Source organism: Mya arenaria, chromosome 9, assembly GCF_026914265.1.
Source record: "Mya arenaria isolate MELC-2E11 chromosome 9, ASM2691426v1".
In the NCBI taxonomy this organism is placed as follows: domain Eukaryota; kingdom Metazoa; phylum Mollusca; class Bivalvia; order Myida; family Myidae; genus Mya; species Mya arenaria.
Window position 1 is genome coordinate 60,459,565 of NC_069130.1, and position 69,231 is coordinate 60,528,795.

The following is a 69,231-nucleotide window of genomic DNA, read 5'->3' on the forward strand; positions in this document are numbered from 1 at the left end:
AAATGATGAACAAATGTCGAACACTAAGGTTCTTGTAAAGGATACCGAGTTTAATTTGAAAGAAAGATGCAGAAAACATGGTACTTCTACCTTATGAATATTTATGCGAAAAACTACAGAAACTGGCTCAGTAGCAAAATGTTTAAACATAAACCCGGTTTAATGGCACTGGGTAAACGCCAAAGACATAGAACATAAAAACAAAACATCACAAATAAGAAACATGGAAAAACAGTACCAAACTAGACAAACAGCACATTGCATACATACTATACATAAAAAACTTGAGACTCATTAATCATTATATATTTTTTTGCGTTTTCAGCTGTTAAATACACGGTTACAATCTTGTCATTAGTAATTAATATTTCCAAAAAAATGCATTATTTAGTAAGTAGCTAAATGTGTATCACTCAAATTTAATGGTTGTTATACATGTGTATGAATTGATTTGAAATAAGAGTGTCACTTTAAATTATTTGTTATAAAATGTGAAACCTCATTTGTCTTCTGAACTATAGTTACCTCAAATTTGGAAGCAATTACATGTTCTTTTCATGTACTCTAGTTAGCGAAACTTTCTATAGCAACGCCTTAAGTTGAGATATTATAATTTTTCGTTTTACTGAAGTGCTCCCAAGGTGGTACTGCAAACATTGTTGGCTAACTCTACTTTCTACGTCTGCCCCATTTTCCAAAAAAATCTGATCCATGTAGTCCCTGCAATTACAGACTAATAACACTTCTTAGTTGTATTGACAAAATCATGGAGCGCTGCATCCACAAATATCTCTATAAATACTTCATCTCGAATAAAATACTTGCATCCTTTCAATCTGGTTTCATCAAATGCGATTCTAGCGTCAACCAGTTAGCTTTTTTTTACAACAAAGTCAGCAACGCCTTAGATGAAGGGAAAAAAGTACGGGCTGTCTTTTGTGACGTATCAAAGGCGTTCGATCGAGTTTGGCATCATGACCTTAGTCATAAGCTGTCATTCATCGGTATAAGTGGTTTACTTCTGGGTAATCTTATCCAACTCTGCTTCATGAATCCTTACTATCAACGCTGGTGTCTATCCTTGGACCTTTGCTTTTCGGCTTATTCGCAGATGACACCAGTGTTTACATTATTGTCCAAGATCCCGTATCTTTTGCAGCCGACCTTAACCATGACCTGTCTCAAAAATCATCTTGGTCGACGAAATGGATAGTAACTTTTAATCCATCGAAGACAGAATCTGTTCTCTTTTCTCGTAAACGTCAACAACAAAATCGACCCCCCCCCACACTTTATCTCGAAAATGTTCCCATATCTCAAATCAGCACTCATAAACATCTTGGGGTAGCCTTCTCTTCGGATGGCAAATGGTAATCTCACATATCTTCAGACATCAACAAGGCGTGTCAGAGAATTGGTAACAATGAATTAAAAGTTATATTGAAGCTGTCCAACAGGATGCGGCTAGAATTGTAACTGGTGCTACCAAACTTTGTAGTATTGAGCGGCTTATGGCTGACGTTAACTGGGATACACTGGCAGAAAGGAGACGCAAACATCGCCTCATTCTGTCCTTTAAAATGAAAAATTGTCTTTCTCCAGAGTATCTTACAAATCTTATTTCTCAGCCGAGAGCTCAACCATATGTCCTACGAAATCGCTCAGATGGTCCAGTCATCCCTTGTAACACTCAAAGCTATGCTACTTCAATTCTGCCCCTGACTATTCGGCAGTGGAATTTACTTCCTGAAGATAACAGACAAACACCTACTCTCAACTTAACTCGAAACCAAAGAAACCACAACTCCTGTATAATGTAGGAAACAGACAACACCAAGTTAATCACGCTCGTCTACGATTAAGATGTAGCTCATTAAATTATGACCTTCACTTAAGAAATATTATTCCTTCTCCCCTTTGTGCTTGTGGTGCCGTTGAAACTGTGTCACATGATCTCACTCAGTGTCAGATATCAATTAATGCCTGACTGTTTTATCCACGACATACCTTGTGCTGCTACTGTAGAAAATCTTCTTTTCGGTAATGATCGCCTTACCCTTGATGCCTAACACACGATATATGGTGTATCGATCGCTTTTCATCGGGACAGTGTGTGTGACAGAATATTTTTGCCTTGCTCTGTTTATTTGTCTTCATTTTACTTTTATCATTCCAAAACGTTCAAGTAAAATGTACAAAATAGTTTGAACAATTATTATAATAATATTGTTCGTCATACTGTATACATCATACACTGACTTTCTATACAATTATTGCGCTCAGGAAAAACAAAGACCAATGTAAAATATAAATTTAATTTGGCCGAAATAATGGGCTGCTAGATTGTAAATGAAATTAACATAGATATAAAGTTTTGTCAAAAGCAGCCAAAAAACCTCAATGCAAGGATACACTACATCAGAAAGCATAATAAAGTGAAAAAAAACATAATATAATATTCAATATCCTTAAATAAAAGAGGGAAGAAAAGGGGTAACTATGTAAGCAAAGATAAAATTGAGAACTTGTTCGACAAAAAGAAAGAAAAGAATCGGGCGGGAGGGAGGGAGAAACACACGTCCGAACCGGATTAAAACTAGAGAACAAGTGAGAAAGGCGCCAAAATAAAGAAGGGCGGACAATTAAACATTCGGCGCTAAGAAAGAGTTCCCTCCCTTGATAATTATTAAATTTTCTCAAAATTAGTTAAATTATTGCGCTCAGGAAAAACAAAGACAAATGTAAAATATAAATTTAATTTGGCCGAAATAATGGGCTGCTAGATTGTAAATGAAATTAACATAGATATAAAGTTTTGTCAAAAGCAGCCAAAAATCCTCCCAAAAAACGGCCAAAACCTGAACTTAAATACCAGAATCTAAGTTAGGAAGCCAAAGCGACAAGCCGTGCCGCGTCAGTCATGCTAGAAAATGAAAATCTAAGGTAGCGTAGGTAACAGTCGGATTTCCAGTTACCAAACAATTGAATAAGTTCCCCCGGCACACCGCATTTAAAATAGAAGGAAGCTCCTCCGCGTCTGAATGAGTGCATGGTGTATTCGTGAGCGTGAGCAATCGGAAGTTGCGTCATAATACGTCGAAACATACGATCAACGCAGCTCGCGTCAAGCGGGATCACCTCCCCAACGGAAACTGTACCAAACAACGGTTCTGAGGGTGCCAAGGGAACTAACCTACACATGTTTTGAAACGCTTTTACTGGACATAAAGAAGAAGAGTCATTTTTACACAACGGAATAACTACGTTGTTGTCCCCGAATTGATTAGTTTTAGTATACTTAAGTAAAACAACAATGCCAAAATCTGTCACTGACACATCGTTTCTACACAGGTATTTAGACTTATCAAACTTAACACTAGAATCAGGAACTATGCTTGATTTCCTGCACATCATGTAAAATGCAAACAAAAATAAGCACCATATCGTAGCATGAAATGGAATAGCAAAATCTAGAACATCATAAATTTGCTTCAAAATATCTGGCGTTATGGGCGGAGCCTGCTTTGGGGAATGAAATAGTAACTTTCCTAGCCCTCTGTAAGTGAGTTGCAAAGAAATGTTGGAAATATCAGGGAAAACTTCTCCTCGCAAGACATGATAAATACGAGCCCCGTTAATATAGTTTTTAATACTTTGGAGAGATTTCATGCTACGGCTTAAAAATTGGGCATATAAACAAAGTGTTTCAATATTTACAGGACAGTCTTGCAATGAATAAAATACACAAAATAACAGAAATGAGCGAATTTGAGTCTTTAAGTTCTTGTAGGTCCCGTGCGAATAAGCAGACCGTTGGGTATGAACTAACTGTTGGCGAAGAAGATTAAGCCCCATACTATTGTTCGATCCTTCATCTGTTAAAAGAAGAAACGCATCTTAAAAGCACGGCTTATTTATACAAATTTTAACAAACTAAGAGGTACCAAGGACAATTAAACCATTATAAGTCCGTGGAGGTATTAAGAAATAAAAATAAAGATAAATGTCGAAATGATCAAAATTCATGAAATAAACACTATTGAGAACACTTAGGCACATAAAATGTAGAATTACCAATACATGCATTCAAATGGTCAAATGGGTTACACACAGGTTTAATAGATAAGTATTATATGTTTGAAATAGATTTTAAAGGCTTATATTCGTAGTTTAGTTATTACCATGTAAGTGCAAATATTTTTTCACAAAACAAGCATTTAATGCATTTAAACACAACCATTTTACCTAGCATATCAACTCGACCATCTCAGGTTAACTTCGAGATAGACCAGTCACCTTTTGTATATATAATCGTAACAACTCGGCCATGGCCAAAAGGCTCCGATTGTTGTAAATCTATGCACCGCAGCCTTGCATGTGCTCTTTATGTATAACAGTTTATATCATTATGTTTTGACAGTATGAAATGAAGAAAACACTCATCAAACTCATAATAATTTGTCAGCTTTTATTTTTTGTGTGCATAACTCATATTTTAGATATATATAATTATCTGACCCGGAATCCCAATCGGAATAGTGACCCACTTTTGGTACAAAAAAAATTGTATGTGAAGGATATGCCATTTCAAAATTTGTAAAAAGATCATTCAAGTTACTATTATTTGGACTAGTGCTTCAAGTGTTTGATTTATTGTCTCTATAATGTATATTGCACCTGTCAATTGTAGAGCCAAGCTGGGAGCTGCCTAAAAATCAGTTACCTGGTTAGCTCAGTTTGACAGATCTCCATGCAAGTGTTCACATGGTCGTGGGTTCAAGCACCATACCAGTAGCATCTTTTCTCAAAGGTTTACTTTAGAACCCATCATCCAGGAGTAAACAATTATGATTTTTTTTATTAAATATTACAGGCCATGTTCTTTTGTAAACTTTCAGATTGAAAAGTGCCTGTATACAAGGCTTGTATTGTTAACATCATCTGATACAATCAACTGGAACAAAGCTGAAATGGCTGTCTGACCTGACTTAAAAATCGGATGGCAGTACATCAGACTAGAAGATTACAAGTATTGAGATGGACAAAATGAAACCTGAGCCTACCAAAGCTGACAGATTGCACAAGAAACACATAAATGCAGGTATTTGCTGAAATATTGTAATTATTTTTTGAAACTTCTCATTCATTTAGGAAGTTCAGTTGAAACAGAGTTGAAAAAAAAATGAACAAAGGTACATGTATACATATTTTGAATTCTTATTCAAATGAGAACTTTACTGGCCAGCACAGAATGGTAAAATGCTAGTCGACCAATATAAATGTGCCTGGTTCGAATCAGTAAAGCTGATGAATGTACTGGTTGTGTAGCCAGGATGTGAGTAGGTCTGCACTTGGCTGATAATGCATATCACTTTAAATGTTTAAGCTGCACTCTCACAGATTGTCTGTTTTACCAACTCTTTTTTTATTTCTTGGTCTTGTAATGAATTATTTTATGCAAATTTCTGAACACTGGTCATAACAGACAACTGGAAAAAGTTGATCGCTGCTTTCTTATATTAATTCAGTCAAAAAAGACAACTGAAAATATTGGAACGCTGTTTTCTTATTTTAATACGGTCAAAAGATGATGTTCTGTGCCAAAAATCTCATTATTGGTAAAGCGTTAGTAATGCTTTTAACCATAAAACCAATAGTTACAAATGTAAGTATAAAAAACATGATCTTATCTTTTGTCAGCAGTCTTATATCATCAGTCTTCATACTGCTTTTCATTAGCTTATTCCAAGCCAAAAAGTAAAAGAAGTTGTCAAAACCTTCAATCTGTGACTGAGAGTGCAGCACTCGTACAAATTGAACGTTTTGACTTCTTTATTTATTTTTGTCTTGGAACGGGCCAATTTATGTGAAAATGCATGTTAACCATTCATATAAGATTGCTGACAATAAATTAGTCAGAAAATGTTTATATTCAAGTTCAAAATGTTTTATGCATTTTTCTTAAACCGCTAGTAACGCTTTAAGCCATAAAACCTTAGTTTTCGACCTGAAATATGGAAGTCTGCTATCTAATATTTTGTCAGTAGTCTTATATCACTAGTTTGCAGATATTTAAGCAAAAAAATAGGTCATTCCAAGACAAAAAATACAAAAGTTGTAAAAACAGTAAATCTGTGAGAGTGCAGCTTTAAATGACTAAATGTTTTGATTTGGCTCAATTCTCACCTAAAATCTTATAGTTTTGTGGCACCTAAATGGTTTTTTTTAACAACATTACATGTGCATATGTATATATTTGTTCTTAAATTTGTAATTTAGATTTGAAGATTCATTCTGTGGAAAGTAGAAAAGGGCATGTTACATACTGTTATCACTGCCATGACAGAAACCATATTGAGGAGCTGGTCCACCTATAGGAAGAATTGCGCTATTGGTTGGAGCAGCACTATTCCCCAGCCATACACCAGCACTTAGTTTGTCATAGGGAGCATTTCTGAGCAGTTATGGAGACCACTAACTATGCAGGTATGTCATAATCAAAATCTTGGTTTATATATTTTTTTATAATTTAGCATCTGTTGAGAAGAAATTTATTTCTAGATTGAAGGCACACACTATTATAGATTGATGCCCCAAAATATATTTCTTATTTTAATGCATTATCATGTCTACCTCATTTGACTTAAATGATCAAAGCAAAAAAATGCAAATGATTAATCTGCATATATACAAATGTAAGCTTTTTATCTGGGGAAATTGTTGCCACTTGTCTATTAATTAAAGAACACATTTATAATTAATAATGTTTAATCTGTACACAAATCATATGCCTTCTTTGTTTTAACCATCAATGTCAAAGAGTCCAGCATGATAATGCATTAAACTGAAAAAATGCATTAATTTATATGAACCCTTTTAAACAAAGACATTTCCAAAATCCAATAAAAAATAATTGAATATTGATACTAATATAACTTTTTTTGCAGTTGTTGCAGTGAAACTTGCACCAGTGTGTTTTCTGTGGAGATAAAGAGATAGTGTCCAGCAATGAAGACCCAACTCAAGATCTGACCTTGTAAGGCCAATATGAAATAACTGTGTGGGAAAATGGGAAAAACCTGCAGTCAGGAATGCACGGAAATCATCAAAAGAACAGTGTTAAATTAATCTTGAATAATTTGACATTTATTTTGTTTGACATATTTATTTATGGTGCAGTGAAAACATGCTTTTTTTTCTCATGGTTATTTAAATTTAGAATTGATAGGAGAGAACATCACTATGTCGTTTCATGTTCATAGTCAGATCAAAACCCATGTACATGCCCAAATGAGCATTCGAAAATATCAAAATGGTACTTGTTGTATGTAGTGTAAGTTAATTAACATAATAAACAAAAATATTCAATCAATTTCAATTTATTATGCCCCCTTCAAAGAAGAGGCGTATATTGCTTTGCACATGTTGGCCGTTAACGTCTGTCTGTCTGACAGTAGACCAAAGCTTTTCGGGTGATAACTCTACAATTCCTAGACCTATTGTCAAACTTGACACGAAAGTTTGGTTTAACCAGTAGATGACACCTTTTGATTTAAGGGGTAATATGGTCAAAGGTCACAGTGACCTTGAACAGGAAGGTGTCAAAGCATACATCTGACTGATAAGTTGACAATGCCTGCACCTATGGCCCTCAAACTCAACAGGGAGGCTAAGCCTGACTATTAGAAGATCCTATTGATTTAATGGGTCATTGGGTCAAAAGTCAAGGTCACAGTGACCTTGAATGCTTAAAGGTTGTACTAATAATGGCTTGACAAAGCCTTCACCCATGGCCCTTCAACAACTTGACTGGGGTTGGGCCTGACCAGTAGGTAAGCCCTATTGATTTGTCACAGAGACATTGAACGCAAAAAGCTTGCCTGTGTGACAACTCAACAAAGTCTGCACCCATGGCCTTCAAACTTGAAATTTAGGTTTAGGGTGACCAGCAGATGACCCCTTTGGATTTGGAGGTCAAGGTCACATCTCCAATATTGGTCATTAAAACTATGTCATTTACTTATTCCCTGCTGCTAAGAGGATACATGTTAATCAGCAAATATCAGCCATCATCTGAATATGAGTGAAAACTGTAACAACTACCCTCATACTTTGAATAGCATAATCTTAAAACTGCCTCAAAGGCATCTTTTGTCAATGAAAAATCAGCTGTCATCTGGACTCTGTTGATAGAAGTTCTGGGAGGCATTTTTAGGCTTGAAAGAGCATCATTTTAAAGTTATATTTTTATTATGTCCCTTGAATGTTGGGTATAGTTTGTATTGTATTTGCATTTTAAAGACATTGGCTTCAACAGACCCTAATGCAATGAAGGAATGTAATTGCTTACTGAAACTGTTATAAGCGACGTCATAAATTGAAGCAATTTTAACATAATGAATATGCATTTAACTAATTTAAAGCGGTTCAGACTTGGGAAACTTGAATTAAGAATCTTGTAGGCCATTGGATACATGATTAAGTAGCGCCAATATATTTGTGCTTATTATAATCACATTTATCCTTCTTCATCTACCTTAAAGAGTGTTCATCATTTGTATGAAATCATTTGATCACGTTTCATTTGAAAGAACTTTGCGGTAGTGTTTGCTTGCTTCAGTTACATCACCGACAGTCTTGCAGCGCTTTCATCTTTTGTCTCGAACGTACACAGCGCTGACATGAGCTATGACTTGATCGCAGGTACTGAGAGTTAGGTCTCGGCTCTAGACGGTAATTATTGCATTAACTAAGTAAAATAGCCGCACTTTAAAGCTATTTATCGGTTTGTCACATATTTATATAAAGCAGTGATTTGGACGGACTGTTTCCAATTCGTTATCATGGTGATAGGGTTTGTAGCTATCATCGTAAAAGGAACCATCGACGCCGGTGGCCCGGGTGTAGCGGTCTCAACGGACCGCTTCAGTTTCAACGAATTCAGCGCAGATCCAAGGATACGATACACGTTTTGGAACCTCTTATTCGGCAGTGTATGCAGAGAGTGCTTTCAACACCAAACGTCCGGGCTGCAAGAAATCTCTACCTCATATGTTGCCCACTTTATAACCTTATCCTGATTATGGCGGTCATGGAAGGCGGGATTATATATTCTTACTACCATACTAAAGGATGCGATATTAACGGTGGTGGAATCGTTGACAATGTTAACGTTATTGTTCCTTTCACCATCATGGAATTGTTTAATAACCACCCTGGCCTTCCGGGCCTCTTTATAGCAGCACTTTCCAGCGCAGCATTCAGTACTTTATCTTCGTGTCTCAGCAGTCTTGCCGCCATTGCATACGAGGATGTCATCAAAGTCAGGTACCCGAACATTACACCAGCATTCGGCACGAAAATCTCTAAAATAATGTCACTTGTGTTTGGAGCAGTGGCCATGGGCCTTGCTTTCATCATTTCTGTTTTGCCTGGTTCCATTCAAGCGATTTCCCAGAGTATCTTTGCCTGCATGGACGGTCCTATGTGCATGATCTTTATACTGTCTCCGATGTTCAAGAGATCTACAACAAAAGGCTTACTAACTGGCGCTATAGTGGGAATGGTAGTAGTTATGTGGTTGAACATGGGAAAACTCTTCTTTAGTGTTGAGGATGACCAAAGTCTTCCCTATGGACCTACACACAACTGTGACATTTACAGGAAGGGAAATGTCACAACGACAATGGCTTACAAATATTTGAACATTTCAAACTCAGAAACAACATATTTGATTATAAATACGACGCACACAGTTGAATTAATTGATCCACAAACTAAAACATTCATCCAACACATTTACAGCATCTCGTATGTATGGTTCTCCATGATTGGGTTCATTTTGTCTATGGTTGTTGGAATATTGGTGTCCTTACTCACCGCACCACCTACAGATGTGGACCCTATGACTCTATTCAGCTGGGACAAGCATATCAAAGGGGAACTTTGTGGACAAGGTTGCGATGGTGACGACAAAGCACCACCAACTAGTGTTGATATATATAATGCAAATTACTGAATTGACTGTTACATGGAGATGGGAAAATGATCAACTAGGTAAGTGGTTAATTTTCTGCTGAAAAAATCGATTTACTCGTGTGGTGATATATACATACTGTTATAATACACTGCACAATAAATACAAGACTGTTACAGATCAAGTATATCTGTTGCAACAAGTGTGCAGTGTTTCTACTTGTTTCAGTATATACAAAGAGTGTGTTAATATCGGTCTAACATCAGTATATAGATTTAAATACTTGATATATGTAATTGTTGTTTTTCTGTTCATGTTTAATGAACACAATATATTTCGATGCATATCACTGATCATGTGCATGCTTCGACACAACAACCAATAATTTTGTTCATTCGATTCAGACATCCAACTTTAAGAACTTTAATCCAGATACAGTTTCAAGACAGTTCTACACATTATATTGGTGCGCTCTTATACAACATAACGATGTAGGTTTTATATATCCGTTTGGTATATGTGTATATTGGGTTAAATATTTGTAAGCTGTGGAAAAAAATACCTTATTTTTTTATTTAAAGATGAAGGAATATTGCACATATATTTTCTTAAGAGTTTGTATTATCTGAATTTTATTGCGCAGCTTGGGCAGTGCATGTTCATGTACCTGTTTTAGTGTTTATCATATCATACATAATAAATTTCGCCTTTTCACTATGTTGTGGCCACAATTTAGTAAGATGTGGCCTCGATTTACTAAGTTGTGGCCATAAAAATAACGAGTTGCGGATTTCACCTTAGTGCTACCGTATTTTTTTCATATACATTTGTTCATATGATTGCATTTAAAGGATGTATCGTTCGTCTGAGTTTGATATCTTTATACATGAATTCAGTATCATTTTTTTTCCTTGGATCTAATATTAATGATGACAGTAATTTACATATTGCGGGTGCAATCAAACAAATGTATTCAGTTGCAATGCATTTAACTTTTTCTCGTCGTACAATGTGGTTATAATGCATCTTAAAATAAGCATATTAACAATAATGATTGAAGATGCTTTAGAAAAGCTTTCTCACGTATAACTTGTTTTAAATAGTTACTGCATTTTATATAAAGGTTGTATAAGTGTGTATTATTTAGGACAGATTTATGGAAAAGTGCGGCACCCTGTTTTTCCAAATTACTTTGTAATATTATTCCCCTATAGTTGTTTTCATCATTAATGCTTTCTTTCTTCTGTAATGGTATAAAGCCTTCCGACCATGAATCAGGGAAATGTCGAGTATCAAATACCTTATTAAAAAGGGTATGTACATGCGATTAGAGTATATCTAAACCTTGAATGAACATTCATTGAAATGCATATCCGGACGGCCACTTTTGTTTGTATTTACCCCATAAAGCATACTTGTTTTTTTTTGAAAACTTTCTATAGTGATCGGTAAATTCAATTCTTCGAGCATAACGCTAAACTCATTTCTTTAATAATATTCGTCTTCTAACTCATTATTGTTACAAACAGTAAATGACGTTCAGCTCTATCTATCTTATTTCGGCCATAACACAATTAAGGTGAACTAGGTGCACATCAAACCTACCGACGACGCATAAACTCCATTTTTGTTAAAAAATACCAGACAAGCTTATGAAGAACATGCAACGTGTTGTTGGAATCATGAAGTTTCCTGATAGATAGATTGAGTGGCATACTAAGCAGTATGATGGTGACATTTAGTTGTCATATATATATATATATATATATATATATATGTCTTTTAATTGCTGTAAAACATAGCCGATGCTCATACCTACTGTCTATGTAAACAAATATTGCAAAACGGGTTTTAATTGGGCTCATGGCAAGAAAGAGGGAGGTCGGCAATTGTTCCTCCAAAAACTGCTTTTCGTTATAACCAAATAGTTTCTGCTTTTCGTCATAACAAAATAAAAACATTTTAATATGTATATGTAGTGTGTGCCTCATTTGTAGGTATGAATATATCCTGGGGATAAGAATATGCATTCCGAGACATTCGTTTTAAGGCAAACATGGTGAATATATATATAAACTACTTTTTGGACCAGAAATGTAATTTGCTTTTCGTTAAAACAAACAATATTTTGAACATTATCAGCATTTGCCCACAATTTTTGAAAAAAACTTAAAATTGCTCAATATATCGCTCAGTAACCTAGTATAGTGTACATTTTCCCGCTAAGCCTCCGCTAGGTTTTAGAAAAATTGATATAAAATAACATACATACTGTGATAATCATTTCCGAATCGAGCGGTATTTTGCTTCACGTTATAACAAAATGTGACGTCACAAACCACGTGGTATGTCAACACTGGATTCAGATACTAACGTACAAACATTGTAATACAGAAAACTGGTCGATTAAAAGTGTTACATAGAGACTAATTGCTTGTTTTATTGTAAAATCGTAATAAATTTCACCTAGTGAGCACCATTATATGACTTAACCGATATTTAAAAGCATTTAGTTATATTTTATTCAAAAAACGTCAATTCGGAAATGATGTCGCTGATTCTGTGTCCCAGCCTTGTGCACGCTGTTTGATTTTGATAAAAGAACGGGCTAAACTTTCAAAACAGTGAAAATTATTAAATTGAAACTAAAGGCATATAATAAAATGTATATTCCATGTGAAAATCTTTAATTAATGTACTACATGTATTCGTATTAGCATCTTAATATGTATGTGTATGTAAAACTATAAGGACATTATATTCAGAGCATATGTATAAAAAATATCATAATAAACTGTATAAACGTTATTTTCCTTTTACTATGAATTTAGATCTAAAAAGTACGTAGCTAAAGCGGTAACACTTCGTCAGAAGTCTCCTGCAAGACTATTCGGCGGAAACTGGCGTCGGTTGATTAAATAGTGTTTTGGGGATAAGTTTCCAGATAAATGAATTGAGTGGCATACTAAGTAGTATGATGGTGATATTAATCAGTCATATGCGTGTATATACACCTTTTTGAACCAGAAACGTAGTTTGGTTTATGCTATTACAAACAATTTTTGATGCATTGTATAAATTGCTCAACATATCACCCAGAACCCCAATATAGTGTACATTTTCCCCCTTAGCCTGCGCTATGTTTTGTAAAAACTGACATGAAAATAACAAGCTTAATACAGCGATTGTCCCATCTAAATCAAGATGTATTTTGCTTCCTTCGATAACCAAATGTGACGTCCACATTTTAAATGTTGTATTCATTATTTTCACATAGGTTCCGGGTTTCATGGCGGGGAATCAACGTGACAAAATCGTTTGTTCCATGTATAATTGACGACGCAAGAATGCTCGATTCTAGACCAAAAAAACAACAACAAGGAAATACATATATAGGATCTTTTTATCACATGCTTAAAACGGCGATTTTCTAGGATATTACCAATTTAGTTCCACTTTCTGAACCCGTTGTTTGACAGCCAAGGACTCCAAGAGGAATGTCATCGATGCATCATAGAAATAGCTCCAAATAAAAATGACAAAAATAGCAAGCAGTTATCAAGTTTGAATTCTGATAAGGCTTTTAACAATTCACAAAGATACACATATTGCCTGTGTTTGTCAAGATATATGAAATGTTATTGTGTTGTTGGTCACTAATGTGACTGACTGGATATGTCTGTGACCAGTGATCTGTATCATCTGGTTTAGCGGAACATTGTTCTAAAAAACTTGCTGAACAAGATTATTTCTGGCACTATGATTGGTTTGTCTTACGGAAGTCCTGTAACTTTGGTCGTTCTCTTCATTATTGATGTAAGTTTGTTTTGTCGAATTGGGTTGCGTTTAAACCATAGGTCTCATAGGTGGTTTTTTTTATTTCATTATTAATCAACTATTACGTATTTACGCGATACGGGGACAATCGCGGTTTTAATACCAGACAATTGACGACAATATATGCCAAAACTCGCCCAATATGAGTTTTCTACTTTATGATTGGCTACAAAACTCGCCCGATATAGGATTTGAGAAATGGACCATTTCCATTGGCTGTCGAAACTCGTTTAAAATGAGAAATATGCTGGAAAATACTGTATATGTAGCCATTTTGTTTTCTGTTTTACATACTGTTTTGAAAAGAGTTTTTGTATAAACCTTTTTGAAATTACTAGCCAATTAAATACTTCAACCACTTTATACGGTTTGAAGTACCAGTTGTATTTAACCCGTTGGTGAATTTTACCATAATTAAGTCACTGTACACCGACAAAATGGACGACAAAGTTGAAACAAATTGACGTTTTGCCAAACGATTTACGAAATTAAGACGTAAAGACATGCTGCACAGTGCCTTACTCATAGGAATGTGCAATTTCACTTTAGGGATGCATGTCAAAACAGCAAAGTCATCTCTAGAAAGCATGCATGCATAAGGGATAAATACGGCTTCAATGTGAACTTAAATTTATTTATTTGAATGTTTTTAACCAAAATGTCGTACGATACGTAATAGTTAATTTAAATACTGATCAATTAGGTGATTTCATAAATCCCTTTTGGGCTCATGCAAATACAGCTAACTACGGACAAATAACTAGGCCAATATAAAATCAACTTATTAATGACATTATGATATTTACACCCGTACTTGATTTTCTGAACGATAAAATTTGAGTTCAAATTGCTTGACCTTTGTAGGCGGAGTTTGGAGAAAGCATATGCACATAAACAACTGATAAAATGTCATTAAAGTGTCTAGTTTTTAAAATTTTGACTCGTAAAATTGCATAGCGTATTATAAAACAGCATTTAAATACATGAAAGGATTGGAGACTGTCAAAGTAGGAACAAGAAAATTGTCAATTCGAGAAAACTAGCACATCATTAATCTTCAATTTGTTGGAAAAAGGTTAAAATAAAAAAATGGCGCTATATTTAGCTTGAACTGTGTGTAATTCATAAAATCACCGTGACATGTTTATGCCCACTCACATGAGTCATGCATATGTAAAACAGGATTAAACATTTCTCCATAATGTTCGTGATTAAATAAAAAATATTACAACCAAAATCATTGTTACCAGCACATATACTACAGTAACTAGCAAATGATTAAAACAATCGATTATCAATATGTTCTACAAATTATATCTGGACTATTTACCATGCCACTGATAAAAATAACTCATAACTCAACACTGAGGTAGAAAAGTGAACTTACCATTCATATTTGCTCCACACATTTTTTTCCTTTATTGTTATCAAAGACTTGTCCTCTAACATTTGTAGGTAGAAGAAAAGATAACGAAAAAAGGAGAAATGTAAATACACGTATATTGATTGATTCTCATTTTTCATGCGTTCATGCAGTATGAAAAGCTCGGCCGCGCTTCATGGATTTGCAAACTCACGAAAAATATTAATCAATTCCTAATTGAACTGTTTGTGTCGCAAAATAAAATGAGTCAGCTGTTCTCTTACTGGCGTATTTCATGTAAATAGCGACAGGACATTTTTCTGGCTCTGTGCTTCATGCACACATCTTGGGCTTAACTGACCGTTCATGCCTCGGACTCGACCCTTGTCTGTTTTTAGTTTGTTTTTCTTCAAACTCTAAATATTCCTGCCTAGCATGATGAACACACAGCTTATGGCCCCCAAACACATTGATTATCACTTCCCCGTTACCCAAAGTGTACAGTGTTATAAATTCAAAGTAAGTTGTTAATGCTTAAAGGTGATGCTTTTCCCAGTCGCTTTGTTTCTTAAAGCTGATTGATTAACTCATTAGTAATGGGGTTAGCCATCTCACGTTTATCTCCCAGGCCTTCACCTTTGTGTTGTTTCTGTTTGGCCTGAAACACTTCTTTGAGGTTAGAAAATTCAGCCCTATAAATCAAAGAATACCCGTGGTTTTGATGACGTTAATATCGTTCAAGGCTACCAAGGAATCCGCGGAGAGTTATGGGCTCATTGTTGGAGCCATCAGCTGTTTTATACTCCGACAAAGAATTTGCACAAGAGATTGCAAATCACATTTGGTGGATCTTGCTGATTTCACCCGTTTCATTTACTGCGTGAAGGAGGAAAGTAATTTCAAGTCATAGGAAGTTTTAGTAACAGTACTTTTCTTTTTCTGTTTGACAACAAAGTCCAGCAGATCGTCATCAGTGACGCTCTGAAACCGGACAGTGTTCCCAGCGTTCGTTCAATTAACCACATTTAGTCTGGATACGGGAATATCATCCTTAAACTCGCAGCCTTCTAGTAACACAGTATATATTTCTTCATTTCAAGTGGTTTTCTGCATGGTTATTATGGCTTAACCGAGACCATCGATGTTGACAGATGCGCCTACCGGTGATCTGGTAGACGCCATTTTGTTTACGAACAATGCGGAGTGAGGTAGCGTGTAAATAGAATAGACAATATAATTGTCTGATAGGAAATCTTTCAGATGTGTAAGATAAAAAAATATTCGCAATGGGTACATAACATATAAAATGGTAAACAATGGTTAACATTGATAAATAGTTATAATAGTGTCTTGAATTTTGAACGCACCCCTTCATATGTCAACCTGCCTTGTGTAAACAAGCGTATCCATATTTTATTTGAATCTTTTACCGTTTTCGAGAACACTTCTGCAATGTTTCCAAAATGTAAGAACTCCGACTGGTAGGTTATAGGCTCAGTTATAATTTTGGCTCCGGTGTAGCATAAAATGAGGGATTTGTGAAAACGCATCACACATATGTGAACGAATATTTTATAGATTTTAGAAGATATGAAAACGAAAAGAAAATGGCAGGTTGCAGCTCCCATTGTAAAAGGGATTGGTTAGAGTTCCATAGATAGTTTGCCGTCTTGACTGCTAAATCCTGTGGCTTATTTCTAGTGTTCAAGCAAAATATTCTCAGTCAAAACGATACCTATAAACTTTTATACTTTATATCTTCTCTTTATGACACTGCTGAAATATTGTTTTTAAATTTAATGTTTAACAGCCATTTAAATAATTTTTCATAACATAAGTAGAAAACTATCAATACTGGCAGATTATTTGCTGCTGGAACAACGATCATGCGAAAACTCAACTCAGTATCTGGTATGTCCACCATGTGCGTCTCTAACTGCAATACAGCGACGTCGCCTTGAGCGAATCAGGGCCTTAATCGTATCCTTTGGCCCACTCTTCGTGCACAAAACGTGTAAGCTCATTAGTGTTTGGAGGATTACGCCGTTGAACACGGCGTTTCAAGATGTCCCAGAAATTCTCGATTGGAGACAGGTCAGGTGGGAATGCAGGCCATGTGAGAACTTGTATATTTCTCTCCTGAAGGTAGGTGGTTGAAAACTGGTGTGGCACCTAGCGTTGTCCTGCTGGATGAATGGTGCAACAAATGGCTAAACTCTCTCATTTCGATATCGCTGTCCTGTTAGCCTACTTTGCACTTCCATTAAATGGGTTCGAGAATAAAAGGATATCGCCCCCCCCCCCACAAACACACACCATAAAATGTTACGTCCCCCAAATCGACATGCGTCCTAAAACGTTCGTTGCGTCGTTTATAGCAACGTATGCATCCATAAGCGTGATCAAAGCAAAACCGTGATTCGGCGCTAAATAAGACGGTGTTCCACTATTGATGAGTCCAACGGTGCTGTTGGTGTACCCAATCCCGACGTTTACGTCGACGTTCGGCTGTAAGGCACGGGCCATTATGTGAGCGTTTAGCCCTAAGTCCATGTTCGGCAAGCATATTTCTCATCGTTTGAGCACATATCCTGGCATTGGTGCGTTCATGTGTTATAGCTGCGGTGGTCCTTGGTGGCAAAAATCTGTTACGTACAGGTGACGTCCTCATATAGCGGTCTTGCGCAGGGGTCGTTACTCGCGGATCTGCCAGATCTATGGCGATCATTAACTCTGCCAAGTGTTCGATAACGACCTGCCAGACGAGAAATTGCCACACGCGACATACCAAAACGTGCAGCGACGTCACCATGACGTCGACTGCATGTAGCATACCAATAGCCCGATTACGTTCATCGGTAGACATACGTGGCATAATTGTAATGAAACAAACCGGATAATTAATGTGTTTTTCTTCAACTGTACTTCAAACCTTCAACACAAATCAATATTCACGTAAACTCAATATGTACCCCGGGGTGCACGCGAAAATTTTAAGCTAGGTCGTTTACTAAAATGCTTCAATAAATTTAGCTTATCCCTATGATTTACATGTACGAACTATAAACACTTAATTTTAATTAACTTTTAAGAATATTTACTTATAAAAAATGGTATCGTTTCTTATTTGGGTGGGTATATATACGTTTACATTAAATTCAACCCGTTGATAGTGTGAAGCGACAATGAATTATCTTGAAAATATATCTTCACTTTCCCTAGTTTTTAGTCATAAATTAAGGAGCACTTATTGAAACAACTGTCTTTTAAAGCTGCATTTTCATACAAAGTGGATCATTGGTGGTCTTGTCATTTTTTGTCTATCAATGAAAATTATGTTTGTTTTAAATTCTAATGGTAACCACTAAACCCATTTTGGACGGCAAAGAATCATCTTAACTATATAAGCCAATGTCCGTGTTATTCGTTGCAATTCTAATATCTCAGTTAAGTTTGTCTCACAACAAGATGTATTTAATATTTTCGGGTAAAGACTGACCTTCTACACACCAGCTTTCTTGTATTTGCTACCCAGTTCCTCATTACAAGCGGCCTGGTCACATTAAAAATGATCAGTTTTGATAGCACGTTCTTATTTAGAGCCTTATTTCTTGTCAATTGCTTCCTTGTTGTTGTTTTTTCCACTTGCTTCCAGGGCTCCTTCTGCAACTGAAACACAGTCAACGGCTTTACGTAGGCCGTGCGAACTAGATTGTGGAAATGGCCGTCGAATGACTGACATGGAATGTGAATACCACTTTCCTGACACTGATTATGCACAGCTTCAGCAAGATTGCGCATTATGTTGCAAGGTGAGCTATATCCATTGGGAAACCATCCGACTGGTGTACAACGTAATTTCTCATTTTCCAAGCTCCTGTCCACATCCTCAACTAGGAATACTACAGCCAGCCAAAGAGGCACGTTCCCTTTTCAATTGATAATGTAACTCTAAGGACTTTTCAATACTTTCCAAAACAGCAATAATTTCGTTGACAGATGTGGGCGTCAGGTAAAATGTACCGTGTCCTGGAGGCATTCGAGGCAAAATATCAAATGTTCTTGTATCAATGTATGCAAATTTGACCGCGCGCGTTAGAGTAGAAAAGAGAAATTTATCAGAAGCCTTTATTTGCAACATAGGTACCAGACAAGAAGATTTGAGTTCACCGATAATTTTTAGTCTATATATAAACGACCTCTGTTCTTCTTTAAGGGAAAATTTTAATAGAGGAATTTTCATGACAAATGATATTCCCGACATTAAAATTCTGCTATTCGCAGACGACGTTGCAAATTGTGCAGAAGCCGCGAATAGCTTACATTTGCAATTTAACCGTATATCGGAATATTGTGATAACTCGGAAATGCCTGTTAACTTAAAGAAAAACAGAAATCATTGTTTTTCGAAACGGCGGCCCGTTGAGAAATGATAAAACTTGGTTATACAAAGGTCAAAATGTGAAGGCAACCTCTATTTATAAATATATGGGTCTACTTTTACCCCCCCCCCCCCCAACTTTCTTGGTCAGATGCAAAACACCAGTTAACTAACATTGCAGGCCAGAAAAGCAGTTTCGCTATCAAATCTTATGAAAGACCGTTTGGTCGCTTTAATAACAAAGAACTTTTTAAACTGTTTGACTCTATGTTGGTCCCCATTCTGACATATGGAGCGGAGATCTGGGGTGAATGTGGTCGTGTTACACTTTGTGTGATATATTATTCAAAATGTATTTAATACTGGTGTAAAATTTTGCATTTGCAAAACCATCGCTACCCTAAACATTGTTTCTTTATGTTAAAAACGTCAAGACGATATTGGAAAAATAGATTGGGTAGACAAAGTAAAAGAAATATAATTTCAGTATGTTTTTTTTTCTGATTATAGCAAGACGTAGGCGACATTAATACTTTCAACGCGCAATTTAAACCTCGCTCAATTGACTGTATGACTGTATGAGGGTGTCACCGTTAATACGATCTCTATAAACATGTAGTATCCTTACTCAATCCGGAAAAATATCTTTCCATAAACTTGTTACATAAATTTGTTCGTGCGCTCGCGCGATTTAGGTGTTCAAGTCACCGGTTAAATATCGAAGTTGGCCGGCATCTTTACATAGAAAGAAATGACAGAATATGTGCGTCCTGCTTAATCAACGAGAACAGGCTTTTGTTAGAAGATGAATTTCATGCGTTTTTCATATGCCCGAGGTTCTCTACTGTAAGAAATCAGTTTTATATAGCTTGTACAGGGGCTGATCAGTCCTACATACCTTTTACAGACTCCTACATTCAGATAATAGTTTTGTGATTAGACAAGTGACAATATTTATTTTTTACCTGTTAAAAATGGCGGATTAATATTGAAATTTGTATACAATTTGTATTAAGCAATGACACCACTGTATTGTAATTAATTATGTGTATATAATAGTATGTATTTTTGGCAGGAAGTCTTTATGTACCGAATAAAATTGAGTTGAGTTGAGTTGTTGCTTCACAGGATTGAAATTCCAACTCATTCTGTATTTCTACTTTCAGACATATTGACATGCTTTCAGCTGAAATTAATCACTAGTATAGTTTGATGGGTTTGTTATAAGATTCTGGTTCGTAATTGTATGTTTTTGTGTTCTGTGTCATTGGCGTTGACCCTTGGCCATTAAACGGGGTTTATGTGTAAACTTTCGACTACTGTCTTAGTTTTGTGTAGTTTTGCATATACATATTGGAAGGTAAAGGGCACTTGTAAATACTCGTCGCAATTTTACATAAGCGTTGAATTTGAACACATATGTATTGTCTTTGGTCCACCTAACATGTAACAGATATTCGGCATCTTGGGCTACAATTTCGGCTAAGCATTGTTGCGAATAGTCACGATATGATTGAAATTGGTCATTGGCGGTTATGATATGTGCACCACAGTAAATGAATTTGCATATGTTATTGATTATATATATTTAATGACCCTGAAGGAGATGCAACTAACTAAATGCACTATAAATTAACGTTATATATGCTGTTTAAACATGTAAAAAGATAATGGTATTGAAAAAAGATCAGATGAGTTCTGATGAAAACGTATAATTATATTTGTCTTGAATAAAAGAGAAAGGATTTAGCAGTCGAGACCGGGCTAGCTTTTTATGGAACTTCAAATTATCTCTTATAAAACCGCAGCTGCAACCTATTATTTTATTTTCGTTCTCATATCTTTTAAAATCATTAAAATATCCGTTCAAAAATGAATATACCTGTTATATTTAAACAAAGCTTTAATGTGTGATGCGTTTTCCCAAACTATTCCCTCATTTTAATGATAACTTAACCTGTAACCTACCAGTCGGATTACGTATCGAAACGAGCCTTCTGGCGACGCCATTTTGAACTGGACCCAACCATTTTGTCACATAAATTCCCCGCCGTGTGTTTACATACAGGCCTGTATTAATCAATGCAGAAAGCTATTTAGTGTTTCCTGCTGATTCTTTATATAAAGGGAAACAACAACAAGTTTATTAAAGATAGTAAAAGTATATTCATTTTTCGGTACACGTTTATTCTAATTGTTTGTAAATATGCATGAAGTTTTTAAGAAGTACTAGCACATGCATCATGTTAAAAAGGGGTTTCATGATATTCATGTATATATTAATGCACATATCGGAAAGGTAACTAGTAGGCGGAGCTTAACCGCGCCATCGAATGCTTAATTAAACTTGGATATTTTATTATTTAAATTAAAAGATGTTCGAAGTGGCATGAGTAAGTGCCTTTTGTGAGCTTCGAACCCACGGCCTCTCTGGTGAGTGTCGTACCCTTAAAGCATGGCCTCACGAAACGTCACGGGAACATTAGTATACCGGACCATCACCTCAATCATTTTTCCTTCTATGTGATATTAATATTATCATAAGATTTCCCCCCTCTTTATGATATCAATATTACCTTAACCATTTCTCCTTTTATGAGATATCAATTATTACAAGTTGTTGCCAACAAATAATCATAGATTATTGATGAAATAAGCACGACCGTCAAGCAATATTTTATTCATATTTATTTAAAATCATAAATAATAATACACATATACATTAAGAATGTATACACTCTTTTAAAGCCAATGACTCTGTTCTGAATAGTTCTCAGCATCATTAATACAATAAATAAATATAACTACAATATCAATTAAATATAGCACACTTGTTGAATGAATAAAATGTTTTTTTCCGCAGAGTACGAATTCTAATGTTCTAGAAACTAAATCGGTTAATTTCAAAATATGAACACTCCACTTCCCCCACGCCTTGGTAATGGTCTGGTTACCAGCTACCAACTCACATCTTGTCAAACAAAATCCGGGTCACTTCGATCGCATAAACATACTACTCATATAATCAGATGAAAAAGAAAAACTCCGGAAAAATGTTTTCTTTCTTTCAAGGTGCGCATTATCATATAATGTTTGCATTCGCTATGTTCTTAATCAGCCATTTCAAACTTCAAAATCGCCGAAAGGAAAATGGGAGTATCGCAAAATGTACATGATCATGGCTTAAGTCTCGGCCGCTTCACCGGCAAGTGTGGGAGATATTTTGCCGGATCTGGATACAGTGCCGTCCTGCTTGCAAATGCCACACATGTAGGGGCACTCTTCCGGTACATTGTAGTACATCTGGCAGTACCGGGCCGGCCAGAACCTGCAATACCCGGGGTCCCCGTTAACCGGACACTGAGCTGGAAAAAGAGAAAACGATCAAATTGAGAATTTCCAATGTTGTGACGCTATTTTAAGACCTAGTTGCAGTGTTTATATTGTTTTCCCCTACGTCATTGACAATCCGTTTCCATTCGTCAGAACAAATAGTACACACAGGTAAGACATTTAGAACATCAGGCTTAAAAATATAGAACCTTTTCAATAAAGGCAGCAAAGAACAACATCAACGAAAACGTTACAAGCATTACTTACCAAACTCACAGGTGTCCCCAGTGAACGGTTTTCGGCAGCTGCATGCACAGGAAGTGGTGTCAAGGGTTCCACCGTTACTGCATCGCTTTCCAGCGCACGGAGCTAATAGAAATATAAGACTGTATCTTGTAAATTCTACAAAAACAACAGAACGTTTCTTTTTCGTCTATTCTTATAACTTTTTTTTAATATAAGCTTCTCGCAGAAAAAAGGTATCCAAGGTTTCCCCGGAACTGCACCGCTTATCGGCATCGCACACCGCTTATCGGCATCGCACACCGCTTAACGGCACCGGTTTAAGAACAATCAAATTGTGCCTTTAGATCAGTCGTGTTAAACTTGTCCACCTTAAGAAAGACTACTCCAGAAATTATGGCCTATCTAATTTAGAGACAGTTGTCTTTCTTGTGACGATAACTTTTCTGTGTAAGGGATGTAACTTACGATCACACAACCCGCACATGACAGGACAGTAGTCTTTCTTGATGTTGTAGTAACGCTCACAGTCCCCGCACCCGACGGTTCCGCCCTGGCTCGAGCACATTGATTTGTCATTTCCGCCGTCACCGTATCCATGACACGTCGCTGCAAAATTACCATACGATACAAGTGCATACTTCTAATGCTATCGCTACTGATACCGGTACTGCTACCGGTACTGCTACCGCTACTGCTACCGCTACTACTACCGCTACTGCTACCGCTACTGCTAACGGTACTGCTACCACTACTACTACCGCTACTGCTACCGGTACTGCTAAAGGTACTGCTACCGCTACTGCTACCGCTACTACTACCGCTACTGCTACCGCTACTGCTACCGCTACTTCTACCGCTACTGCTACCGGTACTACTACCGCTACTGCTACCGGTACTACTACGGCTACTGCTACCGCTACTACTACCGCTACTGCTACCGCTACTGCTACCGCTACTACTACCACTACTACTACCGCTACTGCTAACGGTACTGCTACCACTACTACTACCGCTACTGCTACCGGTACTGCTAAAGGTACTGCTACCGCTACTGCTACCGCTACTACTACCGCTACTGCTACCGCTACTGCTACCGCTACTTCTACCGCTACTGCTACCGGTACTACTACCGCTACTGCTACCGGTACTACTACGGCTACTGCTACCGCTACTACTACCGCTACTGCTACCGGTACTACAACCGCTACTGCTACCGCTACTACTACCGGTACTGCTACCGCTACTACTACCGGTACTGCTACCGCTACTCCTACCGCTACTACTACCGCTACTACTACCGCTACTGCTACCGGTACTGCTACCGCTACTACTACCGCTACTGCTAACGGTACTACTACCGCTACTGCTACCGATACTGCTAACGGTACTGCTAACGGTACTGCTACCGGTACTGCTACCGCTACTACTACCGCTACTGCTACCGCTACTGCTACCGCAGCTGCTGCTGCTACTGCTACTTCTGCTGCTGCTACTGATACCGCTACTACTACCGCTACTCTACCGGTACTGCTACCACAGCTGCTGCTGCTGCTACTGCTACTTCTACTGCTGCTGCTACTGATACCGCTACTACTACCGCTACTGCTAACGCAGCTGCTGCTGCTGCTGCTACTGCTACAACTACTGCTACTGCTACTGCTACAACTTCTGCTACATAATAATAATAATAATAATAATAATAATAATAATAATAATAATAATAATAATAATATCCAACTCGTCGTTCTCAATCGATCTAAGTAAAACTGATACAAAACAAACCTGTACCTGAATTATCTCTGACTCCTGTGTAGCGACACCCAAAGGCGGAAGTGAATGTGGTTACGTTCAACGTAGGGGCTGGCGGTCGACTCGCACCAGGCTGTCCGCTCCCTTGGAAGACAAATGGTATATTTAGATAAAATAGGTGTTACCATGTTTCTGATAATAGATTACAGGATGAACTGCCGTGTAAGTGAACCGTCCGTCATCTCCGTTCGCGATGGAACCAAAACAAACCCATCTTTTTTGCGATGGATTCAAGTCCATCTTCTTTTCCGAGGGAACCAAACCGACCCTATCTCTATTTGCGGGTGATCCGAACCGATTTAATCTTTTATTGCGGGGGAAACAAAACAACACAATTTCAATTTGCAAGTGACTCCAACCGACCCCATCTCAATTTGCGGGAGATGAAAAACGACACCATCTCTATTGGCGGGAGATAAAAACCGACACCATCTTTGTTTGTGGGAGAGGTGGTCTGACAAACCGACGCGATCTCCGTTTGTGGGAGGAGGTGGTCTGACAAACCGACACGATATCTCTGTTTGTGGGAGGAGGGTGGTCTGACAAACCGACACACTCTCTGTTTGCAGAAGAAGGCTGGGGTGACATAGAGACATCATCCATGTTCGTGGGAGGAAGGTTGGCTGACAAACTGACACTATCTCTATTTGCAGTAGAACAAAAGTTTAAAATAATATAATAATAAAAATATTTTTTCTGTTGGAAAGCTTGAAATGTAGATGTACCTTTATTTTTTCAATCAATAATGGACACGTTTACGTGATTCTTGTATGCGGTATGTTGACGTAATTGCAAATATCTAAAAGAAGTCCAATATGGCGGTAAATTGCATTAGCCATTGAGCAAATGCGCGCCGAGGCAGGAACGCGCTGACCTACCTCCACAAATTCCACACATGTAGGGACACTCTGCCGGGACGTTGTTGTAGCGTGTGCAATAGGTGGGCGGCCAGTCGCGTCCACACACAAAACTGTCACTGGCAGGACAATTCACTGAAATGATAAGCGAGAGATTAGGATTTCCGGATGCAGGTGCGCCTGTGCATTTGTCCTCGTAACGTTCTGTGCATTTAACAAGCAAAGAGTTTTGACAAATTGTAACAGAAATTATAATATAGCTTTTATTCCTACATGACTGTGTGGAATAAGAGATTCATGTGTGTCGATAGGTAAAAGGATTAATTGGCTGTATTTATTTGTACTACTATGCTACCTACATAGTTTACACTTGAACAACAACAATAGTTAAGAGTGAATACCAGTCTTCGGCTTAATTCCATATAATACACATGAGAAACGTTGTTTTGAGATAGTGGTACTTGTTGTTTGATGGTTGATAATATGATTTCATTATCTATGTGGAGGAAGAATGATTAAAAGTGTAAATCAGAGTTTCACATAGCCCCAAGTTCTATTTTGAGCGTAAAAAAAAATGAAGTGGTTTACCATAAACAGGAAATGTCCACTCAGTGTGGCTGCCTGGAAAACCCCGACGTATACTTACATTGTTCGCATTTCTCTCCCGAGTAAGGGTTTGGACATTCACATTTGCAGGCGCTTGGGTTGAGCTTGCCCTTGTTCAAACACACAAGACCGTTGCACTCTGTAAAAACAAACAATGGAGCATCCTAATTTGACAAAGTCTAGAATAACTTTTCACGTCTTATTTTACCTTTATGAATAACGTTTTAACCTTGATCGTACTATTTCTGTTAATTACCGTCCATTTGATTTTTGAAAACTCTGCTACCTATGTTTAGTACCGTATATTTTTTGTAAAAAAAGCTCGGTGACTTTCAATAACTGATTTAGTTAAACTTAACGCTTAGATAGACAAAACGGTAAGATTCAAACAGTGCTTGGGAATTTGTTCTCACCACACAATCCTTTGTTACAATTATTCGGACACGCCTCGCATCTCGCCCCAGCAGTGTAGGGATAGGCGAGGTCGGATTGCCTGAAAGAGAACAAAATAAAACATCCACATCAACTCAAGCATTTTAACATCATAATTATCTGAAATCTTCGACGTTCAACAAATGGTGTAGATCACCCAGATGGCGCTAAACTAAAAAGATATTTAAAATGATATTAATAAAACAGATTTCTGACGAACATTTTCATGATCGACGATGCTAGGGGCAGACCTTATACATGACATGAATCCATGAATGAATTTTGAAAGATATATTGCTAAAGAGATTGATCTTTGCCACTTGTGGCGTAGAAAAAAGAATACTGAAGGTTATTCGGTCATTCAAGCCGTCAATTATAATAAATTTTATGAATAAAACTGACACTTATTACAATGGTAAATTAATGAGCCAATAAATCAATGAATATATAAATAAATAAACTTATTGCTAAGTCGAACAATGCGTTGAATGAACAAAACGACGCCATAAGTGATTTAGGTAAATGTCGTATGACAAAAATAGACGGACGAACAAATGAACAAGCGAATCTCCATATTATCAAAATTTTCCATTCAGTCTTCAAAAATATCTCAGGATTCAATCAAGTATAACAAAGCATTTATGTTCTTTTGTGTGAGGACATATCAATTTACCCGTGGGCTTTTGTACACTGTGAACTATGTCTATTGAAAAATGAAATTCAACGTTTTGAATCGGGACCTATATAATATGAAGTTTAAGACTTCCGTGTTGTCACCGACCAATCGTTTTTAAATGTTTTGTGTAAACACAGATCATGAAACTGAAATATGATTGCAAGTTGCCAATGCTATAGAACATTATTTCAAAATAATTGGAACTTCATTTTAGCTGTACGATAAAGTTCAGGAAGTTAAGACATTTGCAGAGAGATATTCGGAAATCTCAGCACTATGAGTGTAAGCTGTGTTATAGATTCGAACGAACTATGAACATGTTTTTAAGGGACGTACGCATCAGTTTGCGATGGGAGTAAGCGTACCGCCTACGTAAGAGATTATCGCTAGCTATGGGGGTTAACGTCAGTACAGGACGTTCGGTAACAACTAAGTGTGATCTGCTTATTGTTAAGGAAGAAAAGCCCGAAATACTAAGTGTCGTACAGGACATACGGGATTTCGCCCGAGACGTTTACGTCAATTACGTCGTGCGAACGGTACGAGTGACAGACTTTGATCCAAGAGACAAGTATATTTGTAGAAAGGTTCTGTTCTTTGTACAAAGTGAAAGTGTCGCATTACAGCGTCACGTACCAGTATGGATGACGTCACTTCCGAATATTGATTACAAAAATCGCGGGAGTTACCTTATCTTGAGCATAGACAGAGGAGCGTACGACGAAGATGCCGGGATAGTTAGAAATATTCACCAAAATGGAATCAATTTCCGAGTGGTGACTGTCCCAGATGTTCGCTTTGCGTTTCAATGGTGGCCTATTGTATTACGGTTTATTCATCGGAAACCACATGAAACACCACAGCGCATGAATATTCTCTACACAGAAACGTACATTACAAATCGCGGCGTGGAGAGTTCTCATAATGCTGAGAGTCGTACAAGAAACAGTGTCCACGAGTTTCTGCATTGTCAGAGCGGACATGTGAGAGTTTTTTGGAGCGATGCTTGTCGAATAGAGGACCCGGATGTTAGACTCGTTTTGGTCAACACATCAGATGAATTTCGGATACGTTCGCTCCGAAAGTACATCAACAAGCTTCACCCGGAATCCTTCGTTCTTGTTGATTGGGGTATTGAAGAAGAACTTTTGGAAGAAGCGAAAGTGAAAGTATTCCCGTGTTGTGAATACATGAAAGCGATCTTTCCTATAATGATGCGACTTCAGTTGATTATACCGAGAAGAGGGCTGAAGGTCCCTCTACGACCCGACGGTCCTGTTTTAATAAAAAAGGAGGGAAGTGGGTTCGATGGGCGTTGTGTACGAATCGCACTTAGTGTGAAATGGAAGCCATACACTTATGACGATTTAAAGGAACGATTAAACGGTGTCTCCGTGCGAGTAGAACGACTTTCTCCCAACTCTGACTTATGGGAAACAGTGGCAAGGGACATAACTCCCTCGACAAATAAATTTGAAGACAAGGTCCATAGTAACGGGCCTTACCAATACCGGGTGTTCTCAATTAACGCATGGGATGTGGCTTCGGACTTCATATCTTCAAGTATTATACATGTATGAACGAGGCGGTAGTTCTAATTGTAACACTCAATCCGAAATACTCGTGCCGTAAAGTTATATCATTTAAAGAAAAAGCAAACACTACCTGTACATGGAAAACATATGAAGTTTCTGTTGTTTTTAAATGTCGTTAGCGTCAACTTTCTATAAAGGTGTACTTGTTAGCACTCACGCCCATATTAATCACTATTCTAGTTAGTATATTCATGTTCATGCCAAATCCGTTGCGTGTATATGCATCTGAAAAAGGAGGCTTAAGGTTTGTTGGTAAAAACGTGTTCATTTACCACATTACTTCATGAAGTAACACTTAAAAATCTGTTCTACCAGACTCGTATACGTACACGAATCGTTTTGCAATCTCTCAAAGAGCGGCGTCTCATTTCGCTTTAACAGCGCCATGAATTATAAAAAAACACCCGTGGTAGTTAAAGTTCTAAACATGAATAAAACATTGACATGAATACATCATTTTTGAGTGAATTTGACTGATGTTTGTATTGTCAAATTATGATTGTGTTGAAACTGCTTAGAGCATTAAATGCACTGATCTCCCTGTAAGTATAGGGGAAATTGTTTTATTTTACACGTCTGTACTAGCGAATCAATATAAATGAAATTCTATCCTTTCTTTTCATTCAAACTTCCTGAATTTAATTTGCCTACGGTGCAAAATAAATAGTTAAATGCAAACTGGTTATGTATTTACTTTTATTGTAGGAATAATTACAGACTCGTTTTGTAAATTCAAAAGTCCTCATGGTCAAAAAAGCGATTATTGTGACATGTCAAAATCTAATATGAACGGAGCAAAAATCAAAAACTTCACAATGTATTTAAACACAAAGCTACTTAATAATTGTCTTTAAACTTTAACTTTTGTCAATAATCAAGGCACTTACATTGATGTGTCAGATACATGTTACACGAGACGAGAACTGATGTGTCAGATACAAGTTCACGAGACGTACATTGATGTGTCAGATACATGTAACACGAGGCGTATGTTGATGTGTCAGATATATATTACACGAGACGTACGTTGATGTGCCAGATACATATTACACGAGACGTACGTTGATGTGTCAGATACATATTACACGAGACGTACGTTGATGTGTCAGATACATATTACACGAGACGCACGTTGATGTGTCAGATACATATAACACGAGACGCACGTTGATGTGTCAGATACATATTACACGAGACGCACGTTGATGTGTCAGATACATATTGCACGAGACGCACGTTGATGTGTCAGATACATATTACACGAGACGCACGTTGATGTGTCAGATACATATTGCACGAGACGCACGTTCATGTGTCAGATACATATTGCACGAGACGCACGTTCATGTGTCAGATACATATTGGACGAGACGCACGTTCATGTGTCAGATACATATTGCACGAGACGCACGTTGATGTGTCAGATACATATTGCACGAGACGCACGTTGATGTGTCAGATACATATTGCACGAGACGCACGTTGATGTGTCAGATACATATTGCACGAGACGCACGTTGATGTGTCAGATACATATTGCACGAGACGCACGTTGATGTGTCAGATACATATTGCACGAGACGCACGTTGATGTGTCAGATACATATTGCACGAGACGCACGTTGATGTGTCAGATACATATTACACGAGACGCACGTTGATGTGTCAGATACATATTACACGAGACGCACGTTGATGTGTCAGATACATATTACACGAGACGCACGTTGATGTGTCAGATACATCTTACACGAGACGCACATTGATGTCTCAGATACATGTTACACGACACGTACATTGATGTGTCAGATACATGTTACACGACACGTACATTAAAGTACCAGATACATGTTACACGAGACGTTCATTGATGTGTTAGACACAAGTTACACGACACGTACATTGATGTGTCAGATACATGTTACACGACACGTACATTGATGTGTCAGATACATGGTACACGAGACGTACATTAATGTGTCAGATATAAGTTATACAGCACGTACATTGATGTGTCAGATACATGGTACACGAGACGTACATTGATGTGTCAGATATAAGTTATACAGCACGTACATTGATGTGTCAGATACATGTTACACAGCACATACATTAATGTGTCAGATTCATGTTACGAAGTACGTCCATTGACGTGTCAGATTCATGTTACACAGTACATACATTGATGTGTCATGTAACACAGTACATAAATTGATGTGTCAGATCCATGTCTCACAACACGAGCAATGGTGTGTCAGATACATGTTACACGAGACGAACATATCTTTTACAATGAAACTGATAATGATAACAATAATTATACTGTTGGTGAAGGAAACTCACCCGGAAGCGTAGTTGCACACATAATATCGGACGTATCGGGTAGAGGGGCACTCTGCATATCCACACCCGATCAGGTAAGTCCCGTTCTGAACAATCTGAATGAAACATTTAATTTATACAGAAAATTTCCGCATCACTGCATGTGTTGTATTGGTTATGCATTACTGTACAGCCATACACAAACAAACGTGTACTAACATCAAATAACCTTATTTAACGTGTATGTGTACATGGTAATATATTTTTACATAAAACATGTGTTGATGGTAAACGACATTTTCATAAAGGTCAGACATCATCAATCCTGAGTGATTAACGTATAAATGAACATGATAACCACTCACCTGTGTGAAATGTGCCACCTGCCTCCAACCCTCAGGTCCTAGATAGGAGTCGGGCTCATAACCGTACCGGTAGAGGGAGATCTCGTCGTACCACATTTGAATTGCCTCTTGCCAGCTTTCGAAACCAACAGCCACATTCTGACCCACTGACAAACCAAGGACTGGAACACGGCAGGGCTTTTTGTTTAAGTACTTGGTCGAAATAAATAAATCGTTCTGAATTGTAAATGTAAAAATAAATAACAGGCACGTTAGCATTTCTTAATCTGGTTACGTGAAAAAATGATATTTGACTAAACTAGCAATTGGGTTTATCTAACGCCTTTTGGTTGCGTCCAATGTTGTCGAACCAAATTTAAAACCATTTACAAAACCACGAACTTGACCTCAAAATCACCATCTTCTGGTCATAATCAATAAGCTAACTACATTTGAAACTATTATCGTCATGTATCTTGGATATATAAAGCGGAAACTGTTTTCATAAAACAGGTCAACCTGAACTTGACCTTGACCTACTAAACCTACCAGTAAAAATAAATCGTCATCTTTGATCTTAAATGATATGCATACAAAGTTTGAAGACTTCACAAGTTATTTTTCCGAAAATAGGGTTTCATACAAGTGTAACTAGGACCTTGGAACTATGGATAATTTACTATCCACGGCTAATATTGACATCAAGACGTCATTAAGAAATTACTGATCGGAAACCGATTTTCTTAAACGGTCATTGTCTAAAGCTAACTTATCCCAAAATCAATAGGTATCATCTACTGACCATGAAGCAGGTCGATCGAAACATATTGATCGAAATAGAACGAGTGAAACCGAGAACACAGACGCTGACGACGCGGTCCACACGGGCAACGATATCCCTGTTTCGCATGCGAAACTTGAATACGACACCTTATACCCCGTGTCCCTACCTGGTAATTTCCGATCATCGTCATGAGCTAGCTTACACTGCTGGGCCCACTTCTGTGCAACAGCAGCAAGCCTGTCGTCCCATTGCTGTCAGAAGACAAGGTTTATTAAAGGTGGTGTATGTTCAAGGTACCGTTGTATGTTAAATATACCCATTTAGCCCAAGTCATTTCAACAACGCCGAACACTTTACTTGTGAAATATCCGGACTTAGCCTTATTCTGCTTTGTAAATAATACACATTCCCATGTTCCCATGATTGTCCAATCAGGTTACGTCGAAGATAGAAGTGGTTAACGTGTACTTATACGGGTTTCCATCCTACATGGAACAATTGCAGTTTAGTGTTAGATTTGTTTGCGATATATTTCTATAAACTAATACTAATAAGTACAAATAATTAATTTCCAATGAGAAGAAAGTCAGAAATTACTTTCCGCGAGTAAGTGTACATATCAATTTAAGCGTGTACACACACCATAGCGCACATGTCCATACGTACACGTACACGTACAAGTAATGTTTCACAGCCGTTCATCATCAGAATTTGTTTTCAAAATAATATTAAAACCCTAACGTTTGTCAATGCAGGTGATTTCGGAATGAATTACTTAAAATTTCGCATTTTCGAATGTCTACGTTTTTGTCGTCGTTGGCGGCGGCTGAGGAAAGATTAGCCAAAACTGTTCAAATGTTTATGTTTTCTGTACAAGTTCACTTTTACATTGAAATCTGTTATTACTACCAGTAACATTCACTTCCATCAAGCCACAACACCGCTATTTCAACTTTCTACTCTTTGTTATTACTGCATTTTGATGTATTTGTTAAACAAGGGAAACAACTTATTAATTATGTGTAAAAGTTATCGCTCCCTTCCTTCTTATCAAAACAAGCAATTGATTCACAGTTATTGCGTTTTACTACACCATGAAAGCAGAAGTCGTAAATTATAACCTAATCAATTTAGATTTATATGCGGTGTGAGCATGTCTTTTCGCCTTGCCCTGGCACAAATCCCCTTGTGAACAGCGGAAATAAATAATAACAAATACGTGACATCTGAAAAGGATTGTTTGTTAGTGTTTTATAGCCATCACTAATGCTTGAAACTATAGCAATAAACATGAAAGATGGGAAACTTAACTGCACTTTATCACTGACGAGGAAAAGAACCTAGCTGGTTAATTTGATTGAGTGTCTGTCAGTGTAAAGACACTATTAGGAGTACAAACAAATTATAAACAACTAGGCTGATTAAATAAAACATGGTGATCTATTTTCAAACGAAAAATACCTGTCGACTTATGATTTATTTCGCTTAGTTTGAAAAGGAAAGTACGGTGGCACAGAGGTGACACAATATAAACAAAGTGTTGCGGATGTCACCGCAGTGCCATCGTAGAAAACAGCAGAGGTCGAAGAAAAATTATCCCGCCTGAAATACTATGAAAAGGTTAAACAATGACACACCAACCCGTCATATGAACAAAGTACGGTATAGTGTACTTTTGAATTTCGTCAACTCTCAATTCATGTTTAAGGAAATGTCTTTTACTGATGATAAACATGTTCAAGAATGTGTAAAATATAATTTGGCTAGTTAAATGGATTTATCATGACTTTTGTGAGCTCTTGTAATCCACTGGGACTGACACACCAGGGTTATTGAAAAACATATAACTGTAACATGCAAATTCATTGGAAGAATAGTTCTCTCCCCTGCCTCATGCATATTCATTAAAACGAGATTTTGTCAGTCAATCGACCCACGGTTTTTATAAAGTTTAACGGAATTAAGTAGCGTGCTTGCTGACGATGATTCTTCAATAACAAAAAGCATCTTTTTAAAGTCATTAAAGAGCAATTAATTTAAAAAATAGTATCAAAATTGAGATATATAAAAAGGAGGCTGGACAATGGGTCGGGAATCATTGTAAAACGAGAAATAAGTAGTTGTTTGATAACCCCGACCCCTGTACCACCCATGGGCACCATCCATGCTAACATCTATAACGTACCAAGGACATAAGGTCCGCGGCGGGAGGCTGGACATTTGATCGGAGGTCATTGTGAAATTGGGTGATAAAGAGACGGTCGCTGATCGCTACCCCAACACTGGTGACCCCTGAGCTGTCTGTCAGACAGAGGGTGTGGCCTGGCCTTGCACGGTACTCATCCGTGCACGAGAGCTGGAAAACAAGAGGACGATTATTCCTTAAAAGATATGTGCCCCGATTGACTTACTGAACATGAATCGAGTTTTGCATTAAGGCTGGAGTCGGTTATATATGATAATAAAGTCAATATTAAGGGTTATGTTTTTATTCCGCCTTTTCAAAGAGGGCCTAAATGAGACTGATGACAGTCGGTCAATAGTAAAACAAAAGAAGAAGAAACATGTCTCGACCAGTTCTGCTTAGGTCAGGAACAAATGATACATAGTATTTTATCATTAACTACCCCAAAAGCTGAAGGAAATACTAAGGAAAATCAAGAAAAATATGTTAACAAGAAGAGGAAGGAAAATACGTTCAACTGTTTTCTAGAAGATGTGTGCGTTGTAATTAATGATATACTCAGCGTGCATTCATTTTAAAAGTACACGTTCAATTTGTTTGCAAATTATTAAAGACATATCAAATAATTGCATTTCAAACATCGTCTAGAGATTAATGTTGCATTGCTGGCAATGTATTGTTTATAAAAAAACACAAAGTAATTGACGTATGACGTGCATCTTGTGCTCTGTTTCAACCTGGGAGATGTTTTACCATGTTCTGGCTCTTGTTAACGTTTTAGTAAGCTTTTATTATAAAAACACATTTAATATAATAAATCCATTTAATGCACAACTCGTGCTTTCGTTAATGATTTCAATGTTTATTTTCCATCAAATCGTTAAGCCATTCATTAAATTTGTTTCCTGCAATTAGCGACGTTCAAGATTGACGTATTGTCGTTAAGTATCGGTGAGGCATTTAAAGGCGTGTATTTTATAACGGCAAGAATATTCTTAAAATTTGTTCAAACTGAGTTTTATATAACTGAACATTTTGAACAAGCACCAAACAGAAATTAAATTACTCATTTTAACCAAGTTTTGTAAATCCACGACTTACGTCATTTACATCAATAGCACTACTAATTAATTTAAGTAAGTGTTAACAAAGATTTCTTATTTAATTGCTTGCTATTGTATTAATCATTTTGAACACATTTTACACTAAAGTATTTATTTCGATGTCGAATGTCAGTGGGTCCCTTAAACCTTGTGCGTTGAACAAGGGTCTATGTAAAACTTAAACTATTGAAGGTTAAATTGAGAGAAGTATAATATGCGACGTGTTAGGAGCTTAGCCTATTGATAAGCATGTCAACGAGAATAAAGTTCAATAAACATAATACAAAAGCCATTCCATGATACCCAAAGCGTCAAGGGGAGAAAGGGGTACGTGGGGTTTGAGTAACTTTGAATTTTGTTTTGAATTTAAAGCTCGTTCAGTGGTAGTCAACAAAGAACATTTCATTTTCTTTGGTGACTACCACTTAACGACATTTAAAGCTGCACTCTCACAGATATACCATTTTTGCAACTTTTTTATTTTTTTGTCTTGGAAACAGCATTTTTTGGCGTAAATATCTGCAAACCAATAATAAAAGATTGCTGACAAAAGATCAGATCGCATATTTTCGTTCGAAAATTAATGTTTTATTGCATAAACCGTTACTAACGGTTTAAGAAAGATGCATGAAACATCAATTTTTGAATTTAAATATAAAAATCTGCGACCTGATTTTTTTGCGAGCAGTCTTATATAACTTGTTTCCATGGATTTATGACTGCTTTTAATCCCGAGTCTATCAACGATACTCACAGCGTCTGGCGGGATGTTGTTGGAGCGGGTGGGGGAGGTGGGTTGCGGCTGGGAAGCAGCTGTCACTCCTACAGTGGTCCGTACGAAGGTGTCTGAAGACAGTGGACATTCGGTCAATACTGTTTATCCTAATATTTCAAGTTGACATGTACCAATTACCTCTTGATTAAAGCGTCCAAATCGCCAACATTGTTCAGCTAAATTAGACACTTGTATCAAGGGCCATTACTGTTCATTTAAATCTGATGAATGTCTCAATGGCTACTATTGGTTAGTTAAATCCGATTTTTGTATGATGGACCATCATTGGTTAGTAAAATCTGATAGTGACTCAATGGCTATCATTGGTCAGTTCAATCGTATTTATGTGTCATGGCCCATCATTTTTGCGTTAAATCTGATTTATGGATCATGGCCCATCATTTGTCCGTTAAATCTGATTAATGGATCATGGGCCATCATTTGTCCGTTAAATCTGAATAATGTATCATGACCCATCATATGTCCGTTAAATCTTAAAAATGGATCATGGCCCATCATTTGTCCGTTAAATCTGATTAATGGATCATGGGCCATCATTTGTCCGTTAAATCTGAATAATGTATCATGACCCATCATATGTCCGTTAAATCTGATAAATGGATCATGGCCCATCATTTGTCCGTTAAATCTGATTAATGGATCATGGGCCATCATTTGTCCGTTAAATCTGAATAATGTATCATGACCCATCATATGTCCGTTAAATCTGATAAATGGATCATGGGCCATCATATGTCCGTTAAATCTGATTAATGGATCATGGGCCATCATGTCCGTTAAATCTGATTAATGGATCATTGACCATCATATGTCCGTTAAATCTGATTAATGGATCATTGACCATCATATGCCACTTAAATCCCTTCACCAATGCCGTATAAACAGAAATTCGCCGATACTGATTGTGACATAACGTGTATTGACACTACATTCTTACCTCCAAATGAAGATGCGTCAAACTGTGTTGTCATATTAGGTGGAAATGTGTCCGAAACGAAAGTAGTCTCCATACCAGATGTAAACCCACTTCCGAAAGCATTTCCGAATCTTGAGCTGGGACTTCCAGCATCGTTTATATTTCCATCGGAACTTGACGTCGATCCACCTGAAAATGACGTAGGTGACCCAGAAAACTGCCAAAGATTTGACCCAGACGTTTCCTGCGGACCCGTTGTTTGACTAAGATCTATTCCTGGACCATTTAAATTAACAAATCGTCCTTCTCCAAAAGCTAAACCACCTGTACGAAATGGTGTTTGCGACACCGTGGTTTGACCTGACGTCGAAGATGATGCCGGCCTCTGGCTGCTTTCTGAGCCCAACTCTCTGGATCTAACGCTAAAAGGCTGACCGGAACCTACACTGAAACTAGCGGGCTCCTGCCCTGAGGAAGAACCTAAGAATACACTAAACTGGTTTGAACCAAAACCAAGTGGTTGGGTTCGCCTTGAAACCATTCTCGTGTTTGAGCCCCCGTCTCCGGATGAGCCAGTATTACCAACACTCCAGAACGTTCCTGATTGGCCAGAAATCGTGGGAATATTGATCCCGAATGAGTTAAGCATGGTACTGAAAGGTACATTAGATAACCGCTGCTGTGAGAACGAACCGGCTGTCCCGAGAGGGCGTCGTGATGTTGTGTTATTTCTACGAACAACAACCATTCCCGAGGCTTGCTGGGGCGGTTGGGAGGTAAAAATAATTGGTTCAGGGTTAACATTGCCAGAGGAAACAGAATCCAATCGAAACTGTCGCACACTTGTATCGAACGCTGACCTTGACCTTGGAGTTTGGGTATCCGGCAAGGCGTTACCTTGACCCTGCGATGACCTTTGCCCACTAAATATGACATTAAATGGAGATATCTGATCGCTGGTCACAGTACCAGGACTGTTAGAGGTGATTGTATTTATCACTGGTCCTCTGTTGAAATTGTTCATCAAATTTTGAGTCACTGTGTTCACATTTGACGACATTCTGTCGAGAAGTGATCCTGTATTCATACCAGCACCACCGGATGTGCTTTGCATTAAATTGTTCACTTGATTTTGGACACGACTCATCATGTCTTGTTGTTGCTGTTGTTGTCGTTGCTGTATGTCTGGATTTGAAAGTCTTTGTAGCCCTGAAACAATTAAATAGATAACACATTTTATTTCATTTGTTGCACCGCACGTGTATTACATTGGCTATTGTTTATTATACTTTTTTGAGCAAGGAATGAAAGTAAGCATATAAAGAAACCCTGATGTTCTTCCCGAATATACTATACTATAGTATTTGATACGGTTGATGCGAAGTAATTTTCATTCACTTTGCGATGTCGGATGTAGATTGTGTCTTATAGCCAATAAACAAAGTTATTTCATGAATAATAAAGAGGTCGGAAAAGTTCAGGACAAAAAATGGAGTGGCTGTACAAATTGTACCAGCCTTTACAGGGGAATATAAAACAGTTACATCGATCAATATAGATTTTATTTATTAAAACTGAATAAGTTTATAGCATTGGCAATGGATGAATTGATATCAAGTTGCTCATGAATTATATAAATATAGCAAAGCTTGGTGTCGAGACAAAAGTATCATTTGTTATGACATTGATTATAATGATAGTTAACAACCGTCCACCTACAGAGTATCAGGTTGTTAATCAGTAACTGTCCATTAAATGGCCATCAACAAACCACTGATGTCCATTTTGACAAGCTGATCATATCATATTAGGAGAAAATGCTCATTAAATAGCCAATGAATTGGTTTAAGTGCTGGTCCATTCTCCGGCCGTATCAATAAGTTGTAATGAGGCAACATACGGGGGCATAAATGCGGGGGGTGGGGGGCGGAGGTACATTTGTGGAATGGGAATACATGCGGTGGTTGGCGGTGGCATACATGCGGGTTGTCTGGAGAACGATTTTTTAATAACTAATGGTGTCCTTTTTTAAAACGTACATTCTTGTTGAACGGTGACCACTTTTGTATTTTGGTCTCAATGAAAAGGGTTTATTGTACAGAAAGAAATTTTAAAATATCATAGCGATAACAATATTACAAATACGCATTTGTTTTGGCATTGTAACATTGCCAAATTATTCACCTCGCGTCCAATTTCAGTTAAAATAATGAACATTTAAAAATGCAATAACTTATTCTGTGATATGTCTCGGTCATAAACTTCAAATATTAGTAGTCAGTTAGCAATACTCTTACTTAAAAATGACGCACAGCTGATATGGTTCACCAAGCATCACGATTTAGCCTTATTGCCAACGGTTCGATGCTATACCAGGCTTATACTTTTCGAGAAACAACAGAAAGAAAAAAAATATATATTAAATTTTTACCATCTTGGGGCAATTGGGACAAAGTTAAGCCAGGCAAGAACAATTTTACGATTACATAATAACACTTTTCGTTTCCGCCTCATACACATTTGCCGCGTCTGTCGTAGGGTATGAAATATCTACGACCTATAGCACTTATAGGGTCGCCGCAGCATTACCACGGTCAGATACTGTAGCAGTCACAAATGCTAGGGTAGACGCAAGGCGTATTTTGATTTATTGGTGAAAGAAAAACCTACGGCTGTCGTAAATCCGTTTAAATGATGGCGCACGGGTCCCTACGGCGGCCGTAGAATTTTGACAAAATACAAGAAACACTGGTATCTCTATACATATATTTGCTCCACGCACGGCGAAGACTGCCACAGGGACCGTACGAATTAAGTGCGTGCAGCGTACGAAAGCCGTGCGTTGGCCTAGCATTTCCCGCAGGGTCTGTCACATACTACAAGGCCACCGTACATAGTAGGGCCTAGGGCGCCCGTGGAACCCATGCAACTGCCGCAATTTAAGGGGGTCCACAAAGTCAATTGTAATTCATAAAATTTTAAGGCAGCCGCACTGTAAACGCAAGGCCAGCGTTAGCCCGATGTTTGGTCGCCATGGAACCTCTCTACGGCATGGCTCCGTGCTACAATCCTGTAGCGACCCCTGTGGCCTGTAAGAGATAGGGATACGCCATACGGTAACCCTGCGGCCACCGCTCGTTTCTTTCAATTTCAGATGCCTATGACCGCCGTATCATAGCAGTAGTGCAAATGTGACTGAGGTCGTATACGCATGCTAGTTATTGAACGTTGTCCTAGACAACATGGTACACAACAGTTACTTGATATTTAAATATCTCGGGTTCAGTGACTTTTACTTGTCCACACTTATGAATTGGTATTGAGGTCTGTAAAAATCACCAAAACATTGCTGTCGACAGAAAGGACAGAAACAAAATATCTTCAATATATTTCTATTTAAATCAAAAGGTTAAAAGTGTTCATGTTGGACCAATATTAACTCATAACGCATACCGGTTTCAGTAAATTAGAATGCGACTGTTCTGATTTTGTTTATAGAATGCGACTGTTCTGATTTTGTTTATAGAATGCGACTGTTCTGATTTTGTTTATAGAATGCGACTGTTCTGATTTTGTTTATAGAATGCGACTGTTGTGATTTTGTTTATAGAATGCGACTGTTGTGATTTTGTTTATAGAATGCGACTGTTGTGATTTTGTTTATAGAATGCGACTGTTGTGATTTTGTTTATAGAATGCGACTGTTCTGATTTTGTTTATAGAATGCGACTGTTCTGATTTTGTTTATAGAATGCGACTGTTGTGATTTTGTTTATAGAATGCGACTGTTCTGATTTTGTTTATAGAATGCGACTGTTCTGATTTTGTTTATAGAATGCGACTGTTGTGATTTTGTTTATAGAATGCGACTGTTGTGATTTTGTTTATAGAATGCGACTGTTGTGATTTTGTTTATAGAATGCGACTGTTGTGATTTTGTTTATAGAATGCGACTGTTGTGATTTTGTTTATAGAATGCGACTGTTGTGATTTTGTTTATAGAATGCGACTGTTGTGATTTTGTTTATAGAATGCGACTGTTGTGATTTTGTTTATAGAATGCGACTGTTGTGATTTTGTTTATAGAATGCGACTGTTCTGATTTTGTTTATAGAATGCGACTGTTCTGATTTTGTTTATAGAATGCGACTGTTCTGATTTTGTTTATAGAATGCGACTGTTCTGATTTTGTTTATAGAATGCGACTGTTGTGATTTTGTTTATAGAATGCGACTGTTGTGATTTTGTTTATAGAATGCGACTGTTCTGATTTTGTTTATAGAATGCGACTGTTCTGATTTTGTTTATAGAATGCGACTGTTCTGATTTTGTTTATAGAATGCGACTGTTGTGATTTTGTTTAAAGAATGCGACTGTTGTGATTTTGTTTATAGAATGCGACTGTTGTGATTTTGTTTATAGAATGCGACTGTTGTGATTTTGTTTATAGAATGCGACTGTTCTGATTTTGTTTATAGAATGCGACTGTTGTGATTTTGTTTATAGAATGCGACTGTTCTGATTTTGTTTATAGAATGCGACTGTTCTGATTTTGTTTATAGAATGCGACTGTTCTGATTTTGTTTATAGAATGCGACTGTTCTGATTTTGTTTATAGAATGCGACTGTTCTGATTTTGTTTATAGAATGCGACTGTTGTGATTTTGTTTATAGAATGCGACTGTTGTGATTTTGTTTATAGAATGCGACTGTTGTGATTTTGTTTATAGAATGCGACTGTTGTGATTTTGTTTATAGAATGCGACTGTTGTGATTTTGTTTATAGAATGCGACTGTTGTGATTTTGTTTAAAGAATGCGACTGTTGTGATTTTGTTTATAGAATGCGACTGTTGTGATTTTGTTTATAGAATGCGACTGTTGTGATTTTGTTTATAGAATGCGACTGTTGTGATTTTGTTTATAGAATGCGACTGTTGTGATTTTGTTTAAAGAATGCGACTGTTGTGATTTTGTTTAAAGAATGCGACTGTTGTGATTTTGTTTAAAGAATGCGACTGTTGTGATTTTGTTTAAAGAATGCGACCATATCTCAATACAACATAGGCGTTATCAAAGCCATGTCACTTCTTAGCACTTGTGAACATTTGCCAATGTAGGAAAATAACACAGACTTCACGTACACATAGAAACCAGTGCAGCCGAGTGGGTGACGCCTATTCGATCACACGATGTGATCAACCCCTCTCCACTAATTCGCTTTATGTTCTGCCTGAGGGAGCTGGTTGTTAATTAAGAATAATTGTATAGTAGTAATAAATATGCATATATTTCTAAGTTATGTAATTACATAGATGGTAATTGTTTGTTTCATTTTAAGAAAATAATATGTATCACCGAGTCAGCACTTATAAGTTAAATTCACGAGTTAAATATTTACCTTTTGTGTTAATGAGATGAAAATGCAATCTTAAGTTGCAACAAACACTAACACGGGCTAAAATCAGTGCAACAGGGAGATCAAAATTGGGTGGTTCATTAGGTTACTTCACATCGTTATTTTACACTTAATATCTTGAAAAAAAATGCATTTTTACAAGAAAAAAGGTCCAAGCAACATCCTGGCATTAGAATGCCAATACAACTAGACGGTTGTATTAGTAAACAAAACAACAATGTCTGCCCTCGCGATAGAGGTGAGTGTTGTGTGGATGTGATCGTCATTGTACATAAGGTTCATGAAAATCTTTCAAGTGGTTATAAAAAGGAGATAATTTATTATTATGGGGCAGACAAGAAATCCAGATCTCGACAATGAGCCTATGCACCATTAATGTGGGATCAGCATGGCCTCTCGATGTAGTGAATATTTAACCAGAGTTTCGTAAAGAATCCCCTGGGGTGTAGGACGTCCGATGGATGTAAGGACAGACGGACGGACATTAACGCTATAAACAATACCCACCCACCCATCTCTTCGAGTGTAAAATGGGGGAGGGTCACAATAATTCAGTTTGTGTTTGTTTGATACTTTTTTGGTATTTCCTAAGAACTCTATGCCAATCGCAGTATAAAGACCAGATCACAAATCTCAGAGTCTCGAGTAACGGTCTCTGTGGACCTGCTGAAATCCCGCCTGTAATTCGGTATCACATGTCCCTTTAATGCCACGAGTGTGGAAAAATCATTACAATGTGCATGATGAAGAGCAACAAAATTACTCCGATGTCGATAGTTTGAAAGCAAGAGTATGAATGTAAAAGGTTTTGGTTTTAAGGCATGTAACGTCATGTAATGTTTCCATGTAATACATACAAACTTGTATGGCAACTGGGCTCGTTGAAGTAATTTCCATTGTATTACTGTTAACGATTAGTTCTATTCTCATCAACATTCTCATTAGTTTTGTCATCAAGTAGTGTTATTATCAAAGCCTTAACATCTAATCATACCCGTCCATTTAGTTACAGTTTGATACATTCATTAGAGTAGGCGCAAAACCAAATCATGAACAGAAGGATCATTGTTAGACAAGATTTTTTATGTGTAAATGGAGAATAAGGGGAAGTGGGAGGGAATGGGGTGGGGTAAGATTATTTACCATCGCCATCGGGTAATGCCCATTCGGCGAGCACCAAAAGTTTAAAGTTGTAGAATCTTGTCAAATATTGCAAGCAGACATTCAGCACCAGCACGCATCGGCACTAAAGGCTGATAGGTCGCTTACGTTACCTGGCCCCAATATCACGAAAAAGTCAAATCTCAAAATCAGTCTCCACATATTTCACCATATAAAAGCAAAATATCCTTCAAAATCTTGCATGGTTTTATACTGTTCGAAAACGTATTTTCTCATAGAATGTGTCGATAAAAATGTTTTGTCAATATTTCAAAGAAAACTAATTCTAGAGCAAAAATATACTTGAGTATTTTATAAAGAATACTGAATTGTACTCAAATACATTTTTGGCTGTAGAATATATTTAGCTTTGAATTCGACCAAAGGCTTTTATCAGTATATTCCATGATAGAATGTGCTTATAAAACTGCAAATAACATATATGATTTTTAATAAATTTTAATGCTATGTGATACAATGTATTGAGACTGAGTTTGAGATTTGACTTAAGTATTTTCGTGATATTGGAGCCTGACGTTAGAAAAATACGTTGTTTTATATCCCTGCTTTATCGCAGAGAATACACCCATTCTAAATCATCAAACTGTTAACATGTCATCTAAATATTACATAAATGAGATGTTGTTAATTTTGAAATAATTTTCCAACGGTTGTCTCAACAGTTGAATTTTGACATTTTAATGTTTATCATGATATCTTCTTTTTTCATTAGACGCTCTTTTTTCACAGGATGTCAACATGATATTCGTTCTATTGTCATTGTCCTCTGTGTTATTTAATACCTCGTGAGTAAATGAAGGATCCTTTTCAATTTCAGTATGTTAATTACAGAAAGAAAGAAAACCATATTGTTCACAAAAGTGTAGTGGATTTTATGCGGGCTGGTACAACTGCAGGCGGGGAACTAAATCGCAAGAACCGATCGCACAATTCGTTAACTGAATGCAGGGCAGATGTAGAGTAGAAACACATATGTAAAGATAACTTTATACTATCTTAAATACTGTATTTCCATTCATATTATGTAGTTTACATACTTTTTTATTGAAAGCACCTTTAAGTTTCGTTTAATTTGCTAAATCGACGTAAGTTAAGATATTACTTATATGGAAACCGCCCCTCAACACCACTCATCAAAGCGAATACAAAACCACCGCATTCACCCGGCACTACGGGGCCATCGGGAAGGTAAAAACACGGCCCCTTTCCCCGGCTATCCCCGGTATACCCCCGGACCTTGGGGGGCCGTGGTTACAATTGACTGGTGCATGAACACTGGTCGAAGTAACCAGCTTTATTCTAATTGCCATTGTTATCGAGAAGAAGGACACAATTCCCTATATGATGCATAAGGCATATAGCTCAACTGTTGTTGGACGACATGTGCATTTTACTGACTCAAAAGTAAGCATTAAACGTGTACCAGTTCAAACATAGCAAAATTACTATTTATCACAGAGCTATTGACATAGTTGATTAACATTAACCTACAAAATCGTCAATTTAAATACAACTATGAACTTTAATTGTTTAAAACCAAAAGCTAAGATTGAAAGGTAGGTTGGTATTCCTTTCATGATTGTTTGAAAAAGATACAATATTCAATCATTGTTGATTATATTGTCTTTGAAATACCTACTGATTGTTATTTAAAAGAGTAATGATTACATTGGTTTTGATTTAAATTTGAATGCATTTGCAACGTGTAAGAATAATTATAATTACGTTCATTAGTTTTTTTTAAAACTGCGTCATTACTTCTAAGGTTGTCGTATCGTTAAGTGCACGGGCTGTCTAGAGTATGCGTCTTATTTGTGTTGTGTTTGTCTTATTTGTGTATTTGTCCCATTCTCTGATGGTATTTGATCTTCCTACCGTAAACATGATAGCAGTTCTAATATCGCTGTACGATAAGTGTGCTTTGTTACAGTTTACTTTTAAGGTTCTCTGAGTTCTGCGCAAAATTCTCATAGCATATTTACATGACAGTAACGCTCCATACAAGTACTGTACAAGACTGTAGCCTAACGGTAATACCATGTTATCATTAAGTTAAAACAATGGATATCCCCTTAGCAACCTACTTGACATCACCGGAACTTATAGTTTCCTTTGAGCTCGATTGTGACGAAAGCTTGTGGAATTACTCTTGAGATTGTTTCCTGGGCAGAAACAAGTGCTTGTGCCCATTGAAGAAAGTATCACTAATGGTGTTTGAATCCACAACATCTTGGGTGAGAGGCAAATATCTATTCCAGCATACCACACTCACTCTCCGGCATGGTCTTTCCACACAGATAGAAAACAAAAGTTTATATAACAATCAAGAGACCACCAAGCAGTAAACCCAGACGATCGCACATAAGACAACAAACAAGCCATCACACAAGAAAACTCACAATAAACACACAAAACCACACAAAAGAACACACAAGAAAACACACACGACAATCTACAAGAAAACACACACAAGAATCCAGTCCACAAACAACACACAAGACAACACACAAGACAATCCATAAGACAACAAACAAGACAATATACAAGACAACAAACAAGACAATCCATAAGACAACACACAAGACAACACACAAGACAATGTACAAGACAACACACAAGACAATCTATAAGACACCACACAAGACAATATACAAGACAACACACAAGACAATCCATAAGACAACACACACGACAATATACAAGACAACACACAAGACAATCCATAAGACAACACACTAGACAATATACAAGACAACTCACAAGACAATCCATAAGACACCACACAAGACAATATACAAGACAACACACAAGACAATATACAAGACAACACACAAGACAATCCATAAGACAACACACAAGACAACACACAAGACAATGTACAAGACAACACACAAGACAATCCATAAGACACCACACAAGACAATATACAAGACAACAGACAAGACAATCCATAAGACAACACACACGACAATATACAAGACAACACACAAGACAATCCATAAGACAACACACAAGACAATATACAAGAAAACACACAAGACAATCCATAAGACAACACACACGACAATATACAAGACAACACACAAGACAATCCATAAGACAACACACAAGACAATATACAAGACAACACACAAGACAATCCATAAGACAACAAACAAGACAATATACAAGACAACACACAAGACAATCCATAAGACAACAAACAAGACAATATACAAGACAACACACAAGACAATCCATAAGACAACACACACGACAATATACAAGACAACACACAAGACAATCCATAAGACAACACACACGACATTATACAAGACAACACACAAGACAATCCATAAGACAACACACTAGACAATATACAAGACAACACACAAGACAATCCATAAGACACCACACAAGACAATATACAAGACAACAAACAAGACAATATATAAGACAACACACAAGACAATCCATAAGACAACACACAAGACAACACACAAGACAATGAACAAGACAACACACAAGACAATCCATAAGACACCACACAAGACAATATACAAGACAACACACAAGACAATCCATAAGACAACACACACGACAATATACAAGACAACACACAAGACAATCCATAAGACAACACACAAGACAATATACAAGAAAACACACAAGGCAATCCATAAGACAACACACACGACAATAAACAAGACAACACACAAGACAATCCATAAGACAACACACAAGACAATATACAAGACAACACACAAGACAATCCATAAGACAACAAACAAGACAATATACAAGACAACACACAAGACAATCCATAAGACAACAAACAAGACAATATACAAGACAACACACAAGACAATCCATAAGACAACACACACGACAATATACAAGACAACACACAAGACAATCCATAAGACAACACACAAGACAATATACAAGACAACACACAAGACAATCCATACGACAATACACAAGACAATCCATTAGACAACACACAAGACAATCCATAAGACAACACACACGACAATCCATAAGAAAACACACACGACAATCCATAAGACAACACACAAGACAATCCATAAGACAACACACACGACAATCCATTAGACAACACACACGACAATCGATAAGACAACACACAAGACAACACACACAAGACAATCCATTAGACAACACACAAGACAATACACAAGACAACACACAAGAAAACACACACGACAATCCACAAGACAACACAAAAGACAACACATACAAGAATCCATAAACAACACACAAGACAACACACAAGACCATCCATAAGACAACACACACAAGAATCCACAAACAACACACAAGACAACACACAAAACAATCCATAAGACAACACACACGGGAATCCGCAAGACAGCACACACGATAACACACACGATACCACACAGGACAACACACACAGGAATACACAAGATAACACACAAGACAACACACAAGACAACTCACAAGACAACACACAAGAAATCACACAAGACAGCACACATGACAGCACACTATACAACACACAAGACAACACACAAGAAAACACGCAAGATAACATACAAGACAACACACAAGAAACCACACAAGACAGCACACATGACAGCACACTATACAACACACAAGACAACACACAAGAAAACACGCAAGATAACATGCAAGACAACACACAAGAAAACACGCAAGACAACACACTAAACAACACACAATACAACACACAAGAAAATTCGAAAGACAACATACAAAACAACACACAATACAACACACAAGACAACATACAAAACAACACACAATACAACACACAAGACAACATACAAGACAACCCACAAGAAAAAAACACAAGAAAAGATGCAAGAAAACATACAAAACAAAACACAAGACAACACACAAGTAAACACACACGACAACACACAAAACATTCCACAAGATAACACACAAGACAACTTACACGACCACACACAAGACAACACACATATCCGACGTATAATTTATGTAAATAGATAACAAAAACAGCCTTTGCATAATTAATGTTAACACGCTTAAAATAACGCACTGTCTTCAAGTTTAGAAAGTTATTTCTATGGGACCAGCTATCACATTGACGATCATTTTACAAATGTTTTCATGTATCACAAGGTAATATATTTGTACAATGTCGTCCAAGGCGCAATAAAACACATGTAAATATCCACGTTTTTTTGATGTTCTTACTTTACAAATCCTCGACATTGCCAGGACACGGTTTACAGTGTCACGTGGTTATGTTAGCACCACTGTTACTACAAATAGGATACTGTTTTAGTGAATATTAAAACTAGAATATTAAGGATTGTTGTGACACAATTACGACATTGTTTTTCGTTTCTATTTCGTTTTTAATACCAGTCTGATTGTTATTAAACTGGTTTAACCTTGTCTGCCAAAATGGTTGAATCTTGTAAACCAAAGAGGTTTATTCTTTTATGAACATTTCCTTCAGACCGATAAGATTATTTGTTGGTAGTTTTGTCTCCAACATCTTTCTTTCAACAGGCTTCAAACACAGACTGTTCTTTGATAACCGGGCGATCTAACTCTTAACCTTGTTCTCAGACAAACAACAGCAATCATTGGTATGTACGCCCTTCAGGTTTGGAAACACCATTCAAGCAAAGCGCTGCTTTCAAAACCACCTAACTTTTTACCAATGTCTTTGGTGAAAAAGAAATACATACCATCAGTGAAAGTAATACTTCATTCGGAACAACCCGGCCATTAACCATCGAAAACAACCTCGGATGAATAATTATGGACGGCTTATAATGTAAATCGCGTATTAAATTGAATGTAGCCGTTAAACGTTATGACTTTACTCTTTTGAATCTTTATTAGTTATGCACTCAATTTAAACTTAAGATATACAGAAAACGCGTAGCAACACTACATGTAGTTAAAACTTTTATTTAGATTTTTACGAACTATTTTTTCTGATGGACCGGCATACATCCGAGGTTGTTTTCGATGGAAAACTTCCGAGAAGTTCCGAATGTGTAAAACTGATAAGTCTAAAACAGTTAAAAGATACATATTTTCAAATTAGGCTTAAAAAATGTAACTGCCATTAAGTGTCGAGAAAACGATTTATGAAGTAAAAATGAAACCGGTTGTCCGGTTTGCGCAGTGGTAAGTGCATTCGCTTCTCACCTAGACGACCCGGGTTCGTTTCCCGGCATGTGAGTTCAGTTTGTGGTCACCAAGTCGGACAAGTGAGTTTCCTCCGGGTACTCCGGTTCCCCCACAACACAAGACCACACTCTTGTGAAACATCGTGCCAACGAGAGTGATGAATATAAGTTGCAATAGCTTGTTTCAGATTCGTTGTAAAATAAATAAGTTTAAACTAAATGTAAATGACTTGAAAATGCGCTTCATCACCGAAACAACATCTCAAAACCAGAACACAATGGGCCGATTGTTCAGAACATGGTTAAATCTAACAACTTAACTTGAAAGGTTAAATATTTTATCATGTGCTAATAAACTTGCATAAAACAAGTAAATTGTCTCAAATCTTGTCAGAAATTCTGAGAATCACACGTGTATCAATTAAATTTTCAGTGCAGTTACAATGTTAAAGTTAACAACGATGTTCACTGTTATAAATTTCCGAGCAATCAGCCCGATTTATATTTTCCATAGAGCATCACAGATAATCTATTTCACATTCAATGAAAACTTATTCGTGATATGTCGTAAAATATCTCGGTAGGTTGACAGGACGAAATGCTCTTATATAAGTGATCTTATTATCAGTGAATACGATACACGCTTCCATATCGTCATATAATTTGAGGAAGGTGTTTTGCTTGAGTATGTATGAATTTAATTATCTATTAAAACGGTATTGCTGCAAATATTTGACACGTTTAGTATTCAGCACAGTACTTAACGTGTCATACTCTTCTTCCAGCGCACATATATCATAAGCAACAGTCAACAGTCAAACGCACAGGCAAGCAGGACACCCACGTATGGAAGAAAGACGCGTGAGGCGGTCACCTTCACATCTATAAACAAACAATTTACATGCATACCATCTGGGTTTCTACTTTGCTCTGTTTTATATAGATAAAGATAAGATAAAGAAAAATATTATACATATTATATGATTATTTATGATGATATTAGTTTCTGTTTCCTTAGTAACTGTTTCAACTGTTTCCGCCATTGATACTGTAATTTATTAGGCAGGCAGACGCAAAACAACCAAGATATCGAAAACGGCAACAGGCTGACGGATAAACACTTAAGATACCGCAAACGGCAACAAGAAGGCGGATAAACATTCAAGATACCGCAGACGGCAACAATAAGGCGGATAAACACTCAGGATACCGTAAACGACAACAGGAAGGCGGATAAACACTCAAGATACCGTAAACGACAACAGGAAGGCGGATAAACACTCAAGATACCGCAAACGACAACAGGAAGGCGGATAAACACTCAAGATACCGTAAACGGCAACAGGAAGGCGGATAAACAATCAAGATACCGTAAACGACAACAGGAAGGCGGATAAACAATCAAGATACCGTAAACGACAACAGAAAGGCGGATAAACACTCAAGATACCACACACAGCAACAGGCTGACGGATAAACACTCAAGATACTTCAAACAGCAACAGGCAGACGCAAAAACAACCAAGATACCGCAAACGACAACAGAAAGTCGGATACACACTCAAGATACCTCAAACGGCAAAAGGGAGGCGGATAAACAATCAAGATACCGCAAACGGCAACAGGCAGACGCAAATACAAACAAGATACCGCAAACGGCAAGAGGCTGACCGATTAACACTCAGATACCGCAAACGACAACAGGAAGGCGGATAAACAATCAAGATACCGCAAACGACAACAGAAAGGCGGATAAACACTCAAGATACCGCACACAGCAACAGGCTGACGGATAAACACTCAAGATATTGCAAACAGCAACAGGCAGACGCAAAAACAACCAAGATACCGCAAACGACAACAGAAAGTCGGATAAACACTCAAGATACCCCAAACGGCAAAAGGGTGGCGGATAAACAATCAAGATACCACAAACGGCAACAGGCAGACGCAAATACAAACAAGATACCGCAAACGGCAACAGGCTGACCGATTAACACTCAGATACCGCAAACGACAACAGGACGGCGAATAAACACTCAAGATACCGCAAACGGCAACAGAAAGCTGGATAAACACTCAAGATACCACAAACGGCAAAAGGGAGGCGGATAAACAATCAAGATACCGCAAATGGCAACAGGCAGAAGGCTAAACAATCAAGATACCTCAAACGGCAACAGACAGACGATTAAACAATCAAGATACTGCAAACGGCAACAGGCAGAAATCTAAACAATCAAGATACCGCAAACGGCAATAGGCAGACGGATAAACACTGAGATACCACAAGCGGCAACAGGAAGACGGATAAACACTCAAGATACCGCAAACGCGACAGGAAGCTGTATAAACACTCAGATACCGCAAACGGCAACAGGTAAGCGGATAAACAATCAAGATACTGCAAACGGCAACAGGAAGCTGGATAAACACTCAAGATACCGCAAACGACAATACGAATGCGCATTAACACTCAATATACCGCAAACGACAACAGGCAGACGCAAAAACAACCAAGATACCGGAAACGGCAACAGGCTGACGGTTAAACATTCAAGATACCTAAAACGGCAACATGGAGGCGGATAAACAATCAAGATACGCAAACGGCAATTAACAGGCTGATAAACAATCAACATACCGCAAACGGCAACAAGAAGGCGTATAAACACTCAAGATACCGCAAACGGCAAAAGGGAGGCGGATAAACAATCAAGATACCGCAAACGGCAACAGACAGACGGTTAAACAATCAAGATACCGCAAATAGCAACAGACAGAAGGGTAAACAATCAAGATACCGCAAACGGTAACAGACAGTCGGTTAATCAATCAAGATACCGCAAACGGCAACAGGCAGAAGGCTTAACAATCAAGATACGGCAAACGACAACAGGCAGACGCAAAAACAGCCAAGATACCGCAAACGGCAACAGAAAGGCGGATAAACACTCAAGATACCGCATACGACAAAGGGTGGCGGATAAACAATCAAGATACCGCAAACGGCAACAGGCAGACGGATAAACACTCAGATACCACAAACGGCAACAGGAAGGCGGATAAACAATCAAGATACCGCAAACGGCAACAGGCAGGCGGATAAACAATCAAGATACCGCAAACGCCAACAGGCAGGCGGATTAACAATCAAGATACCGCAAACGGCAACTAGAAGCGGATAAACATTCAAGATACCGCAAACGGCAAAGGGAAGGCGGATACACAATCAAGATACCGCAAACGGCAACAGGCAGAAGGCTAAACAATCAAGATACCGCAAACGGCAACAGGCAGAATGCTAAACAATCGAGATACCGCAAACGGCAACAGACAGACGGTAAAACAATCATGATACCGCAAATGGCAACAGGCAGAAGGCTAAACAATCAAGATACCGCAAACGACAACAGGCAGACGTAAAAACAACCAAGATACCGCAAACGGCAACAGAAAGGCGGATAAACACTCAAGATACCGCAAACGGCAAAAGGGAGGCGGATAAACAATCACGATACCACAAACGGCAACAGGAAGACTGATAAACACGCCACTAAAGACGACAATGTCAACAAAGGCGCAGAGGCAGTCATCTTCATTTATCCTGTCACTTGCGTACAAATCGGTCCAATAACAAGGTGCCGTGTAAACTTTAGTTTATTAGGATAGTAGACCACGCGATTTTTATCTATAGTCAGGTGGTCATGTGACCGCGAAAACGAACTTCTTTTCTATATTATGCAATGTCAGAGGAACAGCACAAATACTGTTTCAGTATCTTATCAATGGACCACCTACAGCCGACCTCAATAATCACTCGCCCATAAAGTCCCATCATTATGAAAAAATAATGACACTGGCAAAACAATCGACCTGAAATCTATATGTGATGTGAAAATCTAACCCCACCCGAAAATGCTGGAAACTGTGAAACAGCATTCAACGATACTCGTCGATAGTTTATTCCATTTCTGTGGTGAATGACAAAATCTCACTTACAACAGAAATGAATGATCTCTTTGCCGGTTCAGTTCTGAACATCCAACACTTTCAACATAAATTAAATCCATTTAATATGTGGCGATTGTTTGTAAACACTCGTGATCTTGAATCATGACCTGTGTACTGTACTCTGTGACTTGCGGAATAATTGTTACATCATCAGATGATGTATGTAGACTGATCCATGCTTATGCACGTTTAAAAATTGTTTTTTATGTTTTGAATTGATATTGACGTATTAAATGCAATGACTTTGAATATAAACGTATTAAAAACGTTTTCAGAACTGTTTTGGTGGCGATTTAAACATGGATACCGAGTGTGATGACGTCAACAGGAAAAAACAGTTCCCCCCTTACTTTTAAAAAGATACTTAACAATTTAAGGTGTTTATATTGTTTATTTAAACAAAGTAACAGGATAAATAGAATACTAGGTTAGTGCCGTGGATGGAGGATGTTTATCTGGCTCGGCTGCGGATTTTATCGGGTGAGCCAAACTATAAACAAACCCTAGATCTCATCAAAAATTGTTTTGTTTGTTGTTTTGTTATTTTGTTTTATCCTCTTCAATAATATATTATAGTATCGTTTAAAACTGTTGGTATGTTTGTACTGCTAGTCACTACTACGACTAATTTTGCTGATAACTAAGCCTTGTTATAGTGGTTTATGTTTAACTATATTTAACCAGCTGTAGTCAAGATTTATTACAGTTTCATTGCATCTAGATGACAGAAGAAATGCGATTGTAATCGAATAGTATTCACAAGATGCATCGCCTGGCATGATTATTCTCTTTTGCGCTTTAAAATGCCTTTCATCCCAATAGCAAAATAAAAAAGACGATTCACCTTAACCACAAGTTAACCACTACAAAGGCTGTTAAACATTATATGTTTATTTGGTATTAATTTGTTATTTCGAAAACAATCTTCCTTCTTATATCGCGTTAAAGCGTCTTTATAGTACGGCAATTTGCCTTAGTTTCATAGACGGATAGTGGTCAATTGTATACGTGTTTTGTTTTATTTTATATTAGCTTTAAAACTGTTACTTTTGAAGTGAAATCATACACAAACGAGATTGAATTTAAGATAAATGAGCTTGCTTTGAGGGGGTGTGAAATGTAGGATTTTCATGCAAATATTTAACGAATTCGACCGCAAAGTGTCTTTAAAACTGCACATGCGTTTGTAAACAATAAGATCAACATTAGCTGTTTTAGCTCACTAACTTAAATATTTCGTTCAGTAACAATTGAAACTAGAACGAGGCGCTGAACAGAACGATAAAGTTTTTATTGATCGAACTAGACACGCACAAAAGGCAGCTGGACAGACGAACAAACAAAAAAAAAACGGAAAAAAACATATATAAAATATATGATTATGACATTAATGTCAACCAGTCTTAGTCTTAGAATTGAATATTTCGCCTGTTTTGAGAACACTGATGTACCTAGAGCTATGTTTCATTGTCAGGGGACGTGGGAGGTTGTCAGCTTCATTATACTCATTTTATTTAGATTTAAGTAAGGATTAGACAAACAAACTTTAATATATAGCTAACAAAGTGGATGTGGTCAAGTTTTGATAATTGAAGGACAAACTCCGGAATAAGAGGGGTGTCCCAGTTATTATAAAATCAAGTCATTGCAATACAACGAACAAACAATTATTTACAAATGTATGTATATGTATTCATTTTTTGCATGATTTGGGAACATTTCACTAAAATATCTCATTAAAATAATGTATATGTACCATTATTAGACATAATATTGCATTGTTGTGAGTAGGCTGGCGTCCAAAATAAAATCTTCAAAAGGCTCAGACTGTTGTTTTTTTCTGCAATATGCAGTGCATCTCTTAAAAACTGCATCAATTATGTTTAAGAGAATTCATTGTGGGATTACCTTTTGTCAATACATGAGAGGCATGTTTAAGATTTTAATTCAATAATCCTCCAAACCACAGAACACATGATGAGCTTTGTCTTATTTGGAAACAAAGTCTTACAGTGTCACCGTGCTGAATGTAGATAACACACATTTCATGCTGCACTAATCAAGTTTCAGTCCCTACGTCAAATTGTGATTTTGATGAAACAAGTGTGTTTAGAAAAGTCTTTTTGCGCTACAACAACATTTGTGGGCCAATGACGATCGAGGATTTACCCTATTTAATGCAGCTCCATTTTTTATCTTTCGAACCAAATTACCACGTGACTTCATAGAGGGCGGAGCCAGTGAGTCAAGCGTGAACACCAAATATGTTAGAGTTCATTTTGGCTATATACAGACAATGGTGCGAGCGTTCTCGCTGCGCTCGCTCCATTTTCTGTAGATAGCCCAAATTATATCTTAACAAGTATATACTTGGATGACTGTTACGTGCAAAGTCTCTTTATTTCACTTGTACATTTTTGTATCAAACAGGCTGAGTAATACATATCATGAGAGTACAAGTAGTTATACCTAATAGACGGGCGCTGGGTTCACATCACTAGCGCAGGTATATTGCTTTTGTCTGACAATTTATTTGTAACTTGATAACATTTCTTGAAAGGTTTCTCAAAGAGATTTAGTCATCGTTTTATAAAACGGGTTCTTTGAAGTGAATTTTAATATCTGTCTTTGTCTGTTACCATGTCAAAAGACAAAAAAAAATCTTCTAAATATCTATTTGTCGTTTCCTGTGATCTAAGCAAATTGGAATTAGGCATCATATCTATACAATGAAATGTAAAATGGCAGCTGACAATGTAAAGAAATTATTATTCTAGGAAGAGGCTGGGTTTTGTTCAGATGAATATTTAATGCAAAGCACATGCTAGACGGTTTTAAATAACTGTTGAAGCGATCAGCGGAAACAGAAATGCTCCCAGTGCTAAATGAATCTTGACACTTGTAACAATATGTGAATGTATTTACACTTTCTGTCTTATACGTATCTCTCATGTAGAATTTCTGCATGATCATTGGTAACAGGTGTGACCCAGTAAGGCGGTTTTATTTTCAATAAAATAAGTGTACGTTTCATAACCTATGTTTGGTGTCATTAATATAGACTTCCAATTGTTTGCCAATTGGCTACTCCCTGTTTAGTTTAAAAGTCTTCGAAAGAAAATGTTCAGTTCTGTAAATGGCATGTCGAATCAAATACAACAATATATGAATTTCCAAAAGTTCAATATGAATGGCAAATGAATGATAATATATAGTTCTGATAATACAATGAAACTACAAGTACGCGCGCCTAGCAGCCAACACGCAATGTAAAGTATCTAATGACACAAGGCTAACAACCAAACAACAACACACTCGCTGATAAATCACACACAGTTTGCATCAATAATAAAACATTGTATGAAACGAAAACTTACATCTAGTCATACGATTCTGATCAAATCCAGTTGACTGTTGCCCAGCCACATGGCTTATCGTAAGACAGATTACAGTTATGGACACTGCTACCGCCATTGTAAGGTATTTCCGCATTTGAATCAGCTCATTGAATAATTTATTCTGTAAATAAATGAGACAAATATGATAGCAGCTTTTGGATGAAGCTATTGTCATTTTAACAACAATACAATACATTAAGGACTGCATTCTCAGCGTGTTTATCAACATAGCAGTTACTTATCCCTAGAGCTATACGCAGTCTGTGCGTTTGTTTTATCTAACAATTGTTTGCAAATCATGAAAATGATTAAGTGGTACTCTTATTTGAATTTAATACATACAAATGTCTAACAAATATAAATTTTGAATGATAAACCTTTAACTACTTACTAATCAATGCATTTATGGAAAATATTAATTAGTGATAACAAGATTGAAACCGTGTATTTAATAGCTGAAAACGCACAAATATTTATTAACTGGTGGCGTTCCAAAAGATTTACAGTGAACAACTACCGTCTCATAAGGAAGAAATACTGTGTTTTCTGCACCTTTCTTTCACATTAAACACGGTATCCTTCATAAGAACCACTGTTTTCGATATTTATTCATCCTTTTGGATAAACTAAAACAATTGCATCAATTGTGGTACACCTTTTTTGGAAGTAAGAGTGCATTTTTAAGGAAATAAATAAAGTTTGTGGCAACCTGCTAATAAAAAATATAATCAGTTGACAAATGCATACAAAAACATAAAAAGTAATCCTGCATTGAATACTTATTTCTTACCTTAAGCGGTTAATCAAAACTCTGCACACTACACCGTGATGTTGAAGTTTACATAAGTTCAAATATAATTTGCATTTTAATCCTTTTTAAAAACAAATATTATTCTTCTTTAAAATAATACAAACTTTGTTTCCAAGTTTACACTTTTCTTGAAATGTTTTATCTTTCTGTGTGTTGAGTATAATTATACTTGTGTTATTTTAACTTCATTCAATGATGCATAGGTGTCGTTTCCACCTAGCTCCGTCTCAGTGTTGTACACTAGTCTAATGATTCATCTATATACCGTTACTGTTGTTCAATAAAGCTTGGCCGCTCTGTCTTTAAAAGAAGTTCGACAATCAATTAATGCGCATGTCAGGATTTTATTACTGACCAATCATATTTCTTGACATTCGTAATGAGCGATACTTTTCTATAGTGAGAATTTGATGGATGCTGTCGTTCTGCTAACCACGATTGATATTTAAAAAATAAATGATTACTTTGAATCGCTGAGTTTAAAAAATGATATTTTCCTGAAAAATAATTAAACTAATTTATGTTTTCCTCGTACAACATTTCGTAAATTAGTTGTATTACAAATTAAAAAAGCTATTAACATGCCAATGACATAATGAAGTTAAAATAAAAAGCCTGACACGTTGAAGGACACGTTTTAAAAGTGACATTTAATAAAGTGATATTGTTGATATCCTCTTAATTAGTACTCTTAGGGATATTGAACAACAGCATTATAAAAATAATACTTGTTGTTAGTTAATGAATACATACAAGGCAAGCATTTTAACAGACCCTGCACTAATATATATGTATGTCGCATAAAAACATTGGGACTTTGTAGCATGGCAGACTTATAATAGTAGGTATCATGTTGGCCGGCGTCGTCAATGTTATCGTCCACGTGTGTTATGCTTATTTATAATATGATGTCTTAATGTGTTACCTTCTTCAAATAAAGCAATTATTATTATTATTATTATTATTATTATTATTAGAAATCCATATTTGACAAAATATTTTTACCGCCTTTAAGCAGCTGTAAATGTGTGTTACATTATAAAAGGGCATGGTATCTCAAACGACTTTGATCAACAGCCTGCTCATACTATTCACTCTGGAGCCGTTGTCCCTGAAATTTCAAAATGTGATCAATTTCACTTTGTCCTTTCTCTTACTTCATCATTTCCTATATAAACCTACCTGAGTAGATGCGTGACAGTTGCAATGGGGATAATATCTCATTTTTATATAGACAAGCAGGTCGTAATACCAGAGTTATGGAACACGGACTGTAAACATGTGACGACATTAACTTTATCGGCTTTCTACCTACAACATAGCATACCCTTCGGTCACAATGTTTGTAGGCATACTATCTTGATATTTGATTTTAATACACAACTTCATCATTCTCTTTGCTAATAGGCCTTTTATTGTCAATCTTTGTACAATTCACCTTGTATGCTTCTTTAACCACTCATTTGTTCTCATCAAATCGATACCAACTTGATGGCAATACAGCAGGTTTGATTGCTTGTTCAAAATATTGTTACATTTACTTTACAGTTACTGGCCTTGAATTTTCAAATTTGACCATTTTGACATACATAACATAACATGTTTGAACTAGCTTCATTAAGCTCAGTAGTGAAACATATCGCTCTAGTTACATCAACCAACTCAACATGAATATTTATTCTGTAAGTTTCCATTCCAACAAGTGGGCGCTCTAAGCAGACGACACCTTCAATTCGTTGAATTCTAAATTTGATACACAATGTAGTTCATGAAGGTGTGTAAATTGCTCTAATACAAGATCAACAGAGAGTTCTGGCCTCCATTCGTCTCAAAGACGAAAACTCAGTTATAAATAATTGTTTGAATAAATGTGAGGTCGGGCGTTTGAAGGCCGGTTCATTGCCCTTCCCCACTGCCTCATCCCCACCTTAATGGATATTTTGTATGAGCTGTTTTCATTGTGGGTGCGGCCAAGCTTTCGAAGAGTCCGTTATAATAAATCAATTATTACTTCATTCTCAGCCTTTTTGCCTTACATTGGTATTTGTAATTACAATATAGTCAGATAGGTAGGCTGCATACTTATAAAACCGATGTTCTAGTGCACATAGGCGAAAATCATTAAGATTACTGAACGAGATTAAGTTCAACAGAAGCTAACTTTTACAAATTGAGTTAAAAAAGAAATCAGCGCCTTAATCATAAACATCTGTTAAAGATTTGATCGATGTCAAATGCTCTACTTTGATAGTAACATCCTTGTGAAATATGAATCAGAAATGGTATAGCGGTTTGTCCTTAGTGTAACCAATTTACAAAATATAGAAACTGACAGTCAAGGTGTGAGATGTGATGAAACACTGCGGTTTATGGGAACAATGTGAAACTGTCAATGACCAGTTTGATGTTCGGATCGTTCGTTCATGACAACACTATATACACATAGGCTACATTTTTTAAAGGTAGCTAACAACACTAACTTGAAGAGTGAAGTTACAACGTACACATGTGTCGCTTTACCTACTAGAACAAGGGCATTCTCGACAACACTATCGATATACACTATGACTATGCGACTGTATAACGTAAGTACATAATTTAAGCATGTTTTTCAGCACTGAGATTATGAAAAAAGCTTCAAAGCGACAAAGAGAGAGAGAGAGAGAGAGAGAGAGGGATTAATTGTTAACGCAACATTCCAATGAAAATAATGGCCTCGAAATGTCGATTTATATAGTTTACATACATTGTCGTTATATGTAAGGACACAAATATTCCGATAAAATATTTGGGATGCGCTGTGCATAATTAACTATTTCAAAGCGCCAAACTAAAATACATGAGTTTGATTGTACGGAAAATTGCTCATTGAGCTCATGTTTCTTGTTATCATTTTCCCCATTGTTGTTTGTTATATCTTGTATATTTTCATTACATACTTTGCGGGGTTCACTGTGTGTTTAAACTAGTGGACTCATCTTGATTAAGTTTAGTTGGAGGAGATAATTAAACACATATGTATGGTATTGTTGATTTAAATACAAACCTGGTAGGGCTGTTTTCAACTTGGCTTATCACTTTAAGCTTATCGCATTTTATAAACAACCTTTTGGTATTGTTGTTTGTTGCTTTGCACATTGCTCATGTTGGTTCATTGTTATCTCCCTCTACCAACCACTATTTACCACTTGTCCATCACGTGGCTAATTTGAGAAACAGTTAACGGAATAACACTTTGATAGACCTCTTTTAAAATCGCTCAAAAGACTGTACATTTACGTCATACTGAATCACACTGCGCTTGAGATTGACGGTAAAACAATCACAATTAACATTCATTTGGTCAGCGCCTTTTCAGTTTAATGTTTTGTTGAAGACATTAAATCATGTTAGATTGTTCAAGGCAATGTTTTCCGTTCAATGTTCAATATTCAATGTTCTCCGCTCCAATAACACTTGGTGGTTGCATTTTAGTGTGGGCCAATGAAAATCATCGAGGATTTTTCACAATTTAATGTGCATAAATATATGTAGGTCGAACATGATGAATGCACCAACCCATACTTTCACTGAGTACAATTCAGTCAATCTATTTTTACATAAAGGCTTACATGTAACACTAGTGTCAGTACTAAAAGGTAGAATATACTTGATGTGTCAATGTCGTCAGAACAATATCATTTGTCTTCATGCCTGCTATGGATTTTGACAAGAAGTTGAAGAAACTGCTTTTGCTTCTGTCGTTGTTTTCAAAAAACTCTTGCAGTTGACTAATGGTAGGACAGTATTGAGTAAAACCCTGACTGTATCCCCACTTCCTCGCAACTGCCTGATGAGTGACGTCAGACTGTCATCTCGAAAAACATCCCGTACACTATCTAGTCTCTCTTCATGTTGCATATGCTTTCTTATGATTTTCTCAAACAAATTATCGAAATAATCATGGGATATTTTCATCGGCCCGTTGGTACGTTTTGAGTCCAAAGTTTCCACGAGGGCTGCACCATCTAATACTTTGCAACGATCAACTGGATAATCAAGTTTCTCCATTCATGCATTTAAGTGGTTATAATAAGTCTGCTTTATTCTCTTGCCGCTATACAGTTATTGGCTTTGGTGTGTCAGTTTTGAAAACAGTAGGTGGTATATCTGTATATGTGTTAAAAAGATCTTTCTGCACTGTGGGCCCATATGCTGTAAATGTTATGGGGGAATCATCATCATTTGTTTTGTGCCAAATTCTTGTTGTGTCAGTGTCAGCCGTACCGTGAAACGTTTCATTTGTGAGGACTGAGCTTGGGTTATGGTCTATATTGTCAGGATTCCCGACTTGTCATATTCTTCAGGAGTGAAATTTGCAACATCAGTTGTGATTTTATTACCCGTTGGTGTGAGACTGGCAATCCCTGTATAAGAAAAACATCAACAGATTCATATTTTCTGGTCTTTCCATGAATGGCAACCTAGTTCTCTGTCCTTATTATACCATTAGCCAGAATGCTCAGATCGGTGTTCTAAAAGAGTAGAAATAAAAATAATAAATACAAAGACGCTTTAGTACATGATGGTTAAACACTTGAATCACGAAGTGCCATTCTTTCTCTGTCTAATTGAATATTCAATAGTAAGCATGGACATTTTAAAGTGTACAGTCTATATATATTTTCAAATTATAAATCTGATATTGATGAGAATATGGTGTTTCTATATTCTAAAGACAAATAAATAGCTAGAGGAGCGTGTTGCTTGACAACATAAACCATCATTCTAGGTAAATTGCATATATTTAAAAATGTGATATATTTTACCATAAAGTAAGACTCACAATCTTTAACGGAAAAAACACGAGACAGATGGGAGAACAAACGAACGGACGAAAAGATAAACTTAAACCTTTGACAACATTATCGTTATCATTTCACTGTACCATTGCTTTCTTATAGGAGATAATTAGAATGTATGAACGTATGTATGAATATAGCAAAATTAATCTGTATCAATGAAGGACAATGCCTTATACTGGACCAGTGGCAGACATGAGTATCCATATGTAAATGTGATGACACATGCTCGATGAGTTTAAATTATCATTCAAATAACTGGTTAAAATTATGTAAAGAACAAAGCTTAGATAGGAAGATATATGAGAACTTTCACTGTTTTGACCTATAAGGTCTAAAGTGGAGTAAAAATATACATTTCAGTATTTAATTGATTGTTGTGTTGATTATATATTTTTAAATGATTGTCTATTCATTCTTATATTCATATCCATAAAGATAAAAAGCATTAAAACCACTCACCCATATTATAATATAGGATTTTCATCTGCAGATTTCGGTGTTATCTAACGGCAGAACGTCATAACATACAGATGAAATATCATTATGTAAAGCTAAACATTTACAAAGCCAGACAACAAAAATACTGTAATTAAATCATCCAAATATATAAAAGAAGCTCTTAAACATAGAACTTTCATTACATGTAGTGATTAGTTAATATCAGCTCACCCTCATGTTTTATCGTGTGCATATTATTTTGTTCACGTATGGACAATAATTCATATCTACATATAGACATTGCTTGTATCGAATCTGTATTATTCGACATGCTGAATTCACGTTATACATATGTATTTATATTCTATGATTATGTGCCTTGTTGGTACACGTCGAATAAACTTATGTTATGTTTTGTTCTGTCCTTAACTTTATAAAATGCATGTTAACCTTCATTATATACACAACTTAAAGATAAAGCTTCAATATACAATTGTATATTTTCATTATAATTTGTCAGATGCTCCTTAAGGTAAAACTTCAAAATATAAAGTTAATTATACCTTCTATTCAGATATACAACTGTATTCTGGTTAAACTTCATTATATAAAGACCAGCATAATTTTCTTTTCCGGTTTCCCTGCCAACCATATTTGTTTGCACCGAACATAACCCTATTTCATGCCATTGAGTTTTTTGTTTTCAATTTGGAGATTTTTTCTCTGAGTTAGAAGCTTAAGTCTATTTTTAAAGTTTAAGATGTTGTTAGCTTAATTCATTAAAACACATTTAACAGAAAAATAAAGATTCTCTGACCTACTTATTTTCAAAACTTAAACATGCACCCGTACTCCCAATAAAGCTTGACCATAATTTATACAATTGTTTAAATTAACCAAAAAGGATGAATGAATATCGAAAACAATGTTTCTTATGTCGGATACCGTGTTTAATTTAATAGAAACGTACAGAAAACACGGTATTTCCAACTTTAATAATGATATACTCTCAAATCGCCCGCCACCTTCCGATCGTGTTTTGAAAAGTCTAATTTTCATAACGTAAGCAAACTGGAAATCACAAAACGAAACGACATAATACATGCAAAATACAACGTAAAAAGAAAGACATGGATATATCGCCAGGATCGTCGGCATTAAATATGAGTTTGTAGTTTGTATTGATGCAGTTTATATAAAGAAGTTAGTATTTGCGTTGTTATTTCCAAATTCTATGTTGAATTTAGAGAATATTCAGGAGATTCCAGATGAATCGCATTCGAACGTGTCCGAAAGACTCACCAATGCATGTTCACTTCTCGCTGTCTTGCGGTTTGTCAGTAAAGCAACATGTTTAAATGCTGATCTTTAGATCATTCCTAGTCTTTTTTATTTTACTGATTTCTTATTAATATGCAAGCTGGGGTCAAGGGCATTTATGATGTCACCCGAACGATTTTAGGCAAACGATCTCAGTAAATCTTTTACGGCTCAACATTCATTTAATTCTTGTGCGTGTTCAGCTATCATGTAGGTGCATCATTATTTTAACAGTTTTGAACAAGAAGATTCAGTGGGCCTTACGATGAATGTAACTCGCTTGAGAGGCAGTCTGTCTTATTCTTGCCTGAATTTATTTTGACTTTCCGCTTATTTCAGCGGCTCCATCATAGCATTGGGACCTTAATTGGTTGACGTCTAGTCCGCATTGTAATCTAGTTTGCTAAGGATCAGATAGAAGAAATTTCGCCTTTTGTGCTTATCTTTTCAGAAAGACAACAAATTCTTCTCTATTAAACGGATGGAGTTGTTGAACACGATTCATCAAGGAATCTAACTGAACTGGAAAGGTTTTCTCTTCTAAACTTATCAGCCGCTGCATCGGCCATTATACCGAAAAACTAAATGTACATGTATCTAAAACTTGGTTTTAATATGGGGATTCTGACCACCACTCTCTCGAGTAAAAAAGCAAAATTATATGCAGGTCGGAGCCTTTTGGATGAGCGGAAGCTATGCCGCTGGCTGATTTTTGTTTCGTTGTGCTTGCACAAAATATACGTGGTGAACTGTTGAAGTCGCACTGTGCCGACCATCATTCATCGCCAACTATTCAATCACAAACTTAACCTCGCGTCTGATTTGAATATAATGTGCATTAAAAACGCTTTGATGATAAATCTCTTATTATGGAGTTGGAATAATTGGCCTACATTTGAACTTTGAGTGAAAGATATGCAAAATGAAACAGATCAATTGAACACCTTCTTGCCAGTATCTTTGAAGTTTCGTACAACATGTCATAAAATACACAATTTTATTCACCAAGAATATTAATTCGATTTTAATAACATCAATTTCATAAACATAATTGAGAATTATAAAACAATTGCTTTGATAAATTTAAAAAAGTTAAAGTTATATTTTACAGTAATAGTTTGAGCAAGATGTACAGATATAAAGTTTTCGTTGTACGAATAAGCGATCATAAGCTTATCATTTAATCACGACATTGACAATAGTAAGTACTGTATACGGTGATGCCGGGCGATCTCGTATAATTTTGAATTCATTCGGGAAAAAAATGTGTTTTTTAACTGAACTCGGTCATAAAAGGGCTAATATTGCAATCGCCTAAGGTGTAAAAAGCATGTTTCCAATATGTATTGCGATATAATGTTTACACACTCTTATTGTACTCTCAGCATTGTTTGGAATGATACCGAAATAACATGGGATCGCCAGGCATCAAACCTCATATTGTACATTGCATATCTTAATTGCATAGTTTATTTAGAATAATGCACAAATCAGTGTCTGTGTGACCGCCCCGATAGCGCTGTGGTAGAGCGTTTTCTTTGGGTGTGGAAGGTCGGAGGTTCACACTCCGGACGCATCATACCGAAAGACGCTATAATATGGTCCAGTAGCTCCCACGCTCGGCATTTAAATGGCAGAAGTGGGAAAATGGTGAACTCAGTACTGGTTTAACCAAGGAAAGTTGTATCCCGTGCATCGGTGCTTAACACCAAACAAGTTAAAGAACCAAGAGGTCTCTTTGCAAAGAATAGGGTATTGCATCCGGATCTTTTGTATCTCAAAAGTTTTAAAATGTCTGGATTAAACTACAAATTGTTTTCACTTCTATCTCATGTCACCTACAACATTTAAACACAGTCTAAGTCGTGATGGTGTCATGGTGGGGTCAAGCCATAATGCAGCCAATGGGCGCGGTCAGACCTTAATAAACTCTAATAAAAACCAACAACAATGTTTGTCTGGCAGTGGCAGTGGCGGGCAATGCGTCAGTAATTTGGATAAACTGTCAATTGTGTCATATAAACAAATTTCATCCCTGTAGCAGGCAGTAGGTTTAAGACTCCGATATGACCCATGCATATCGAGGTGTGAATGCGAAAAGGTTCTATCTTCTTCGTTATGTAATGTCACTATGTAATAGAATGGTAGGTGACCTCACCAAGACTATTCTATTGCCGTCTTGCATTTTCATACTGTCATTTTTTTAACAATTCACCTACCGGTATTGTCATGGTCTTTTGTATTGGATATAAAAAGCCTAAACTTCTGTTCCAATTTCGTAGAAATAGTTTGCAATTCTTTGCAAAGAGATGAGGTTAACATCAATTAAAATAACGCCAATACTAAAAATGGATTACGTGGTATAACTGTTGATGTAAGCTATGTGCACAGTGTACTATATCGTTACTAAAGACGATTGGTCTATGAAATCAGCAAACAATAAATGATTTTCACTAACAATCTGTCAATTGATGATGAAAGTAGACAGCTGTGAATGATGCATGATAAGGATGTACTAATACAGTATGAAAAGTTGTGTTGAAACATGTATTGACTAACGAATAATATATACAACATCCACTCGTCCAAACTTGCGACCATGCTATCAATCGTTGAGCACTCCTCTATCAGGACAGCGCAGATTGTTAGTGCATTTACAATTACTTAATCGATGGTTTACGTCATTAAAACAGTCTCGACAACCAGACAGACAGATAACAATCGTAAATATGTAGACAGCAAAGAGTCGGCACTAATGACATCCAGTAAGAAACATGTCAATTTCAACAACATCTTTTCAGGCGATATATTGCCTATTCACACCTTTCCGCACTGCAATATTGCTCAATAAGCGCTTCCTCATATTGAAGATTAAGTGGCATATTCCGTTACACGCAATACCCAAGTGTATGTGTACTTTCCTTCACCACATTTAAAAAGTGTGACAGAGTTTTCACAATAAAATTCAACTCAGACAGTTGTGATTTTAACAACATCAAATGAAATTAAACGGATACCATATTTTCATTAAAAGAATCTCTTCATTACTCTCGACATTCACTATACCATCCCCCAGTCTTCCAGCACTCTTAGTGCTTTGATGTTAGAACAATCATGTAAGCACGTTACTGTTTTGTTATGTGACAAAATACTTTCGATTAGTCCTCCATACATAAATACACCCAAAACTTGCTCAATCTGATATCTGTGACAGGTTTTTTTCCAGTTTAACTGTTTGCTTTCCAGGTTTTTCTACTGTACCTGGACTCAAATGGCAATTTAAGCATCAGTGTTGCAGTTCTACACCTCTTTGCACTCATTTTAAGTTTTCGAGTCAAATATGATATGATCAACAAATTTTATTCTGTGTGCTCAGGGTATGCAGACGACTAGAAATAGTGAAATGCTATACATTTCTTGCCCAGTATGTTCCATACTAACTAAAGGGGTCACACACAGAATTTGTACTCAAAATACTGTTGTTTACTCTCTTTTTTATATTAACTTTATTTATTGTATGTTTACCGTGTTTTAAAGTGGAATTTATTAAGATTTATACCATCGTTGTAAAATTTAAGCATTTGCAATTTATTGCGCTTTACGTCTTCAAATTATACTAATTAGAAACATTTAATCACGAAGGCTCTAGATGCTGAATAGAACATTAAAGCGTTTTGTGCACGTTTATGATATACTTAAAAAATCATCGTAAATCTACTTGATTCATTCTTATTTGTGCGTAGTAATGTTTCCTAATTTACGTGCAGAAACGTGAGGGGTTTTTTTGTAAACAAATAACTCATTTACAAAACGTAATTCTTAGGAATTGTGAACTGCCACACAGTAAAATACACTTGTGTCAGCAGTGCTTTTTTATGGCAAAAACATCATACTGAATAGGTTATGATTTATTTTGGAGTTTTTTTATGGAAATTGAAAGATTCAGCCTAGCGCCTCCATTCACATATATGATGATGACATCATGTTTGTTTTCAGTGCGCGCACCTTTCAACCAAACCTATTTTGTCGGAGAGCGCACTCGCACTGGCTTCTCACCTTGGCGACCCATGATAGATTCCCGGAC

At 36.8% G+C, this 69,231-nt stretch overlaps 1 protein-coding gene and 1 long non-coding RNA gene across 2 annotated transcripts; one reads left to right on the forward strand and one right to left on the reverse strand.

The window, feature by feature from the left end:
* The first annotated feature begins 4,907 nt into the window (after positions 1-4,907).
* Positions 4,908-7,225, forward strand: LOC128245529 (uncharacterized). The gene is made up of 3 exons (XR_008263172.1): positions 4,908-5,101; positions 6,280-6,486; positions 6,948-7,225. It is a non-coding gene; the product is annotated as an uncharacterized LOC128245529 (long non-coding RNA).
* A 14,996-nt stretch (positions 7,226-22,221) lies between these two features.
* LOC128203791 (uncharacterized) lies at positions 22,222-58,783 on the reverse strand. The gene is made up of 15 exons (XM_052905336.1): positions 58,525-58,783; positions 57,714-57,855; positions 37,583-38,770; positions 36,604-36,695; positions 34,747-34,917; positions 32,728-32,812; positions 31,799-31,959; positions 31,455-31,549; positions 26,822-26,901; positions 26,449-26,547; positions 25,824-25,937; positions 24,925-25,029; positions 23,602-23,742; positions 23,158-23,259; positions 22,222-22,922 (listed from the first exon to the last, which is right to left on the reverse strand). Exons 2-15 carry the CDS (start codon positions 57,826-57,828, stop codon positions 22,741-22,743), a joined length of 2,730 nt encoding a protein of 909 aa, XP_052761296.1. The 5' UTR covers positions 57,829-57,855; positions 58,525-58,783; the 3' UTR covers positions 22,222-22,740.
* Positions 58,784-69,231: the final 10,448 nt, after the last annotated feature.

Coding starts and splice junctions, on each gene's coding strand:
- LOC128203791 (XM_052905336.1), bottom strand. CDS start 57,828: ATGCGGAAATACCTTACAATGGCGGTAGCAGTGTCCATAACTGTAATC. Junction 34,918..36,603: donor ACAACATCCCGCCAGACGCT/GTGAGTATCGTT, acceptor CTTGTTTTCCAG/CTCTCGTGCACGGATGAGTA. Junction 26,548..26,821: donor TTGTAACAAAGGATTGTGTG/GTGAGAACAAAT, acceptor TTGTTTTTACAG/AGTGCAACGGTCTTGTGTGT.